This window comes from Peromyscus maniculatus, chromosome 1 (genome assembly GCF_049852395.1).
Source record: "Peromyscus maniculatus bairdii isolate BWxNUB_F1_BW_parent chromosome 1, HU_Pman_BW_mat_3.1, whole genome shotgun sequence".
Taxonomy (NCBI): Eukaryota; Metazoa; Chordata; class Mammalia; order Rodentia; family Cricetidae; genus Peromyscus; species Peromyscus maniculatus.
This window is the reverse complement of record NC_134852.1, coordinates 153179889-153251977: the sequence shown is the minus strand read 5'-3', so window position 1 is coordinate 153251977 and position 72089 is coordinate 153179889.

The window sequence follows — 72089 nt, the reverse complement described above, 5'->3', positions numbered from 1 at the left end:
CTTTAACTCTCTCTTTTTTTTTTGGTTTTTCGAGACAGGGTTTCTCTGTGTATTTGCGCCTTTCCTGGAACTCACTTGGTAGCCCAGGCTGGCCTCGAACTCACAGAGATCCGCCTGGCTCTGCCTCCCGAGTGCTGGGATTAAAGGCGTGCGCCACCAAACTTTAACTCTTAATCATTTGAATTTTCTTGCTAACAGAACATAGGAAAAACTTCTGATGTTTTCATGTCAAACTTAAATATTTCCTTAACTTCAAATCAGAGTGCATTAATATCAATAGGTTATCATAATTTCTACATATATACATTCAACCTTAATTCACTCATAACTCCTCCTTTTCTTCATAATTTAAAACAAAATCTCGAACCTAGTTAGAAAAACCCAAACTTACACAATTCCTACAAACTTTTCAAATATGAAAAGCAATATTCTCACTCTAACCATCAATACTTAGAAAAGTTTTAGCAAAACATCCAAAAGCAGTTTCTTAATAAAACTCTTTACACTTTAATCTCTTAGTATACCCATTTTCATTTCTTACTAACAAAACGTGACATTTATCCACTCAAATAACAAGAAAATATTTTTTAAATTAAATAGACTAAGGAATATTACTTCTCCTTTTCTTTATAATTTTTTTAAACAAAATCTTAAGCCTAGTTAGGAAACCCAAACTTTTCCATTTAAACAGTTTCATTTGTAACACAAAACCAGTTCCATAAGTAATTCCATTTTTACATAAACAGTTCCATAAAACAATTCTGTTCTTAACACAGAACAATTCATAAATCACCAACATATATGCATACACAAAACTGCATCTTGGGTCTAGGTAGAAACAATAAATTTCTTCATTTAAACAGTTCCATTTATAACACAAATAATTCCAGAAAACAGTTCTTAGGTCATCACTGTAAGTAAATTAAAAATTGTCCCATTTGAATGAAATCACTATTGTTCATTTCATTTCTTAAGTCCCAAAATTCAAATAATAAATTGTGGTACCAGCCTTCCAGATGTGAAAAAATCCATAACCAAAAATTTTGTAGTTTTATCTCATTTTTTTGAGTTCAAAAAGTTAAAAAAAAAAAAGTAAATTCTGGTATCAGACATTCACTTCCAAATATGAAGAGACGTTTTAAAACCAAAAAAAAAAAAAAAATTGTAGTTAACAATTTTAGTTCAAGCAAGCATCTCTGCAACTTTTATTCTCAAGCCAGAGACCTTTTTAGTTACAGAAATAAGTTAAACTGCACTGTTTTTTTGATGTTAGCTCAGGTTTTTCTGTGTTGCATTGATTTTCCATGGATCTCAGCTGCGGATGCCTTGTACTGGTTCTGGCGTCCGCCATTCTTAGCTTCTTAGCGGCTTCTGGAACTTTTGAAACCATTCAGACTGCCTGCTTTGCAGTCCACTAGGACACTACCTTCTGTGTCTCAGGTTCTTTCACCATATACATTAAGCATATACTCACACTTGACACTGACACCTTTTCACAAACTTTCATTCAACATGCCTTGCAAAGCATTTAGACTCACATTCAAACATTTACGCTTTTTTACAAACTCATATAACGTATTTATCTTCTTACAAGCTAATATTCTTAAAGAAACTCTATAGGACTACCATTAGCATATCTCTAACTTAGCAAACACCTAAAGATTTCTTAACACTTAGAAGAGATTTAACATTTACTAACAAGACACAATAATTTTCTACTTCTTATTCTTTTTTTTTTTTTTTTTTTTTTTTTTTTGGTTTTTCGAGACAGGGTTTCTCTGTGTAGCTTTGCGCCTTTCCTGGAGCTCACTTGGTAGCCCAGGCTGGCCTCGAACTCACAGAGATCCGCCTGGCTCTGCCTCCCAAGTGCTAGGATTAAAGGCGTGCGCCACCACCGCCCGGCTCTACTTCTTATTCTTAATTACCATCACTGTCTCTATTAGATTCTTTTAACTAGACAGGAAGTACACAAATCATTTCTAAAGTTCAGAGCTTATCATTCTGAAAGTTCTTGAGAAACTAGAGTTTAATTCTTTAATGGCTTTCTCTTAACTCTGGGACTTAGTGACTTCTGTTGCTATGCATTTCAGATGTTTCATAACAGCTCTGTTAAGAGCTATGTCAGTTTACAGCAAACCCAAAAAGAAAGAAAAGAGAAGAGAAGAAAAACCTAAGGAATATTCTGTTTCTGAATTGCTTAGCTGACAACTCCGTCAGTTTCCCAACAGGAGAAGATAGTTGTCTAAACTGGAGTCGAGTTCCAGACCTAAGCGCAGGTCTGAAAACATTGCTGAAACTTAGTTAAAAGTGTCTCAAACTCAACAGTCTGGAAGCCTCTTTCTTCTCCTACTATCCCCAGACTGCAAGATGGAACCTTAATATCAAGAAAATTGATTTAGCCGCTTTTCACACTCAATTTTTTATTAGCCCAATATTTCTTATCAAGATTTAAGAACATAGATGTTCTTTCATGAAACATATCCTTCATTATCTTACTCTGAGGAAGAGCATTTTCATGATTTAGCATTTTCACTTCATCAGCTTTAACCCCTGATGTTATTATTGTTAACAGCTGTGATATTTAGCATTGATTTCTTATAAGGAACGTTCAGTTGAAGCAACTATTTTGTAAGACAGCTAGATTTTCTGAAGTTTGATTCCCATCTATAAAGCAATAATTTCTTTTTGAATGCCTGTTTCCTTGTTCCCTTAATTAGATTTGCAAAGGAATCATTCATTGCAGGCTATTTGTTCAAGAGGTAAAGAATTTTTTTAATATCCCATACGTTTCTTCTAAAACAATTTCAGTGTATGGACTGCTTTCTCTTGTTTTCTTAAGGACTTTAAAATGGCTTGTTGGCAAACAGTTTTTAGTTAGAGGCTGTCTCTTTACTCAAATTCATAACAGCTTCTCTGTGCCATAATTCAGACAAACTTTTCTGTTGTAGCAGAACTTACAGTTTGCTCTACAAAAGGCTTCACTTCAGGATTAGGGTGAAATTCCTGTTGAACAACCGTAAAGCTGTTAGCAAAATATTTTTGCACAACTATTAGGGAAAATAAGGTATTTTCCTCAAAAGAGCCGGTAAAACCAAAAAGTGGCATAGCTCTGAGTTCCGAATTCTTACAATTTTTTTCCTTAAAACTAACATTCAGCAAACTCTGAGACGACTTTGCTCCTTCTAAATATTTTAAAAGCTGTATTTTAAGTTTACTATGAACGTCTTTTTGAGCTGAAAAGTTTTTCCAGGCAATGTCACCATCTTTAGTGGAAAAACTAACTTTCCCAGAATGCATTTCTCGATATCAGTCCAGTGTCACAAACTAGCTTTCGGACTTCCGTTTTCCATAGTTCTTTTCAGGTCTGAAAGTCAACTAGTTCTCTTTTACGGGGCTTGCTTTCAAACGTTTTGCGTGGGAGGTTTGAACCAAGCATTTTATGTTTTCAATTACGGGACACTGGGAGATTTCTATTGTCTCCTCAGCTGGCTTTAACAGGTGCCTCTCCATCAGACACAGGCCCCAGATCAGAACTGCCCCTGCCTCATTAGTGCGAATGTGAGGCGGGCATTCCTTCTACCAACTTCCCTCGGGGCTTGTGTTTGCCTTAGCCAGTCAGTGAAAAACAAAAGCATTTACAACAGAGCTTTTCCCGTTGCCCCTTCAGAGAATCTTCCACTGATAGACCTTTATCTCATTTTGCTTGTTCCTTTCCCCACAGATGCAGAACTTCAGATATCTCAGGCTGTGGCTCTGTTCCTCTGCTAGCTGCCTTTGGAGATAGGGGCTCCCCTCCACCCCATCTGCCTCAAACTCTAGCAGCTTTCCCAGGTCTTGCATTTTCCAGAGAGGAATCTGTCCCTTCTCCCTGACAGTTCCCAGTTTCGTCTCAGTTTATCCCTTCTGCCCCAGAAACAGTTTCGGACACTATAGTGGTGGCTTTCCCTGCTACTGCAGGTAGGGGCTTTTTGTCCGTTTCTGTTTTCGGGGTCTGTGAGGTTTGTGTACAGACTGAAAATCAAGCTTCTGCTCTTTTAACAAGGGAGGTTTTTGCCATCTCTAAGCTTGCATTAGGACAGGTGTATCTCCCTACATTTTGCCTGGCCCAGTCACCCAGCAGATTGCTTTCATTTGTCCATGTGCTCTCAGACAGAGCTTATTGCCAGAGGCAATCCCTTTAGGGTTTCACACCCTCATCTCACCGGGAGTCAGAAAGCTTTCCTAGAAAGTTGCTTTCTCTGATAGAAAAGAACTTTACTCGTGGTTAGTTCTCCGTTCTGCCCTGGCTGGGCTCTTTCCCCAGACAATGTTTCAGACACAGTTCAGCTTTATATTGTTTTCCCCAGCAGCCCCTCCTATCAGGGAAGGATCTGCCTTGGCTCTTTGCAGCTCTGTGCCTGCTACTTTCCTGAGTCCATGGCTAAGTTCCCGCTGCAGGAGAATCCTGGCTAGTTGCTTCTCAGTTGTTGGTTAGAAGCGAAGATACAACACATTGCTTCGGTGAATCTTTGCATCAGGGCAGTTAGGAGCACCCTTTCATGCAGACAAGTGCTCACTCAGAAACAAAATCCTTGATGCCTCAGCTCAGCTGCAACTGAAAAGTTTGGCTTTTTTGCTTTTCCCACACAGTTTCCTGCCCTATTGGGCTCTTTGTGGCTCTTTACCCACACTCTCCCAAGCATTTCCTCAGGGGATTCTGACCCAGTGCCTTTTATTAGCTTGAAGAGACAGAGCTTAGAAGAGAAGTTTTTGGGAACTCAAGCTCTGCCTCCCTCGTTGCAGGGAGGATTTTTAAAGCTTAAAGAGGTTTTGCTATTCTAAGAGGTTTGTCGTTTTCCCATAGAGCAAATCACAGGTGATTCCCATACCATAATATCTTCAGGTGATTCTAATTTTTATCCTTTTGAGAGAGTTCTGAAAGGCTTTAGTTTAAGTTTTGTAAGAGAGCTTTTAGTTTGAGAAAAATTAAGGCTTTTTAGAGATAATTTTTCAAATTTTCCAAGAAAATCTTTTTAGTTTATGAGAAAGATTTTTTTACCCCAAGAGAGAGAAAGACCAACTTTTCCCAAAACTTCTAAACTTTAAACTTTTTGGCTTCCTACACCCACATTTTTGCCTCAGGGAGAAATCTCTTTCTCCTGTCACTTGGACTTAGTATTTCAGCTGACCCTAGGACAAAAAGCTTCCATAGGAATCTTTTTTTCTGCCCAATAAGCTCAAAGAAGAGCTTTTTTTCTACATGTAAAGCTCAAGGAAGATAGATTTATCCCAGTTGGCATACATAGCCTCCAAAATTAGAAAAGTGAAGGGTTTTTTTGTCTAGTAGCCTAACTTACCTTAAATAAATTTTTTCTACACAATCTTACACTTCTAAGTTTTTCCTACACTATACTACTACACTATACCTTATACTTATTTTTCATAGGTAGAAACTGAGAAAGAGATAGAAGATAGAAAACTTTATAGAGATTTCTGCACTGCAGCATCAGACATCCTTCCAGTCTGTTTTTCCTTTTCTCTTGAGGATAAAACCCTCTGCCCTATTTAATATTTATATTCCATTACAACACTGAACATGTCCCCTTTCCACTGGCAGAACCTAACTCAACGCTTTTGCCAAAAACGTTGCATAAATCTAAATAATATTACTATTATTTTTCTTTGCCTTTAGTCCCTGTTCCTTTGTCTTTAGTCCCTGTTCATGGCGCCATTCTGTGGGACTGCTACTCTCCAACCACACAGTTTCCCAGAGTGTTCTTGAGTGATAGCAGCATGAAATATTAGACGGATTTGGAGTGTGGAGATAAACAGATAGAAAATACAGGATAGCCTGGAGAGGGCCTGGAACCTATTCCAACCGGCCCTGACTGTCTCTGCCCTAGGGTATTTATAGAAACACCAAGAAGTGAATCAAAAGACCTCTTGGCACAGCCAAGAACAGACCATCTCAGACATCTGCACACAGGCCCATGGTCTAATCATCCTCTCTATGCAGACCTGCTGGGTAAAGCCACTAGGAACCTGAAAATGGGCTCCCACAGGGAAAAAGAAAGGCAGAGATGTGAAGAGTCATGGAGAAAGGAGAAAAGTGAGATAGACAGTTCATAGATGAGGTAAACAAGCCTTGGGGCAGCACATAGATTAATAGAAATGGCTTAATTTAAATTTTAAAAAGCTAGCTAGAAATAAGCCTAAGCTATTGGCCAAACTTTCATAATTAATAATAAGTCTCTGTGTCATTATTTGAGAGCTAGAAGGACAGAAAAAGAATCATTAACTCACTGGTGTCTAAGGGTTTCTGCAGGTCTTCACCCAAGCCTAAGACCTTCCCAGGTTGTGTATGGGGTCTGAGGCCTTCCCCATATTCTCAGGGAGTCTTACAATGTGATCCATTCTCACTGGAGCCTAAAAAGCTCTTGGGATTTTCTCAGGTTCTCATTAGGGACTAAAACATTCCACAATTTCTCACTGTAGCCTAAAATATTCTTCAGCTTCTTCCTGGGCTTCATATAGCCTACTGATTGTCAAAGGGCCTAAAAGGTTTTCTAAGTTCACATTTGGATTCAAGCCATCCAGATTATCACATTGAGGCCTTAGATCTTCTGCAGGTTGTGGTTAGATTCTAAAATATTCTCCAGGATTTCATTGTTGCTTCTGGTATTATTCAGGGTCTCAATGGACCTAAGGTCCTTTCGTGTTCTCCCTGGGTCTGAAAACTTCCCAGGGTTCTGACTTTGGCCCATGTCCTATCCAAGTTTAAAACTGGGGCCTAGGTCTTCCAAGGTTTTCCATGGTACTTAAAGCCTTCCCACATTGCTGCTGGTATCTAAGGAATTCCCAGGTAGTCACTAGGGTTTATGGCTTTCCAGTTGTTCTCACAGGGTCTAAATGCCCTGTCCTGCCTTTGTTTGGATCCTAAGCATTTACTGGGGTCTCACTGGGCCTAAAATTTTTCCAAATTTCTACAGGTTATATAAGACTTTCAATATATTTTCACTGGTTCTGAATGAGCTCTCCATGTTCTCACTGTGCCCTCAAATCATCAATACATTCTCACTGGTGCATAAGGCCTTCTCCAGGTCCTCACTGAGACCAAGGGCCTCCTCCAAAGTCTCCTAAAGACATTATATCTTTCCCAGGTCCTCATTGGAACAGAGGGCATTATAATATATCTTACTGGGATATAAGGCCTTCTCCAAGTATTCACTGCAATATGAAGCTTTCCCCATAGTCTCTCAGAGGACTAAGGTCTTTCCCTTTCTCACTGGGATTTAGGTTTCTTGGCTCTCTACTGGTGTCTAAGGCCTTTTGCAGGTTCCCACTTTGGCCTAAGGCCTTTCCAGATCATCCTTTCTTCTTAAAGATTTGCCCAGGCTTTCACTCTAGCCTTCGAAATGACCCAAATAGTCACTGTATCCTACAAAAATCCCCAAGTCCTCACAGGTTCTGGAAAGCCTTCACCAGGGTTTCACTGTACCTGAAAAATTTCTCCTTGTTCTCACCATGGCCTAAAACTTTCTGCAGATTCACACTCATGCCAAGGCCTTCTCCAGGTTCTCACTGAGATCAAGGCCTCCTACAAAGTCTCTTCAGGGTTTCATCTTCCTTAGATAATTAATGGAGCCTAAAACTTCAACAGATTCTCACTGGAACTTAAGGTTTTCTCTAGGTTCTAACTGTGACCTAAGGCCCTACCAAGTCTCAGTGAAGCCTAAGGCTTTCCCCAGGTTCTCACTGTGGCCCAAGGCCTTTTCCATATTATCATTGGAGCCTAAGAAATCCAGTCTTTAACTTATGTCTAAATTCTTCCTCAGGTTCTCATTGAGGTCTAAACCTTCCCTGATTTTCAGTAGAGTCTAAAGTCTTGCCCCCATATTCTACCTGGGTCTTAAAGTTTTCCCCACATTCTCACTGGAGCCTAAGGCCTTCCCCCAGGTTCTTACTGGGGCTTAAACATTCAAGTTTTTCTGGGGCTAAACACCTTCTCCAAGTTCTTACTTGGATCTAATGTGTTCTCCAGGCACAGTGAAGTTTTGTCCTACACCTAGTTTTCTCTGTGTTCTTTTTTTTTTTTTTTTTTTTTTTTTTTTTTTTTTTTTTTTTTGGTTTTTCGAGACAGGGTTTCTCTGTGTAGCTTTGCGCCTTTTCCTGGAACTCACTTGGTAGTCCAGGCTGGCCTCGAACTCACAGAGATCCGCCTGGCTCTGCCTCCCGAGTGCTGGGATTAAAGGCGTGCGCCACCACTGCCTGGCTTCTCTGTGTTCTAAAATATTCTACAGATTGTCAGTGGGACTTAAGACATTCTTCCTGGTCTCAATGTGGCCTCAGGATTTTACCATGTTCTGACTTGACCTGAAGTGCCCCAGGTTTTCATTGAGACCTAAGGCTTTCCATGTCATCATTGGGGTTTATTTGACCTAAAAATACCCAGATTCTTACTGTAATCTAAGGCCTTCCACAGATACTCATAGTTGCTTAACACCTTCCAAGATAGTTACTGTGGTGGAAGGCTGTGGTAGTTTGAATGTAACTGAATCCCATCAGCTCATAGGGAGTGGCACTATTAGGAGGTTTGGCTTGATGGAGTGGGTATGACCTTTTTTGAGGAAGTGTGTCACAGTGGGGGTGGGCTTTGAGGTTTCCTATGCTCAAGATACCACTCAGCGAGTCCTTTTACTTCTGGTTGCCTGCAAGATGTAGGACTGTCAGCCATCACCATGTCTGCCTGCATGCTGCCATGCTCCCCGTTATGATGATAATAGACTGAACTTCTAAAACTGTAAACAAGCCACTCCAGTCAAATGTTTTCTTTATAAGAGTTGCCATGGTCACAGTGTCTCCTCACAGCAATAAAAACCTTAAAACAAATGCCTTCCCCATGTTCTCCATGAGTGTTAAATTCTAACTGAAACTGAAAGCATTTTCCAAGGCCTCGATACATCCTAAAATTTTTCCCAAGATCTCACAGGTTCCATAAACCTTCAAAAGTTTTTTCATTGGGTCTAATGGCCTTCCAAATATTTTTACTGTAGCCTGAAACATTCTCCCTTCATTCTCATTGAGTTCTAAAACATTGGTAGGTTCTCACTGTGGCTTAAAGGATTTTCTAGGCTCACTCTGTAGATGAAGAACTTCTCCAATTTCTCATTGACGCCTTAGGCATGCCCCAGGTTCTCAATGGAGCCTTAAATTTTCTATAGGTTCTCAGTGGGGCTTAAGGCCTTCCAAGGCTTTCTCTCTGACCTACCATCTTCCAGATTCTTATTGGTATCTGAGTCTTTCTGCAGTTTCTCACTCACTGGGTCTTAAATTCTCACTGGAGCCTAAAGGTTTACCCTGGGACTCACGGGAGCCTAAAAATTTTCCATGTTATCATCAGTTCTATAAAGCCTTCAATCAGTTTCTCCTGGGTCTAAAGGCCTTCCCCATGTTCTCACTGGGGCCTAAAACATTCTGTGCAGAGCAACACTTTCCAAAACTATAGAAACAACAGAGACATCTGGTTGCCTGGACAGTCACCCAAGGTTCCCCTGCCTATAGACCTAGAATATCTGACAGACTTTTCTGTGAAGCAGGACTTTTGAAAGACTGTCTTATCATTTCTTGGCAAAGTTTGGCTGTCAGCTTCCTTTGTGTGCTGCTCATCCAATTTGGAGAGCATACTGTTGAGTCAAGGGAGTTTCTCACCCAGTGGCTAACTTTGCCACAATAAAAGCAAACTCTATAAGGAGGTTCTTCGATGTCTGTCATACTTCTTTGAAGTAAATTGATGCTTCCAGGAGCAGATGTTTCTCACTGTCATGAAAAGCTTTAGTTTTTTAAATAAAACATCTTAAATGCCATATTCTGTAGGACTATAAGTTTATCTAAAACATATCTGTTTGACCTTAAAAATATACCGAACATGGCCACAAATTTGATTTTTACATAGCTAACTACTAACCTGTATTTCTGAATTATCCTAAATTACTTGTGATAATAACTTTGAAGAACTAGAAATTTGCCTCATGCTTTAAATGACCTGCATAGGTACAATACCTTAACAAGAGTAGAAACACATACAGTGTAACAAAATAACCTTAAAATTGCATCAATATAGAAATTGCCTTAAACAAGAGTAGAAACATATATACATTCATAGGCCCTGATGATAACACGTGAAAGGCCTTAGGACCCAGTGTCATCCTGGGTAAGCTGTAAGGCTCAGTGAAAACACGGGGAAAACTTTAGGCCCCACTTTGACACTGAAGAATTCCTTAAGCTGGAGAGAGAATTCATAGAAGGATTTAGGGCACAGTAAGAACCCGAGGCAGGTATAAGGCCTCAGTGTGGCTGGAGAATCCTTAGCTCCAAGTGAGAATTTCAAAAGGACTTTGGCCCCAGTAACACCTTTCTAAAATTTTAAGATCACAGTGAAAGCATGGGCAACATCTTCAGACCCAGTAAAATCTTAGAGATGACCTTATAGATCCTGTGAGAACTTGGAATATTTTCAGACTTTAGTGAATTCTTGAGCAAGGTCTTAGGTTACAGTGAGACCCTGGGCTAAACTTTAAAACTGAGTGACAAATTGGGAAGGTCTTGGGTCTGAGTGAGTGCCTTCAGAAGGCCTTAGAAACTAGAAAGAAACTGTGAAGGCCTAAGACACAATGAGAACCTCAGAAATGCCTTAGGCCTCAAGGAGACATTGAGGAAGGCTTGAGATCACAGTGAAAATCTGGAAAAGGCCTTAAGGCCCCAATGATAACCCATAGAAAGTTTTAGGCTCCAATGAAGACCTATAGGAGGTTTTAGGCCACAGTGAGACCTGGGGAAGATTTAGACATCAACAAGATCCTGGTGAAGGCCTTAAACAATAGTTAGACTCCGAACAAGGCTTAAGCCCAAGTGAGAATCCATAGAAACTTTAAGGCCACAGTAAATACAGGCAAAAGGCCTTCAGAAGGAGTGAAATCCTCTGAAAGGTTTCTTTGGGGAAGTTTTAGGTACAAGAGAGACCCTAGGTAATTACCTTGACCCTAGGTTATACCTTAGTCTACAGGGAAAACCTGAACAAAGCTTTAAGACCCAGTGAGAACATGGGGGAAAGTCTTAGGCCCCAGTGCAAACTTGGGAAGTGCTTATGCTCCAATTAGAATGGGTGGAAGGTTTTAAGTCACAGTGGGACATGGAGAAGCCTTTAGACTCCAGTGACAATCTGTGAAAGCCTTGGCCCCAGTGACAACCTGCAGAAGACCTTAGACACCAGAGAGAATCTGGAAAGGCTTTATGCCCCAGTGACATCCTGGGAAGGCTGTCATCCCCAGTGATAACCTGGGTAAGGCTTAAGTCCCAGAAAGAACCTAAAGAAGGTTTAAGACCAGTAGGAACATGGGAGAGACCTTAGGCCACACTGAGTCTCTGTGGAATGCCTTAAACTCTGGTGACAACCTGTATAATGTATAGAGAACCTGAGGAAGGCACCAGGCTTCAATAAGATTTTAAGGGAGGCCTTATTTTATTTAGTTAAAAAAAAAAGTAGAAATGACCCTAAGCAACAGTGAGAATCTGTACAAGTTTTAGGTTTTAGTGAGTTCCTAGGAAAGTCCCAGCTCCTCAGTGAGATTTTGAAGAAGGCTTTAGATCCCACTGAGAACTAGGAGAATTCCTTTCACACCAATGAGAACCTGTAGAAGGTTGTAGGTAGGATGCAGTGATAACATGGTAAAAGTCTTCAGAACCAGTGAAGACCCTTTGAAGGCCTTATACACCCTGTGAGAACTTCAGAATTTTTTAGGTCCTGGTATGATCCTTACGGATTACTTATCATCCACTGAGAACCTGTGTAAGTCTTCCATACCCAGTGGGAACACAGAAAAGGCAATAGACCCCTTGAAATCCTGGGAAGTTCTTGGGTTTCTCTGAGAACATGTAGAAGGTGTTAAGGCCCAGTGAGAACCTGTAGAAGGTTTTAGGTCACAGTCAGAAGATGGGAAAAGCATTCAGAAGGAAGGAAAGCCTATCAAAGGCCTTATAGATTTTTGTGAGACTGTAGAAAATTTTTAGGTCACAGTGAGAACCTGGGAAATGCCTTATCCTACAGTATGAAACTGGACAAGGCTTTAAGACCCAGTGAGAACACGGAGAAGCTCTCAGACTCCAGTGAAAACATGGCAACCCTCAGGCCCCTGTGAGAACCTGCAGGGAAGATGGGAAAGGCCTTTAGATGGAGTGTGTAACATGAATCTTAAAAGGTCTTATTAATAAAAACAAACCCAGGACCAGGTATTGGGGTGAATATTGAAAGATCAAAGAGACAGAACACAAACCACAGCTGACCTCACCTGGCCAACTTCTCAGCTGATCCTGTATCCTCAAACTGAAAGCCTCTGAGTCCTCACCTGAATGAATCTCAGCTCAACTGCTGCTAAAAGCCAAAAAGCTTAACCAGGCCCTAGTTCTTGGTCCTTACACCTTTTTTTTTTCTTTTGGTTTTTTGAGACAGGGTTTCTCTGTGTAGTTTTGCGCCTTTCCTGGAGCTCACTTGGTAGCCCAGGCTGGCCTCGAACTCACAGCGATCCGCCTGGCTCTGCCTCCCGAGTGCTGGGATTAAAGGCGTGCGCCACCACCGCCCGGCTGGTCCTTACACCTTATATGCCTTTCTGCTTCCTGCCATCACTTTTTGGCATTAAAGGCTTATGTCACCACGCCTGGCTGTTTCCAGTGTGGCTTTGAACTCACAGAGATCCAGACAGATCTCTGCCTTTGGAATGCTAGGATTAAAGGTGTGTGTGCCACCATTTTCTGGCCTCTATATCTAGTGGCTGTTCTATTCTCTGATCCCAGATAAGTTTATTAGGGTGCACAATATATTGAGGAACACAATATCACCACATTTCCCCTTCATGTCTATAATTTTAAAAAAGCTTATAACTAAAACAAAAGAACTATATGGGGGCTCAAACCTCTCCAAGGTTTCCATGGGGATCACACCTAACTTGAGTCTCAAAGGAGCTCACGGATGTACCAACACTGCAATGGGCTTACCCCATCCCAAGTTTGCAGCAGGGCTCACAGCCTATTTCAGGGTTTCCCTGTGGCTTAAGGCCTCCCTTGGGGCCTCACATGGTTCAGCATCTGGCTCTCTGTGAAGGTTTCATTGTGGCTGTGGGCCTTCCCTAGAGTCTCAACTGAACAAATGCCTTCCCCAAAGTCTCTGTGAGGTTTTAGAGCACCCTTAAGGGCAATGACACCCAGAGACAGCTCCAGTTTCTCAGTGGGGCTAAGACCTTCTCTAGGCATTTTTGGAGCTCACGGCCTTCCTCAGCATCTCAATAAGCACCATGGTCCTGCCATATCACATATCACTGCTATTTCAAATTCGTACAGCCTTCCCCAGGCTACTAAAAGGACTTAGGTTTTTCTCCAGGTGTTCCTGAAGCCTGGTCTGCTTGGTACTCCGTGGGGCTCACACTGTCTTCCTGTCTCTCATCCAAACTCATGGTATTCCTGAGGGTCACAAGGGGACTTAAGGTCTTCCCTAAAGTTTCAGTGGGCATCACTGACTTCCCAAGACCTGAAAAGGGCCTAACTCCCCACGCCCGTCTTAGTTCCTTTCATATCCCCATGAATGAATCTCCCAAAGAAGCAGCTTTGAGGAGAGGTTTATTTCAGCTCATGGTTTGAGGGGACATGGTCCATCGTGGAACGGAAGGCATGGTGGCTGGAGATGGTCTGTCTGTGGCAGCAGGAGCTTGCAGAGACACTGGCCAGGATGCAGAGTCAGATTGGAAGCAGGGCTGGCCCATAACCCTAAGGCTCATTCTGACAGCCCTAGGCCTATGAGCTAGGCCTCATGTATAAAATCTCCCAGAACAGCACCACACGCTGGGGACCAGATTTTCAAACACACAAGTCTGTGGGGAAAGCTTCACACTCGAGCCATCACACCAAGAACACTCCGTGGTTGCAGTGGGACCCACAGCTTCTCCTAAGGTCTCAAAGGAACAGAGAACCCTCCAGGGATCTCAGTGGGGTGCATTGCTTCCAGTAGGGTCCCAGCCCAGTTCCCTGTGTTTTCTAGGTTTTTAAGAGTGTCTTACTCTCTGCCCCAGGGTCCCAGATTCTTAATGAAGCCCCCCCCCCACTTCTTCACTCCACCCCATCCACCCCTGCCTTCCTTGGGCACTCAGTAGGGTTCATAGCTCTCTCAAGCAGCCTGTTGTGATTCACAGACTTTCTCAGGGCTCTAGAGGAACTAAAGCCTTGGGACCTCAGTGGGGTTAAAGACTTTCCTAGCCCCCCACTCCCAGGCAGATCAAGCTACACAACTGTCTTGCCATGCAGAGGGCCTAGTCCAGTCCCATGCAGGCTCCACAGCCATTGATCTAACTTTCATGAGTATACATCCCTGGTGCATGAGCAGGCATTTTGGAGTCCACTACCTATGATGGGACTCCTCATGGAGCCTTGAGGCAGGGGGAGGGGCTTAGACTTGCCTCTACAAGATGTGCCTGCCCATGGGAGGTCTTGCCTCCTTGGAGGGGATGAATGAGGGGTGGGTTGGGAGGGGGACACTGAGGGTGGGAGGAGGGAAGAGGGAAGAGGGGGATCTTTGATTGGTATGTAAAATGAATGAAAAGAAAATTTATTAAAAGAAGTTAGAAAGGAAAAAGGTTAAGTACACAGAGAACAAACAGAAGAAAATCAGGTGTCATTGTTTTAAAAGTAATAGTCTCCAAGACAATGTTACAGGCAAGTAAAGGAGAGTTCTTGAATAATTCACTGCATCAGGAAGGCATGTATACATGTGTACATATAACAGAACCTTCAGATAAATGAAGGGGAAAGTAACACAAGAAAATAAGAAATAATAGAAATAATAAATTTAAATATTTTAATACGTTTTCATTGTAAGTGCATTTTCAAAAATTTGTTAAGTCACAACAATGATCAAACAATAGTGAAAACCTCAATCAATATGAGCAAATAAAAGAACATCACTATGGATTGAAGGAACAGAGGAAAGAATCATATGAAATATTATGATCAAAATTATGCAAGAAATCTTACATCTTACCTCAAGTAAACTCCATGAGAAACACAGCTTCTAAAATATTGTACAAGATTAAATAAAACCCAAACAATCACACACACACACACAAAGACTTCTCTAGGATCTCAGGAAAGGCTAGTCTTCCTCTGGATCACATGGGATTGAAGGCCTTGCTCAAGATTTAACATTGTTCCTGGTTCTCCTCCAGGTCTCAGTGGGGCTCATGGGTTTTTAAAAGAATCTCTGAGGTTTGAGAGGCTTCTACAGTGTCCTAAAGGTGTTCTCCTCCCTCCTCAGGGGCTCAGTAGCCTCCCAACCCTTTCCAAGGCCTCAGCAGACCACGAGAATCTTCTAGAGTCTCACCAGTACTCAAACACTATGTAAGTGTCTCAATAGGGAAGAAGATTTGCTCTAGAGTATCTGTGGGCTTTCACAGGACGCCATGGCTTCAGGAAAACTCAGACTTGCCGGAAGTCTTAGCTCTTCTTCTTCTATCTCTGTGTTTTAACTAATGAATTGTTTGTCTGTTTACTTCCAAATGTGGAAGTCAAATGACAATCTACAGGGCATGAGTCCCTCTTTCCACAGAATGAGTCCTAGGGGCAAGCACAGGTTATCAGGCTTAGTAACCAGTACAAGCTGAGCCATCTTGTTAAGCTCAGATGTCAGTACTTGTTAAACCTTTCCAAGGGTATCACTTAAGCCTAAAACTTGTAGATGGACTTACCAGGGCCTAAGTCCTTTCCAATGACTGAATGGGAGCCTAAGGGACTTCTTTATGGTCTCAAAAACACTAAGGCCTTTCACAGAGACTCATTGGGACCAGGCTTTACCAGGTTCTCAGTGGGGCCTAAGATTTTCTCCAGGACCTTACTGAAGCCAAAGGCTTTTCTTAGAGCCTAACTGAAGCCAAAGGCTTCCCTCAGGGTCTCACTGTGGCCAAATGTTATCACCAGGGTCTAAATGGGGTCTAATATCTTAGCAGGGTCTCACTAAGTTCAAAGGTTCCCTTGGGGTCACTGGCCTAAAGCCTTCCCAGGGTCTCGCTGGGGCACAGGCCTTACCCAAGTTCTCCCAGGAGCCTACAGTCCTACAAGAGCTGTAATGGGGCAGAGAACTTCTCCAGGGTGTGAGACCTTGAACTTATCTAAACTATCACAGAGGATTAAGATCTTACATCAGGTATCATTGCACCTAAGGCTTTCCCTGTATTCTCACTGGGGCCTAAGGTGTTCTCAGGTTCTGACTGGGACCTAAGACATTCTCCTGGTACTTACTGGGGTAGCAGACCTTCTCCCCAGGTTCTCAGTGGAGCTTAAGACCTTTCTCAGGTTCTCACTGGGCCCTAAGGCTTTCCCAGATTTGTACTAGGGCTCAAGGCCTTCCCAGCTTTGCATTGAGGCCTAAGACATTTTGCAGGCCCTCTCTGGTCTGAAGCCCTATCCAGATGGCCTCACTAGGTCTTAGCACCTTCTGAGAGTCTCACTGGGTCTCATTAAGGTTTTCCCAGGTACTCAGTGGGTCTTAATGCTTTCACTAGCTTATTATTGACTTTGAAGGCCTTCTCTAGGTTACCACTAGGCCTTGAGGCCTGAAGGGACTGTCTAGGGCCTGAGGTCTTCCCCAGATTCTCCCTGAGATCCCAGGTCTTCCCCAAGGTCTCAGCGAAGCCTAAAGCTGTCTCCAGGATTTAAACTTGCCTTATACTTTCCTTAGGAACTCATTGGGACCTAAGGTCTTTTTCAAAGTTTGATTTGAGCTTAAGAACTTCTCAGGGTTTCAGTAAGGTATAAGGACTTTCCAGGGTTACACTTGACTCAAGATCTCTCTATGGTCTCTCTGGGGATCTAAGGCATTCAGTAAGGTCTTTCTGGAACACAAGGCATCTCCAGGATCTCCCTAGGACCCAAGGACTTTACCAGGGTCTTACTGGGGCTCCTTGACTTGACTAGTGCTTAAGGTCTCCCAACAGAACATAACATCTTCCCACATTCTCACTGAGGCATAAGGATTTCTCCAAATAACATCCTTAGCTAAAGCCTTCCTCAGGATCTCACCTTGGCCTTGGGCCTTTCCAGAGGAGTAACAACTTCAGGATTGTAGCGTCTTGCCAAGGGTCTCAAGGTGGCTGAAGTTTATCTCCAAGTTCTAATGGTACCTGATGAATTCTCAGGGTCTCACAGAGGTCAAAGGTTATCTTCAGGGCCATTCTGTGGCTTAAGTTCTGCACAGTGTCTCCTGGGTCTCAGGCCTTCCCCAGGGGCCTCCATCCCTCCAAGGTTTATAATGGAAAACTCCAGGATGTCACAGATACTGAGGACTTATCCAAGATATCACAGAGGACCAAGATCTTATGTTAGGTATCACACACTTTAGGCCTTCCCCATATTCTCACTGGGGCCTAAGGCTTTCTCAGATTCTGACTGGAGCCTAAGGCTTTCTACCAGTACTTATTGAGGTCTAAGGCTTTTGCTCTATGGCTTAAAGGTTACATTGCATTCTCACTGGGGCCTAATGTCTTTACCAGGTCTTCATTGGGTCCTAAGGCTTTACTCAGGTTCTCTCTGGACCTGAGGTTTTCTCCATATTCTCAATGGGGCTGAAGGCCTCTTCTGGGACTTTCTGGAGTCTAGGGCTTTCTTCAGGTTTTCTCTGGGCCTTAAGGTCTTCTCAGTTATCACTGGGACCTTCCCAGGTTCTCACTGGATCTTAAACACTCTTCAAGGTCTCACTGGAGCCTAAGGTCTTCCCGTGTTGTTACTGGATATTAAGGCCTTCTCCATATTCTCACTGGGTCTTAAAACCTTTCCCAGGTTCTCACTGGAGCCTAAGGCATTACCTAGGCTCCTAAGAGACCTAATTTTTTCCCCAAGTTCTCACAGGGTCTATAAGGCCTTTAACATGTTTTCAGCAGGTCTGAAAACATTCTCCATGTTCTCACTGTGTCCTAAAACCTTCTAAAGATTGCTACTGGGGCTTATGTTCTCCCGGTTCTCACAGGGGTCTAAGCCCCAGGACCTAAAGCGTTCTCTAGAGTCTTATTGATCTCCCCCACATTGTCAGTGGAGCCTAAAACTTTCTTAGATTGCTACTGGGGCTTAAAGCCTTCCCAGGTTGTCACTGGATATTAACACCTTCCCGGTGTTCTCAATGAGTCTTAAATCCTTGCCCAGGTTCTCACCAAAAGACATTACCTAAGACATTACCCAGGCTCTCACCAAAAACTAAAATTTTCCCAAGTTCTTACAGGGTCTATAAGAAAGACCTTTAACTGTTTTCACTGGGGTTCTAGGCCTCACAAATATTCTCATTTATCCTAAAAGTTTCTATAGGTTCTCACTGGTGGTTAAAGCCTTCTCCAGATTCTCACTGGGACCTAAGGCCTTCCCTGAAGTCCCATTGAGGCCTTAGTTTTTCTTCAGGTTCTCACTGTGGCCTAAAATTGTCTATAAGTTCTCACTGAGGTCTAAGGCCTTCCTAGATTGTCACCAGGTTCTAAGGCCTTTCCCATGTTCTCACTGGATCTTAAAGCCTTGCCCAGGTTCTCACTGGTACTAAGACATTACCCAGGGTCTCACTGGGCCTAAAATTTTTCCCTAGTTCACACAGGGTCTTTAAAGCCTTTAATGGGTTTTCACTGTGTGGTGCTTTGAATAAGAATGGCCACCATAGGCTCATATACTTGAAAGCTTTGTCACCATGGAGTGGCAATATCTGAAAGGATTAGGGAGTGTGGCCTTGTTAGTGTAGGTGTGGCCTTATTGAAGGATGTGTCACTAAGAATGGGCTTTGAGATTATCCAAAGGGATTCTCTCTTCCTTCTGTCCATAGATCTGAATGTAGAATTCTCAATTATCATGTACGCCTGGGTGCCACCATGCTTCCTGCCATGAGGATAATGGACTCAGTCTCTGAAACTGTAAGCATGCCCCAATTCAAGTTTTGCTTTATAAGAGTTACTATGGTCATGGAGTCTTTTCACAATAACAGCACACTAAGACATACTAGGTCTGAAGACCTTCCACAAATTCTCACTGTGGCATAAAATCTTCTACAGGTTCTTACTGGGACTTAAGGCCTTCTCCAGGTTCTCACAGGTATCTTGAAGGGTTTAAACTCTCCCACTCTCACAGCTGAGTTAAGGCTTCAGTTCTCTGAGAAAGGCAAAACAGGTGTTTGTCCTACAAAGGGCCATTTACCCACAATAGCCTTACACTCAGGGATGAGAGAAAACAAACACTGGCCTAAGTTAGGTCAGCCTCATCATGCCTCAAGGACAAATCCAGCAGCCCCTTCTGAGTCACGACTGAATTTGCCCAAGCTTGTGCAAATATATCCAAAAATGATAGGACTAAATCTCAGCCAATTAAAAGTATACTAATGTAACTGCTGCTTGCTTAACCAATCATTCATGAGATGACCTAACTGAAACACCCCTTAGCTGTGCCTAAAAGGAACTTCCATGCTCCTCTTAGGATCATACCAATTTGTACAGGTGAACGATTCTGCATATGCTAGAATATTAATATCCACTCTTTGCTTTTACATACTATTTGGCCTGGGGTCTCCTTCAGTGTTTCCTTAGACCCTTACAATCTAAGGCCTTTCCCAAAGTCTTAGTTAAGCCTTCCCCAGGTATTCTTTGGAGCCTAAAACTTTTGTAAGTTCTCACTGGGGCTCAAGGCTTCCCGTGTTGTCACTGGAATCTAATGCTTTGCCCATGTTCTCACTGGGACTTAAATCCTTGCTTAGGTTCTCATTAGAGTCTAAGGCATTCTTCAGGGTCTTGGTGGGGCCTAAGGCCTTTCCCATGGTCTCACTGGGTCCTAAAGTTTCTCCGGGTTATCACTGAGGCCCAAGACCTTCCCAGATTGTCACTGGGATCTAGTCCTTTCTCATGTTCTCAATGGGTCGTAGAGCATTGACCAAGTTCACAAGCCAGGATCTCTCTGAGGCCTAAATTTTCTCAAGTTCTCACAGGTACTGTAAGGCCTTCTACGTGTTTATACTAGGTGAATGCCTCCCTCATATTTTGACTGTGGCCTAAAACCTTCAACAAGTTCTCACTGGGACTTTAGGCCTTTTATAAGTTATCACTGCAGTCTAAGGCCTTCCCCAAAGTCTCATTGAGGGATAAAGCCTTCCCTATGCTCCCACTGTGGCCTAAAATCTTCTACATGTTCTTACTGAAGGTTAAAACATTCCTCAGTGTCTCAATGGTGCCTAAGGTCTTTCCCATATTCTCACAGCATCTGAAAGCTTCAGGTTCTTGCTAGGGCCTGAGGCCTTCCCCAAGTTATCAATAGGGACCAAGGCCTTCCCGGGTTCTCACTGGAACCCAAGGCATTACCCAGGATCTCACTGGGCCCTGCAATTTTTCTCCCATTCTCAGAGGGTCTCTACGGCCTTTGATACATTTTCACTGGCTCTGAAGATCTTCCCCATGTGCTCACTGTGGATTTTAATCTTCTATATGTTCTCAGTGGGGTTTAATCCTTCTGGAGATTCTCACAGGATCAAAGCCCCTCTCCAAAGTCTCATTGAGGCTTTGGTCTTCCCCAGGTTCTCAGTGGAGCCTAAAACCTACTACAGGTTCTAACTGGAGCCTTCAGTCTTCTGAAGGTTTTCACTGTGGTCTAAAGCCTTCCCCATGTTCTTACTGGGATCTGACATCTTATGTAAGTTTCCACTGGGTCTTACAGCCTTGCTCAGGTTCTCAATGGGAAATTAAGGCATTACCCAAGTTCTCACTGATACATAAAAATTTCATGAGTTCTCACAAGTCCTATAAGGCTATTGACAGGTTTTCACTGGATCTCAAGACCTTCCCTTGGTTCTTACTCTGGCCTAAAACATTCTGCAGGTTCTCATTGTGGCCTAGGGCCTAAGGCCTTTCCAGGTTGTAACTGAGGTCTAAAGCCTTGCTCAAGTTATTACTGAATCTTAAAGCCTTGCCAAGGCTCTTCTGGTGCCTGAGGCAATACCTAGGGTCTCAATGGTGCTTAAATTTTTTTCCATGTTATCACAGAGTCTAGAAGACTTTGATAGATTTTCCCTGCATCGGAAGACTTCCCCATTTTCTCACTGTGGCCTAAACCTTCTACAGGCTCCCACTGATGGGCATTCTCTATGTTCTCAGTGTGATCTAAGTCCTTTTTCATAGTTTCATTGAGGCCTGCAGCCTTCCCCAGCTTCTCATTGGTGCCTAAAACCTTCTACAGGTTCTTACTGAGGCCTAAGGCCTTTCCAGCTTTTAACTGGAAATTATGTCATTCCCCATGTTCTCACTGTATTTTAAAGTCTTGCCCAGGTTTCACTGGAGACAAAGGCATCAGTAAGTGTCTCATAGGAAACTTAAAATTTCTGCATGTTCTCACAAGGTTTATAAGCCTTCAATATATTTTCACTGTGTCTGAAGGCCTTCTCCATGTACTCACCATGGCCTAAAACCTTCTACATTTTCTCATTGGAGCTTAAGGCATTCCTCAGGTACTCAGTGGGACCTAAAGTCTTTCTTACATTCTCACTGGTTCTTAAATCTTCCACCAGGTTCTCATTGGGGCCTAAAGCTTTCCTCCAGTTATCAGTGGCATCCTGAGACCTTCCCAGGTTGCCACTTGGGCATAGGGCCTTCCTGTTTCTCATTGGTGTTTAAGGTATTTCTCAGGTTCTCCTTGGGCCAAAAGCCTACTCAGGTTATCACTAGGGCCTAAGGCCTTTCCTGTATTCTCAGTAGGTCTTAAATCTTGCCCACATTCTCACTGGAGACAAAGGCATACCCAAGTGTCATATGAGGACCTAAAAAAATTTCCTAGGTCAGCTTATGCAGGGACACTTGGCTCAGTCTGGGAGGGAGGGACTGGTTCTCCCTGGACTGAGTCTACCAGGTTGATCGCAGTCCTTGGGGGAGGACTTGTCCTGGAGGAGGTGGGAATGGAGGGTAGGCTGGGGGTAAGGGGAGGAGGTTGGAGGGGGGAGAATAGGGGAACCCATGGCTGATATGTAGAACTGAATGGTATTGTAAAATAATATATATATATATATAATGTTCAAGGAACAAACACCATTGTAGCTGGTCAGCTTTATGAGCATGGTAGAGAGGTGACCAAAACTTATGAGAACCTTATTTCAATGGAAGGAGGACCGTAGGTTATTTCACATACTTGTGTTCTTACTGATTAACTAGAAAGATAAAAGTTGTATACACGTTTTTAAAAAAATTTCCTAGGTCTCACAGGGTCCTTAAAGCCTTTGATTAGTTTTCACTGAGTCTTTAGATCTTTTCTGTGTTCTCACTTTGGCATAAAACCTTCTACAGGTTCTTTCAGGGGATTAAGGCCTTCCCTAGGTCTTCACAGGCATCTAAGGACTTCTTCAAAGTCTCATTGAGGCCCTAGGCCTTCCACAGGTTTTCACTGGTGCCTAAAACCTTCTATAGGTTCTCACTGGAGTTAATGAGCATTCTCAGGTTCTTACTGCAATCTAAAGGCTTCCTCAAAATCTCATTGAAGAATAAGGCCTTCTCCAGGTTCTCACTGAGGCCTAGGACCATCTAAGGTTCTCACTGGAGCTTAAGGCATTCCTGAGTGTTTCAATGAGGCCTAAGGTTTTTCCTATGTTCTAATTCAGTGTTAAAAGTTCCCCTAGTTCTCCCTGTGGTGTAAGGCTTTTCCTAGGTTATCAGTGGCACCTAAGGACCTACCATATTGTCACATGGGCATAGTGCTTTCTTATTTCTCACTTGTGTCTAAGGCCTTTGCAGGTTCTCACTGGGGCCTAAGGCCTTCTCATGTTTTACTAGTTCTCAGTGTTCTCACTAGGTCTTAAAGCCTTTCCTAGGTTCTCACTGGAGACCAAGGCATTACCAAGTTGTCTCATTTGGGGCCCCAAAATTTTTACTAGGTCTCCTGGGGTCTTTTAAGCCTTCAACTAGTTTTCACTGGGTCTAAAGACCTCATTCTCACTTTGGCATAAAACCTTTCCCAGGTTCTCATACGTGTCTGAGTCCTTCTCCAAAGTCTCACTGAGACCTTAGGTCTTCCCCAGGTATTCACTGGTGCCTAAAATTTTCTACAGATACTCACTGGGGTCTAAGTCCTTCCCATGTTCTCATTGTGTCTTAAAGCCTTGCTCAGATTTTCACAGGAGCCTAAGGTATTACCCAGGAACTCATTGGGGCCTAAAAATTTTCTCAATTTCACACTGGTTCTATAAGGTCTTCAACATGTTTTCACTATGTCTGAAGGCCTTCTCCAGAGTCTCACTTGTGCTTAAGGCCTTCTCTAAGTACTCACTAGTATCTAAAGCCTTTTCCAAAGTCTCATTGAGGCTTTCTGTTTTCTCTAGGTAGTCACTGGAATCTAAAACCTTCTAAAGGTTCTCTCTGGGCCTAAGCACTTCTTAGGAATTAACTGGCATATATGGCCTTCCTCATGTATTCCCTGGGTCAAAAATCCTTGCCCAGGCTCTCATTGAATTCTAAGGCATTCATCAGGATCTCAATGGGACCTAAGGTCTTTCCCATGTTCTCACTGGTCCTTAAAGCTTTTTCAGTTTCTCACTGGGGCCTAATGCTTTTCCTAGGTTGTCAGCAGGGCTTAAGGTCTTCTCAAGGTTCTGAATGGGTCTTAAAGCCCTGTCTAGCTTCTCACAGGACCTTAGGTATTACCCAGGGTCTCACTGGAACCTGAAATATTTTTCAAATTCTCCCTGGTTCTATAAAGCCCTCAACATGTTTTTACTATGTCTGAATGCTTTCCTCATGTTCTCACTGTGACCAAAAACCTTCTATAGGTTTTAACTGGGTCTAAAGGCCCAGGTTCTCACTGTGATCCAAGGCCTTCCCTAAAATCTCATTGAGACATAACACTTTCTCCAAGTTATCACGGAGACCTAAAGCAGTCTACAGGTTCTTACAGTGGCTTAGGGCCTTTCTAGGTTGTCACTGGAGTCTAAGTCCTTCTTCATGTTCTCAATGAGTCTTCAAACCTTGCCCATATTCTCACTGAAGCCTAAGGCTTTCCACAGGGTTTCACTGCTGCCTAAAATCTTTCCCAAGTTCTCACACAGTCTGTTAGAACTTTAGATTTTCTCTGGGTCTGAAGATTTTTCACATGTTCTCAGCAACGCTTAAATCTTTGCCCTGGTTTCACTGGAGCTTAAGGCATTGCCCAGGGTTTTACTGGAACATAATAATTTTATCAAATTCTCACTAAGTCTACAAGGCATTCTGAAAGTCTTTACTGGGTTTGTAGCCCTTCTGCATGTTCTCATGGAGGCCTAAAAATTTCTAGAATTTTTCACTGGTGCCTGAAAGACCCTAGCCCTTCAGGCTTACACCCCCAAGCCTCAGGAAAAGAGAAACTTCAAGCACCAGGAAATGAGAAACTAAAAATCTAGTTCCAAGGGCAACCTGACTTAGCCATTGTTCAATCTCCCCTGCAACCATATAACAATGTAAAAAGATTTCTGTTAAGAGATGTGCTCTACTGTGACTGGAATAGTTGCAGGTGTTCCAGGAAGGACCACTGTGACCTTTGTGTAAACTCCATTCCTGCCCTGATATCCCCCCTTGAGGTTTCAGGAAGAATGTACCTATTGACTTAACTGTACGCCCCCTGTGATCACTCTATGATCAGACCATGATCTTGTAAACGAAATTGTATGGGAATTGTAATCCTGTGGGATTTGTGGGTTTTTCCTTTAAAAGCCCTCATGGGGCTGCAGTAAGATGCGGCTCTTGCTCTTGGGAGCAGAGTTGCCCTTCTATATAGAAGCTTTAATAATAAAATCCTCATGCTGTTGCATCAACTGGACTGGAGTCTGGGTTCTTGGGGCTCCCACTTGAGACCCTAAACTTTGGGGTCCAACAATGCCTACATTTTTCCAACATGCTCCCAATGTCTCTAATGTTTTTGACAGGTTCTCACTGTGTCTAAAGACTTTCTCCATGTTCTCCCTGTGGTCTACTACCTTCTACAGTTTTCTCACTGGAGCTAATGGCATTCTCCAGTTTCTCACTGGGATCTAAGGTCTTCTCTAGGTTTCTTTGAGGTCTTAAGACTTTTTAAGGATCTCACTGGAACCTAAAACCTTCTACAGGTTCTCACTGGGGATTAATTTCTCCAGTTTTTCACTATGAAGTGAGGCTTCCCCTAAATTTTCATTTCATTGAGACCTTTCCTAAATTCTCACTGAGGCCTTATCTCAGTTCTCACTGTGGCCTAAAACCTTCTACAGATTCTCACTGGAGTTTAATGTATTCCTTAGGGTCTAAATGTGGCCTAAGGCTTTCTCATGTTCTCAGTGGCCCTTAAATCTGCTCCAGTTTCTCAGTGTAATTTAAAGCCTCTGTGAGATTATCAGTGGGTACTAAGTCCTTCACAGGTTGTCAGTGGGGCCTAAAGTCTTCCCAGATTCTCACATTTTTTGAAGTCCTTTTGCAGTTTCTTACTGTAGCCTAAGGCTTTCTCAGGTTGTCACTGGGATGTAAGGCTTCACCATGTTTTCACTGTGGCTTGAAGTCTCCAGGTTCTCACTGTGATCTGAGGTATTCTCCAATGTGTCATTGAAACCTTTGTCCTTCCCCAGGTTCTCACTGGAGCCTATAACCTTCCCCAGGTTCTCACTGGAGCCTATAACCTTCCCCAGGTTCTCACTGTGGCCTAAAGCCTTTTGGAGGTTCTCAGCGGGCCTAAAGGCCTTCTGCAGATTCTGACTGAGATCTAAGAAATTCTGAAGGTCTCACTGAGCTCTATGCCTCCCCCAGGTTATCACTGGAGCCTGAAACTTCCTACAGGTTCTCTCAGGGGCCTAAAGCCTTCCCAAGCTTCTTACTGTGGACTAAGGTGTTTCTAAGTTTTTTACTGGGGTTTAAGGCCTTCCTAGATTGTCATTGGGACCTAGGCCTTCTGAGATTCTCACTGGGGTCTTAGGACTTCTCAGGTTGTCACTATGGTCTACAGTGTTTCCCATGTTCTCACTGGGTCTTAAAGCCTTGCCCAAGTTCTCAGTGGAGCCTAAGGTAATACCCATGGAATTCATGGGGCCCCATAATTTTTCCATGTTCTCACAGGTTCTATAAATCCTTCATCAGACTTTCACTGTGTCTAAAGACTTTCCCCCATGTTCTCACTGTGGCCTCAAACCTTCTGTTGATTCTCACTGAGATCAAAGGCTTTCTCCAATGTCTAATTTAGGCCTGAGACCTTCTTTGTGTCCTTATTAGAGCTAAAATGTTCTCCAAGTTCTCACTCATGCTTAAGGCCTTCTCCAGGTTCTCACTATGATCTAAGGCCTTCCTCACAGCTTCATTGAGGCCTAAGGCTTTGCTCAATTTATCTCTGGGGCCTAAGCCTGCCCAGGTTGTTGCTGGTGTCTAAGGCATTCCATAGATTCTTACTGTGGTGCAAGGCCTTCACCAGTTGTCACCATGGTTTAAGACATTCCTTATGTTCTCAATGGATCTTAAAGCTTTGCATAACGAATTACCTTGTGTCTCAAGCTACCTAAAAATTTTCACACATTCTCACAGGTTACATATTAGGCTTTTGACAGGTCTGTACTAGGTCTGAAGACAATCACCATGTTCTCACAGTGGCCCAAAATCTTCAACATGTTATAACTGGAGCTTAAGGCCTTCTTAAGGTCATAACTGTGATTTAAAGCTTTCCCAAATTCTCAATGTGGACTAAAGCATTCTTCAGGTTCTCACCAGGACCTAAGGCTTTTCCAAGGTAATAAGTGGTGCCTAAGGCCATTCCAGGTTGTCACAGCTGACTAGGCCATTCCCAGATTCTCACAGGAACCTAAAACCTCCTACAGTACTCACTAAGGCCTAAGGCATTCCCTATGTTCTCACCTGTGTTAAATTCTTGCCCAAATTCTCACTGGAGCCTAAGGTATTACCCAGGGTTTCAGGGTGGCCAAAGTTATCCTAAGTTCATACAGGTTCAATAAGACATATGAAAGCTTTTCTCTGGGTCTGAAGCCCTTCCCATGTTCTCACTGTAGCCTAGAACTTTCACCACATTCTCATTTTGGCTTAAGGTCTTCTCTGTGTTCTCAATTATATCTAAGCACTTCTCCATAGTGTCATCGAGGCCTCAGGCATTTCCCATGTTCTCACTGGGGCCTAAAACCTTCTACTTGTACTAACTGAAGATTAAGGGTTTCCCAATTTGAAACTGGGGACTAAGGTCTTTTCTGTGTTATCAAAGGGTCTTAAAGTCTTGCCCAGTTTCTAAGCAAAGGATAAAATATTACCCAAGGACTCACTGGGGAATACAAACTTTCCCAAGTTCTCACAGAACTGTCTGAAATGTGACATAGGAGATGGGTTGTGATCCAAATGTGGACATAGAAAAACTTTGAGTCCCATTAAGAACCTTTAGGATATTTAAGGCCAAATGGAGAAACTAAGGATTGTTTTAGGCAAGAGAGAGAAACTGTGCAATGTTGCAGCCCCTGTGAGACTCTGAGAAAGGGCTTAGGCTCCAATGAGAACCTGGGCATATTTGTAGATGCAGGCAGAACATAGGGAAGGCCTGAGACCCTTTTGACATCCTGACAAAATCTTAAGAATGAGTGAGGACATGTATAAAGTCTCAGCCACCAAGGAGAATCTGGGAAGGTCTTAGGCTCCAAGGAATATCTTGAAAGTTTTCAGGATCCAGATATAACCCATGATGTTCCTCTGATCCCCAGTGAAAACCTGGGGAATGCCACAGGCCTCCTTGAGTACTTCGGGAAGTCCTTAATTAACAGTGAGAAACTCTGAAAAGCCAGAGATCCAGTGAGAATTTGTAGAAGGGTTTATATTCCAGTGTGAACCTGGGAGAAGCAGGCAGAATGGCCTCAGTGAGAATTTGAAGAAAACCTGTACTCCCTTGAGAACCTGTAGAATGCTGGTGGGTACAGTGGGAACAAGAGGAACTTATCCAGGCCAGGTAAAAACCTGCTACAGGTAATTTTGATGGTGTGAAACCATGGCAAAATTTTATGTCCAGGTGAAAGTCTGGCTTTAGGATCCAGAGAAAACCTGAACCACTAAACTTTAAAGACCCAAGGACAAGCAGAAAAAGGCCTTATGCACTAGTGATAATTGCATCCTGTGGAATTCTGTAAGGCATGATGCTCCTTTGGCCAAGGCCTTAGACAGCAGGGAAAACCTGGAGGAGTTCCTGAGCCCCATTGGGAACCTATAAAAATACTTTTGCTTGCCAGGCAGTGGTGGCGCATGCCTTTAATCCCAGCACTGGGGAGGCAGAGGCAGGCGGATCTCTGTGAGTTCGAGGCCAGCCTGGGCTACCAAGTGAGTTCCAGGAAAGGCGCAAAGCTACACAGAGAAACCCTGTCTCGAAAAACCAAAAACCAAAAACAAAAAACCAAAAACAAAAAACTAAAAACAAAAAAAAAAACAAAAAAACTTTTGCTCTAGTTAGAACTGGAGGAAGCTCTAGGTCTCAAGGAGGCATTGGAGAAGGTCTCTGATCACAGTGAGAACCTGGAGAAAGTCTTATGTGCCAGGAGACCCTGCAGTAAGTTTGAGGCCTTAATGAGAACATGGGGATGGCCTTTATGCTCCAGTGAGTCCAGTGGAAGACCTTATAGAACTTGTGAGAACTGGAGCAAATTTTCAGCCTCTAGTGAGACTTGGGGTGATGCTTTAGGTGCTTGTAAGAAATGAAGAGTCAAAGAGAACATGGAGAAGGCCTTAGCCACCAGTGGCTACCTGGGAAGGCCTTCCTCTCCAGGAAGAACCTTCAGAAGGCGTATAAAAACCAGTAAGAACCTGAGAGGACTTCACATCAGAGTGAAATCCTTGGAAGACCTCAGGACCAGTGGATAACCTGGGAAAGGATGTAGGGCTCTGTGACATGCTAGGGAATCTGTAAGGCACAGTGAGAGCATAAGGGAAACCTGAGCCCCTACTGAGATTCTGAGGGATGCCTTAAACTCTAGGGAGAACCATTAGAAGTCTTTAGGCCACAATGGGAATCTCTAATAGGTCTAAGATGTCGATGGAACTGGTCAGGGCCTTATATTGAAGTGGAAAACACAGAGAAAGCATTTAGACACATAGAGTACTTGTCAAAGATTAAGTCCCTGGAGCTGGAGAGATTGCTCAACAGTTAAGAGCACTAGCTGTTCTTCCAGAGATCCTGAGTTCAATTCACAGCAACAACATGGTGGCTCACAATCATCTGTAATGAGATCTGGTGCCCTCTTCTGGCCTGCATGCATACATGCAGACAGAACACTGTATACATAATAAATAAAGAAATCTTAAAAAAAAAGATTAAGTCCCAGTGATAACCTGAGCAAGGCCTCAGACACACCAGTGAGAATCTGGGAAGTCTTAGACCCGGGTGGCAACCTGCGAAGGCCTTAAGCCCAACTGACTACATGGAGAAGCCTTTAGGCCACATTGATTACTTTGAGAAACCTGAGGCTTCACTGGTTTGGGGATATCCTTAGTGCACGTCTTTAATTTCAGTACTCAGGAGGCAGAGCCAGTTGAATCTCTGTGAGTTCAAGGTCAGCCTGGGTTACAGAATGAGTTCCAGGAAAGGCACAAAGCTGTACACAGAAACCCTGTTTCAAAAAACAAACAAACAAACAAAAACACACACACACACACACACACACACACACACACACACACACACAAAGAATCTGGAGAAACCATAAAGATCCAGTGAGATTCTGTTGAAAATTTTAGATCCCTGTCAGTATTAGATGGGGAGGGGGGGGAACCTCCGGAAAATTCACAGAAGATCTCAGACTCAAGTGAGAACTTGCAGAAAGCCTTGGATCCCAGGAAGAATGTATAGAAAATTTTAGGCCACAGTGAGAACAAGGAGAAATTCTTCAGCTTCAGTGAAATCCTGGTGAAGGCTTTCTAAACCCTGTGAAGACTTGGGGATATATTTAGGCCACAGTGAATCTTTAGGTTATGCCTTAGGCTACAATGAGAACCCAGGCAAGGTTTTGAGACCCAGCAACAAACTGGGAAGGTCTTAGGCCCAAGGGACAACATGGATCTGGGAAATGCAAAGGCCCTGTGAGAATGGGAATAGCCTCAATTATCAATGAGACTTTGGGGAAAGCCTTCTTAGACTGCAGTAGATACTTGGAGAAGGCCTTCTGGTTCAGTGAGAACACAGAAAAAGTTTTGAGAACATGGGGAAGGACTTAAGAACCAATGAAAATCTATGCAAGGCCAGATAGAGTCAGTGAGAGCTTGGGAAACATCTTAGGCATAGCAAGACTCTTTAGAATGTTCTAGGATCCAGTGCGAAGCTCGACAGTGCATCAGGCCCTGTGGAAATATGTGGAAAGACTTATGGCCTAGAGACAATCTGACAGAGCCTGAGACACCAGTAATAATCTGGGAGGGCCTTAGGTACTATCAACAATCTGGGAAGACATAGGCCTTGGTTAAAACATTGGATAGGACATAGGCCCAAGGGAGAGACCCAGGAAGCTTTCAGACCCAGAGATAATGTGGAAAAGACCACAAGCCCCATCAAGACCCTGAAATATGCTTGAATCTCAAATGAAAACTGGGACAAGGTTATAGGCCACAGCTGCAATGTGCAGAAGGCCTAAGACTGCAATGTAACATTGGAGATGGACCTAGTGAGTAACTGTAGAATGTTGAGAACCCAGGGTAGCTCCTAGGCCTCAATGAGACTTTCAAGAAGGCCTCAGAGAACAGTTAGAACCTAGAAAAGGCCTTCAGATCCAGAGAGAATAGTGATAACATGAGTATGTCTTCAGATCCTGTGTTGCAGATGTTATAAACACTGTGAAAAATGGGGAGAATTTTAAGCATCAGTGAGACCCTCTGTAATACATTAGCCTACAGAGAAAACCTGTGTAGGGAGCCGCTATTCAAAGATGGCGCTGGCTTCCTGGTAGCCTAGCTGTAAACAACTCCATATTTGGCTATGATGCACGAGTATGGTAATTGGCCTTATGTCCTCAGCCTATCCCGTGGCTCCCCGTGCTAGCATTCTGGCGGGACCCAATCACAGTACGGCACGTTTGCCTGATTCCCTATATAAGCAGCTGCAGTTTAGTCCTCGGGGCCCCTCACCTCCCGCTCTCCCTTAACCAAGAGGCGCTCCAATAAAGTGTGTTCTGAGAAGGATCCTCGCATGGTGGTCGTTCTTCCTCGCTGGCCGAGGAGCGCGCCGCAAACCTGGGTAAAGATTTAAGACCAGGTGATTTCATGGGGAAGGCCTCAGACCTAAAGGACAACCTGGGAAGGCCTTAGGTCCCAGAGAGGACTAGTGGAAGCTTTACAACACGGTGAGAAACAAGGGGAAAAATCTTAAACCCCACAGAGTCACTTGAGCACCAATGCAAACCTGTAGAAGGCTTTCAGCCACAGTGAGACCCAAGAAAGGCCTAAGGCTGCATTGAAACCTTGGAGAAGGCATTAGATACCAGTGTAAACCTGGACAAAGCCTAAAGTTCCAGTGAGAATCTGTAGAATATGTTAGGTTGCAGTGAGAACATGGGGAGATCCTTTAGATCCACTGAAAACCTGTTAAAGGTGTTGTAGAATCTGTGAGAACTTGGGGAAATTTTCCAGCTTTAGTGGGATCTGTGTAATGACTTGGGCTCCAGTGAGAACCTGGACAAGGCTATAAGACACAATGAGGACATGGAAGGCCTTAGACATCAGTGTCAACCGAGGGAGACCTTAGCTAGTGAGTATGTGTAGAAGGTTTTAGGCCTCAGTGAGATCCTGGGAAAGGTCTAGGGTCTCAATGAGAATTTGAAGAAGGCCCTAGATCACAGTCAGAAGCTGGATGAGACCTTATGCCCCAATCAGAACCTGTAGAAGGTTTTAGGTTCCATTAAGAATTTGTGGAAGGCCTAAGGCATCAAGGTGACTTTGCAGAAGGTCTTATTGCACAGTAAGAACATGAAAAAAATCCTTTGACCAAGTGAGAAGATATAGAAGGTTTTAGGCTCCAGTGAGAGTATCAGGAAGGTCTTCAGACCCAGTGAAAACCTGCTGAAGGCCGTATAGGACCTGTGAGAACTAGAAAAAAAGTTTTAGGCCTAATGTGACCTTGAGTGATACCTTAGACTGCAGTGAGAACCTGGGCAAGGATTTAAGACACAGTGAGAAAATTGAGAAGGCCTTAGACCAGAGTGAAAACCTGTGTAAGGCCTTAGACATTAGTGAGAAACTGGGAAGATCTTAGGTTCCAGTGATAAGCTGGGAAATCCTTAGTTCTCACTGATAACCTTGGAAAGTCCTTATCCGTTTATAAGTCTATGAGGCAAGTCCTTAGGTTACAGTGATAACCTGGCAAATGCCTTTAGCCTCAGTGAAAACTCAAGTGAGAACTAGTAGAGGTTTTAGGCCACAGTAAGAATAAGAGGAAAGCCATCAGACAGAGTGGAACTGGTTCAAGTTTTTATAGAACTTGTGAGAATTTAGGGAAGGTTTTAGGAACAAGTGGAACCCCAGGTAATACCTTAGGGTCAAGTGAGAACCTGGAAAGGCTTAAGACTCATTGAGAAAAGGGGGAAATGCCATAGATTGCAGTGACAACCTAGAGTTTTTAGGCCACATTTAGAACCTTTAGAAGGTTTTATTGGCCAGTAAGAACCCGAGGAAGGCCTTCAGACCCAATGGAAATATGTTGAAGGCCATATAAAACGTGAGAAATTGGGAAAATTTTAGACACTAACAAGACCCTATGTAATGTGTTAAGCTGCAGTGAGAACCTGGGTAAGGCTATAAGACACAGTGAGAACATGGAAGGCCTTAGACATCAGTGTCAACCTGAGAAGACCTTAGTCTCCAGTGAGTACCTGTAGAAGATTTTAGGCTCCAGTGAGAATTTGTGGAAGGCCTAAGGCATCAAGATGACTTTGGAGAAGGTCTTATACCACAGTAAGAACATGAAAAAAAAATCTTTAAGCCCAAATGAGAAGATATAGAAAATTTTAGGCTCCAGTGAGAATATCAGGAAGGTCATCAGATCCAGTAAAAACCTGCTGAAGGCCTTGTAAAACCTGTGAGGACTAGAAAAAAATTTAGGCACCACTGTGACCTTGAGTGGTACCTTAGACTGCATTGAGAACATGGACAAGGCTTTAAGACCCAGTGAGAAAAATGAGACACCAGTGAAAAACTGGGAAGGTCTTAGGTTCCAGTAATAACCTGGGAAGTCCTTATCCCTCTGTAAGTCTGTGAGGCAAATCCTTAAATTACAGTGAGAACCTGGCAAATGCCTTTAGCCTCAGTGAAAACCTGTAGAAAGATTCAGGCCACAGAGAGAACATGGGAAAATTCTTCAGACATGGTGAAAACCTGGCAAAGGATTATAAAACATGTGAGATGTTGGGAAAATTTTTAGGTCCCAGTGAAACTCTGGGTAATTCCTTAGGCTCCAGTGAAACCCTCTGAAAGGCATTAAGACCCAGTGACAACCTGGGAAGGCCTTAGGCCCCAGTGAAAACTAGTTGATGGCTAATTAGACACCATTATAAATCTGAGAAGGACTTAGCTTCCATTGAGAACCTGCAGAAAGGTTTAGGCCACAGTAAGAACATGGGGAAGCTCTTTATACCCAAAGAAAACCCATCAAAGACCTTACAGAACTTGTGAGAATTTGGGAAAATTCAGTGAGTCCCTTTGTAATGCCTTAGGCTTCATTAAAAACCTCGACAAGGATTTAAAACCCAGTAAGAACATGGTAAAAGCCTTAGACCCCAGTGAAAACCTGTGCCATCCATGGCTGTAGTGAGAACCTACAGAGGCCTTGTACACCAGGAAGAATCTTGGAAGACCTTAGGCCCCAGTGACAACCTGGGAAGAAATTATGCCCTAGTGATAACCTGTGAAAGAACTTAGGTAGCGTTGAGAAACTGAAAAAGTTTAAAAACCCAGTGAGTACAAGGGAAAATCTTTAGGCCCCAGTGAGATACTGAGGAATGCCTTTAGCTCCAGTGAGAAAATCTAGAAACTTTTATCCATAGTGAGAACATAAGAATGGCCTAATGCCTCATGAGAATTTGGAGAAGGCCTTAGAGCCCAGTGGGAAACTGGAGAAGACCTAATGCTCCAGTCAGAACCTTTTAGAACATGGGAACATTTTAATGTTCCAGTGAGACCCTAGTTTAATGCCTCAGACACCCATGAAAACTTGGGTAAACTTTTATATCCCAGTGAGAACATGGGGAAGACCTTATATTCTAGTTACAACCTGGGAAGTCCCTAAGCGCCAGAAAGTACCTGTAGGTGGTTTTAGGCCCCAAGAGAATCTGGGGGAAGGCTTTAGGACTCAGTGACAATTTGGAGAAGGTGTTGATTGTAGTCAGAATCTAGAGGATGTCTTATGTCCTAGTAAGATTCAGTAGGAAGTTTTAGAACCAGTAAGAAGCCAGAGAAGGCCTAAGGCCCCAACCAGATTTTCCAGGAGGCCTTAGATCACAACAAGAACCTGCAGAAGGCCTTAAGCCCAATAAGAACATCTAAACTGTTTTAGGCCCTGGTGAGAACATGGGGGAAGGCTTTCAGACCCAGTGAAACACTTTCAAAGGCCTTATAGAAACTAGGAGAAGTTGGGAAATTTTTAGGATCAACTGAAACCCTGGGTAATGCCTTAGGCTCCAGTGAGAACCTGTGCAAGGCTTTAATAGCCAGTAAGACCATAGAGAAATCCATAGACCCTAGTGATGATGTGGGAAGACCTCAGCACCCAGTGAGGACCTGCAGTAGGCCTTAGATACCAGTGAGAATCTGTGAAGGTCTTAGGCTCCAGGGACAAACTTCGGAAGGGCTTAGGTCCCAGTGATAACCTGGAAAATGCCTTATGCCCCATGATAAAGTACAGGATGCCTTATGCCACAAGGAGAACCTCTAGGATGTTTAGGCTCCACTGGGAACCTGGTGAAGTCCAAAGGCCTTAAAAAGAGTTGGAAGAAGGCCTTCGAATCCAGTAAGAACATGGAGAAGGTATTTAGCTCTCTAGAGAAACTTAGACAATTTTAGGGTCTAGTGAGATACTAAGGAAGGCATTAGGCTCGAATGAGAACCTGGACAAGGACTTAAGATCCCTGGGGAAGGCTTTAGGCCATAGTGAGAACATTTGGAAGGCCTTAGACACCAGGGAGTATTAGCGAAGGTTTTAGGCTCTAGTCACAATATTGGAAGGCCTTAGTGTAACATGAATCTTAAAAGGTCTTATTAATAAAAACAGACCCAGAGCCAGGTATGGGGGTGAATACTGGAAGATCAGCGAGACAGAACACAAACCATAGCTGACCTAACCTGGCCAACTTCTCAGCTAATCCTGTATTCTCAAACTGAAAGCCTCTGAGTCCTCACCCGAATGAATCTCAGCTGAACTGCTGCTAAAAGCCAAAAAGCTCAACCAGGCTCTAGTTCCTGGTCCTCACACTTTATATACCTTTATGCTTCCTGCCATCACTTCCTAGGATTAAAGGCATGAGTCATCATGCCTGAATTTTTCCAGTGTGGCTTTGAACTCACAGAGATCCAGACAGATCTTTGCCTTTAGAATGCTAGGATTAAAGGTGTATATGCCACCATTTTCTGGCCTCTACATCTAGTGACTATTCTATTCTCTGATCCCAGATAAGTTTACTAGGGTGCACAATATATTGAGGAACACAATATCACCACAGGAGTGAAAACCCACTGAAGGCCTACATTACCTTCGAGATGTTGGGAAATTTTTAGGTCCCAGAGATTCTCTGGGAAATGCTTTATAAGACCCAGTGAGAACATGGGTACTGTCTTAGACCACAGTGACAACCAGGTAAGACCTTGGACACCAGTGAGAATTTGAGAAGGATAAGTCTCTGGTGATAATCTGGGAAGGCCTTAGGCCCCTTAGATCCTGTAGATGGTTTTAGGCTGTAGTAAGAACCTGGAGAAGGCCTTTAGGCCCAGTGAGAATAGAAGAGAATAGAAGGTTTTGGCCACAGGGAAGAAATGAGACAGTTCTATAGACTCAGTAAAACCTGTCAAAGGCCATATGGATACTGTGAAAACTTGGGAAAATATCTGTGCTCCAGTGATATCCTGGACAATGAATGCCTCAGGTTCAGTGAGAATCTGTTCAAGGATTTAAGATTCATTGAGAACTTTGGGAAGACCTTAAGGCTTATACAAACCTGTCAAAAATTTATAGAATATGTAAGAACTTGGAAACTATTTTAAGGAACAGTGAGTCCATGGGTAATGCCTTAGTCTCTAGTGAGAACCTGAGCAAGTCTTTAAGACTCAGAGAGAACAAGGGAAAGGCCTTAGACCACAGTGACATATTGGAAGGTCTTGATTTCCAGTGAGAATCTGGGAAAGCTTTAAGACCAAGTGAGAACATGGGAAAGATGTTAGGCACCATTGAGACCCTGAGGAATGCCTTAAGAGTCAGTGATAACTTGTTGAAGTTTTTAGACTACAGTGAGAACATGTGTAAGGTCTACAAACCCAGTGAAATATTTTGTAGGTCCTATAGACCCTGTGAGAACTTTTGAAAATTTTATGCCCCAGTAAGATCTTGGGTAAAGCCTTGTGCTCCAGGGAGAACCTGTTCAAGGTTTTAAGACATAGTGAGAATATAGAGAAGGCCATAGACCCTAGTTACAAACAGGAAAGACCTTCAGCCTTGTGGTGGTTTAAATAGGAATGGCCCCATAGTTTCATATATTTGAAAAATTTGTCATTATGGGATGTTGCTACTTGAGAGGAATTAAGAGGCAGTGTGTCACTGAGGGTAGACTTTTGGGTTTCAAAACCTCAAGCCAGCCCCAGTGTCTCTTCCTGCTGCCTTCAGATCTGGATGTAGAACTCTCAGATGCCATGTCTGCCTTGTGCCACCATGCTTCCCACCATTGGAATAATGAACTAAACAGCTGAAACTGCAAGCAAGCCCCAATTAAATGCTTTTCTTTATAAGAAATATCATGGTCATGGTGTCTCCTCACAGCAATAAAACACTGGTTAGCACAAGCCTCAGTGACTTTAGTTTGCAGGGTGTCTTAGTTGGGGTTTCTATTGCTGTGAAGAGACAATATGACCATGACAACTCTTATAAAGAAAAGCATTTAATTGGGAGCTGGCTTAAAATTCAGAGGTTTAGTCCACTGTCATCATGGCAGGAAGTATGGTGGATTGCAGGTAGACATGGTGCTGGAGAAGTAGCTAAGTCTTCTACATCCAGATCCAAAGGCTTGGAAGGAAGACAGAGTGACACTGGACTTGGCTTATATCTGAGACCTCAAAGCTTGCTTCCAGTGACACACTTCCACCCAAAAGGCCACACCTACTCCAACAATGCCATACCTCCTGACAGTGCCACTTCCTATGAGCCTATGGGGGCAAATTTCATTCAAATTGCCACACAGGGAGAACCTAGAGAAGGCCTTAAGATCCAGTGAAACATCTAGAATGTTTTAGGCATCCTGGACTGCCTAAGATTTCAATGAAACTTTGGAGAAGGCCTTAGAATCCAGTGACAAGGTCTTAAGGAAACTTTGGGGAAGGAAACAAATCCTTGTGATAACCTGGAGAAGGCCTTAAGACTCAGTGAGAATCTGTAGAATGGTTTAGGCCCCAGTGAGGACCTGGGGGACTCAGTGAAACCTTTCAAAGCACTTATAGAGCCTGTGAGAACTTGGGAACATATTTAGACCCAGATATAACCTCGGGTAATGCCTTAGGCTCCAATGAAAATCTGGGCAATGATTCAAGATTCACTGAGAACATGAGGAAGGCCTTATACTTCTGTGACGATCTGGAAAGTCCTTAGACCCCAGTGAGAACCTGTAGAAGGTTTTAGACATCAGAGAACCTGAAGAAAGCCTCAGGGCTCAATGAGATTTGGGGGAAACTCTTGGACCACAGTGAAAAACTGGAGAAGGCCTTAATTTCCAGTGAGAACCTGAAGAAGAGTTTTCATCCTGGGTAGAATCTGAGGAACTCCTATGCATTAAGATTTGTAAAAGAAGGCTATAGATCACATAAGAACCTGGAGAAGGCCTTAATCCTATATGAGAATCTTTAGAAGGTTTTAGGCCACCTTGAGAACTTGGAGAAGACACTCATACCAAGTAAAAATCTGTGAAAGGCCTTATAGAACCTGTGATAACTTAGGAAATTTTTTATGAACCAGTGAGATCCTGAATAATGTCTTAGGCTCCATTGAAATTCCAGGCAAGGCTTTGAGACCCAGTGAGAACCTGGAGAAGGCCTAAGGCCTCATTGGGACTTTGCAGAAGGCCTTATAACTCAGTTACAACCTAGGGAAGGCCTAAAGCTCCAGTAAGGACCTTTAGAAACTTTTAGGCTACTATGAGAACATGGGAGAGGCCCTCTGACTTAGTGGAACTTGTTGAAGGCCTTATAGAACCTGTGAGAACTTACAAAAAATTTTAGGTCCCAGTAAAACTTTGGTTAATGCGTTAGGCTCCAGTGAGATGCTTGGTAAGTCTTTTAAGATCCCATTAGAAAAAGGGGAAAGCCTTAGACAGCAGTGACACCTTGTGAAGGCCTCAATCCGCAGTGATAACCTGGGAAAGCTCTGAGACCCAGTGAGAATGTGGAAAAGACCTCAGACAGCACTGAGACCCTGAAGAATGCCTTGAGCTATTGTTGGAACCTGCAGAAGTTTTGAGACCACAGTGCAAATGTGATGAATGTCTACAGATCCAGTGAAAATCTTTTGAAGGCCCTATAAATTTATGAGAACTTGGGAAAATATTATGCCACAATGAGATCCTGGGTAATGTCTTATGCTCCAGGGAGAACCTGGTCAAGGTTTTAAGACCCAGTGTGAACATGAGGAAGGTCTTAGACCCTAGTTACAACCTAGGAAGGCCTTAGTCCACAATGATAACCCAGGGAGATCCTTAGTCCTTAGTGAGTGCCTGTAGAAGCTTTAATACAGAGTAAAAACATGGGAAAGACCTTATCTCATTGAGAGCCTTAAGAATTCCTCAAGCTTCAGTGAGGACCTGTAGAAGGTTTTAGGTCAAAATGAGAACCTCAAGAAGGTCTTAGACAATAATAAGATACTGGGGGAAAGCCTTAAATTCTAGGGAAAAAAAAAAAACGAGGAAAGTCTATGGCTCCAAAGAGAATGTCAAGAAGGTTGGTTGTAAGCCACAGTGAGAGTATAGATAAAGTCCTCAAACCAACTCAAAAACTTTTGAAGGACTTATTGAAACGTGAAAATTTGGAGATAATTCTTCCAGCACCAGTGAGACCCTGAGCAATGCCTCGGGCTCCTGAGACAACATTGGCAAGGTTTTAAGAGCCAGTGAGAACACAGGGAATGCCTTAGACTCCAGTGACAACTTGGGAAGTGCTTAGGCTCCAGTGAGAACAAGTAAAAAGTTTCATGTCCAAGAGCAATCCTGAGGAAGAACTTAGGGTTCAGTGAGACCTGAGGAAGTGCTTAGATTGCAGAGAGAAACTGTACCATGCTTAAAGCCCCAGTGAGAACCTGTAGACAGTTTTAGCACCTATAAGAACCTGGAGAAGGCCTAAGCTCTCAGTGAAATCTGACAAAGGACTTAGATCACAGTGAAAACCTGGAGAAGGCCTTATGCCATAGTGAGAACATGAGGAAGGTCTTAGACACCAATGAGAACCTTGGAAGTTCTTAGGCCCTAGTGAGAACCTGTGGAAGGCCTTGGATGCCAGAAAGAATCTTGGAAGGCTTTAGAACACAGTGGCAGTCTGTGAAGGCCTCAGTCCCTACAGATAACCTGGAACAAGCCTTAAATCCTAGTAAGAACCTGGAGAAACTTTCAGATCCAGTATGAGCATGGAAAAGACCATAGGCCAAAATGAGACCCTGAGGATTGCCTTATGCTCCAGTGAGAACCTATAGAAGGTTTTAGGCCACAGTGAGAATCTGGGGAAAGCCTTAGACCTGAAACTTTAGTCAATGAGACTTTAGGGAAGGCCTTAGATCACAGTGAGAATGTTAGAAGGCATTAAGCTTCATTGAGAATATGTAAAAAATTTTTAGGGTACAATGAGAACATGGAGGAGGCCTTCAAACACAGTAAAACAAGTTTAAAGTCTTATGAAACCTATAGGAACTTGGGATAAATTTTTAGGCCCCAGTGAAACCATGGATAATGCCTTAGGTTCTGGTAAGAATCCCTGCAAGTCTTTAAGATCTAGAGAGAATTTGAGCAAAGCCTTAGAATCCAATTAAAACCTGGGAAGGATTTAGGCCACAGTGAGTACATGTAGAAGATTTTAGGCTCCCATGAGAAACTGGGGAAGTTGTAAGGCCTCAATAAGATTTGGAGAAGGTCTTAAACCCAGTTAAAACCTTGAGAAGGCCTTAACCTCTAGTGATAAGCTATAGAATGTTTTATGGTACAGTGAGAATGTGAGAGAGACCTTCAGACCCAGTTAAACCTATTGAAGGACTTTAGAACCTGTGAGAACCTAGGAAAATATATAGATCCTAGTAAAACCTTAGGTTATGCCTTAGGCAAGGTTTTAAGACCTAGTGAAAATATGGGGAAGATTGCAGACCCCAGTGGTAAGCTAGGATGTCTGTAGGCCCTGGTGAATATGTATAGAAGGTTTTAAGCCCAACAAGGAACCTAGAGAAGCCATTCAGGAAATAGGTACACCTGTTGAAGGCCTTTTGAAATCTGTAAAATATTGGGAAAGTTTTTAGTCACCAATGAGACCCTGTGTAATGCCATAGGCTCCAGTAAAACCGTGGTCAAAGCTTTAACACAGTGAGAGTAGGGAAAACACCTTAGACCCCAATGAAAATCTGTTAGGCCCCAATGGCAACTGGACATGGAATAGGCCCCAATGATAACCATGTAAAGTACTTCAGCTCCAGTGAGAACATGGAGAAGCTTTATAACCCATTGAGATCATGGGAAAGACCTTAAGCCCCATTGAGCACATGAGGAATGCGTTAAGCTTCAGTGAGAACTTGTAGAAGGTTTTAGGACATGGTGAGAAACTGGGGACGGACTAAGGCCTCAATGAGACTTTGGAGAAATCCTTATATCCCAAGAAGAACCTGTAGAAAGCTATAGAAAATCTTCAGACCCAGTCATATAGGCCTTGAAGAAACTTGGGGAAATATTTAGGCCTCAGTGAGATCATGGGTAATGCCTTAAGCTTCATTGAGAACCTGGGCATATCTTCAATATGAAAGGCCTTAGATCCCAGTGACAACCTAGGAAGTCTCTAGGCCTCGGTGAGAACCTGTAGAAGATTTTAGGGCAAAGTGAAAACCTCTGGAAGTTCTTTGGCCACAATGAGATTGTAGGGAAAGCCTTAGATCCCAGTGAGAACCTAAAGAAGGCCATAAGCCCCATTGAGAACCTGTTAAAAGGTTTTGGCTCCTGTTAGAACCTGATAAGTCTTTCCTTGCACCTCATTGAGAATGTGGAGAAGGCCTTAGATCCCAAAGAGAACCTAGTCAAGGCCTTTAGACCCAGTGAGAAACTGTAGAAATTTGTAGGACACAGTGAGAACATGGGGAAATTCTTCAGACCCAATGATAAACTATCAAAGGTTTTAAAGACTTTGTGAGATCTTGGGAAATTTTTCAGTCCCAGAAGACCCCGAGTAATTCTTTAGGTTCTAGTGAGAACCAATGGAAGGCTTTAAGACCCAGTGAGAACACAGGGAAGGTCTACACTAAAGTGAACATTTTAGAAGCCTTAGGCCCCACTGAGAACCTATAGAAGGACTTAGGTCCAAGAGAGAACCTGAGAAAGTCATTAGGCCTCAATGACTCTAAGGAGAATCCTGTATGTCACAGTTAGAACATGGAAAAGCCCTAAGCCCAAGAGAGAACCTGTAGAAAGTTTAAGGCCACAGTGAAAACTTGGGAAGGCCTTCAGACTCAGAAAAAAAACTATTCAAAGCCTTATAGAAACTGTGAGAACTTTGGAGATTTTTAGGATTCAGCAAGACCCCGAGAAAAGCTTTAGACTCCAGAGAAGTTAGGCAAGACCACATGGGGAAAGGTTTAGACCCCAATGACAACCTGGTAAGGCCTTAGGCCCTGGTGAGAATGTGCAGAAGGCCTTAGACAACAGTTAGAATTTGGGAAGGTCTTAGACCTCTGAGAAAACCTGGAAAGACCTTAGATTCCACTGAGAACTTTGTATTAGTCATGGTTCTCTAGAGTCACAGAACTTATGGAATGAATCTCTCTCTCTCTCTCTCTCTCTCTCTCTCTCTCTCTCTCTATATATATATATATATATATATATATATATATATATATATACACACACGTGTGTGTGTGTGTGTGTGTGTGTGTGTGTGTGTGTGTGTGTGTGTGTGTGTGTAATTCATTGAAATGACTTACAGGCTGCAGTCCAACAATGGCTAGCTATGAATGGAAAGTTCAAGAACCTAGTAGTTGCTCAGTCACAGCGACTGGGTGTCTCAGTTGTGCTTCTGTATATGCTGGAATCCTGAAGAAGTAGACTCTAGACTCTAAGGCCAATGAAGGAATGTGTGTACTGACAAGGTGAGGACAAGCAGGCGAAGAACAAATGAACTCTTCCTTTTCTATTCTCCTTACATAAGCTTCCAGCAGAAAGTGTAGCCCAGATTAAAGTTGTGTCTTCCTGCATCAAGATCTGGATTAAAGGTGAGTGTTTTCCAGCCTCAAGATCTGGATTGGAAGCCTGTGTCTTCCAGATCCAGATCACAAGTGTGGCCTCCATTTCTGGACTGTAGTTCATTCCAGATATAGTCAAGTTGACAACCAAGAAAAGCCATCACCAACCTGTAGAATGATTTAGGCTACACTGAGAACCTAGGGTAGGCCTAAGGCTTCAAGGAGACTTTGGAGCAGGCCTTAGATCTTTATGGCAATCTGAATAATGCCTTTAGGCCAGAAAGAATTTGTAGTTTTCAGATATAACATTTACTTTGAATGATGTATCCATTTCTTCTATCATACCTTCTATCTGTTGGTGAAGCTTGCCTCTGCAGTTCCTGTTTAAATTCCTAAATTTTTTGTTTCCAGAATTCCCTCAGTGTGTGTGTTTTTTATTGCTTCTATTTCCATTCTCAGGTCTTAACAGTTTTGTTTCTTTCTACTGTTTATTTGGTTTGTTGGTTCCCCCCACCCCTGAGGTTTTTTTCATTTTCTTTAAAAGGTTTTTTCATTTCCTCCAATTGTTTGTATTTTTCCGGTTTTCTTTAAGGGATTTATTTATTTCCTCTTTAATGACCTCTCTCATCCCCATATGTTGGTTTTAAGGTCTTTTTCTTGTGCTTCAGGTATGTTGGAAAATTCAGGGGCTGCTGTGGTAATATAGCTGGGCTCAAGTGACTATGGATTGTCCTGGCTATTGTCAATTGTGTTCTTATGCTGGTATCTGAGCATCTGGTTTGGGGGTTATTATAGGTCTAGGTGCTGATTTCCAGGTTTTTCTTTCTTGGGTGAATGTTTTATTCCTTGGTTTCTGCTTCTTCTCCCGACTTTCAGAGTGTGAGCACTGTGTGTTGTCTGCTCTACTGGCCTGTTCAGCAGGTGTGCTCACAGGGAATGTCTGCTGCTGTCAGAGGCTGTGACACAGTGACAAATAAGGGGAGAGAAGGCAGGAGGAGGTCTGTGGGATTCACAGGAGATGTGGACAGGTGAAGAGAGGCTGAAGCTGGTGTTCTGTTGCAGCACTAGGAACAAGCCTGAGACTGGGTCTGGGGGAACAGAGAGAGCAGAGAAGGTCTCTGAGGGGCATAGCTGCTTTTCTGGAAGGCATGGACTGTGCTAAAGGCCTCATCTATTCACATTGGGGCATTTGACCTTCCCTAGGTTCTCATTATGGTCTGTAATCTTCTACCAGTTTTCTCTGGATTTAAGGCTTTTTTCAAAATCTGAATGGGGCCTAAGATCTTTATCATGTTCTCACTGAGTCTTAAAGCCTTGGCCATGTTCTCATGGGATCCTAAAGCATTATTCAGGGTCTCACTGGGCCTAAAATTTTCCCCAAGTTCTCACAGGTTCTATAAGACATCCACAAGTTTTTACTATGTCTGAAGTCCTACCCCATGTTCTCTCTGTTTCCTAAAACATTCTATATCTTGTCACTGGAGCTTAAGGTCTTCTCTTGGTTTCACTGATTTCAAAGGCCTCTCCAAAGTCTCATATAGGCCTATATCCTTCCCCAGGTTCTCCTTGGAGCCTAAAACTTTCTAGAGTTTCTCATTCTGAAAAGGTGCAATATATTTAAAAATGTGCTTAGATGCTGAAGGAAGAAAAGAAAATGGGTATAGACAGTCACAGAAAAAAGTTTTAAAATGAAAAAGTCTTTAAAGAAAGAATAAAGTAATATAAAAAGAATAAGCCACATAAGGATGAAATGAAGATAGGATTTCTGGATCCTCTGTATGGTGCTTTGTTGAGTTTGAATTTTTTGAATGCTGATGAGCAAAAGGCAAATGCTGCTCAGAGACATTGGATTATAGGGGGAAAAAACTGCTAAATTAAATCAGCCTATATATTTTAAGGATGTGTTAGCTTCTGAATGGAAGTCAGAAAATGTATTATGTTGGGGGAGAGGTTATGCTTTTGTTTTCAGAGGAAACAAAGGGCTATAGACTTCTTCAAATTAAAAAAGATCATATTTGATTGGGGGAGACTGCTATGGAATAATCTTTTTTTACACTGTGAAGATTTGTCACTCAGATTGGTTTAATAAAAAGCAGAATGGCCAATAGCCAGGCAAGATTTTGGCAGCAAAGAGGATACTAGGAAGAAGGGCAGAGACACAGAGAGTTCCTAGCCATACACGGAAGGGCAGTACATGGATGAAGTAAACAAGCCTAGGGTCAGCACATAAATTAATAGAAATGGATTAATTTAAGTTATAAGAGCTAGGTAAAAACCATCCTAAGCTATCAGCTGAGCTTTCATACATAATAAGAGGCTTCCACGTGACTATTTGGGAGCTCACTGGTGGGACAGAAAAATCTGCTTATAGGAAACCTCCTAAAAATCTTGGCTTCACTCTGGATACGGAAGACGGTTGTTTGGCTGGAACTTTTTGGGGAACACCCAAGCAGGGGGATTGGGATCCCTCCCTGGTGCATGGGCAGGCTTTTGGGAATCTGGTGCCTGTGGTGTGGCACCCTGTGCAGCCTTGGTACAGTGGGAAGGGACTTGGACCTGCCTAGGCTCAGTGTGCCAAGCTCTGCTGACTCCCCATGGAAGACCTTGATTTGGGGGATGTGGGGTGGCTTGGGAGGGAGGGCTGGGGGGTCAGAGGAGGGAGGAGGTGGGATCTGTGGGTGGTATGTAGAGTGAGCAGAAAGTTTCTTAGTAAAGAAAAAATGGAAAAAAAATCTTGGCTTCATACATGAAGGAAGAAACCAAGAAAAGCCAGGCGGTGGTGGCACACACCTTTAATCCCAGCACTGGGGAGGCAGAGTCAGGCAAATCTTTGTGAGTGTGAGGCCAGCCTGGTCTACAGAGTAAGATCTAGGAAAGGCGCAAAGCTACACAGAGAAACCCTGTCTCAAAAAAACAAAAACAACAACAACAAAAAAAAAAAGACAGCAAGAAAAACCGTAAGTCAGGTGACACATATGCTGATCCCTCTACTATGGGAACAGCTCTAAGATTGGATGAGACATGGTAAATCTTGCTGACTTTAGAGTCCTCATGACTTATTATTAAATGCCATGCTTTTATATCACATAAAGATTTATGTTACAGTTTTGTTATACAGTCCAAATGGACTCAGAAAGTTGAAAGATGTCTTTACCTGTTCAAACAAAGAACATAGAATCATCTTTAGCTGACTTGTGCACACTACACATTCCATACTTGTGTTAATCAGATATACATGTTACATATAAAAGTTTGTATAAAAAGGACCAGACATCAATGAAGACAAGAAGCCCAGGTGATCTAACCTCTCAGAATGTCTCTGTTGTAGTTGTTTCAACAATCTGTATCCAGAACAACTTCAAAGTGATTAAATGAGATGGTCTGGCCTCATAGACTACTCCACTCACGTGAAGATTTCAGTTAAACCTCAAAATTTCCCATCATACCAAGACGGGACAACATCTAGCTCTTCAAGGACTTGATCATTATCTCAATTTTCTTAGAATATCCTAAAAATGTTATTGCCCCCAGATAATAAGAAGTAATTTTAAGGACATGACACTCACATTCCCAAGAGGTGGGGTAGGTGGTTTTTCGTCATTCTGTGGGTTATGAATGTTTGTCTTTGCTTAGCGGGGGGGGGGGGGGGGCAGTTGCAAATTGTTGCTGGTCATGGGCAGGGAAGAAATTAAGTAAAGGAGACTAGATTCAGAGATCTCTTTCTGCAAAGAAAAAAAGAGGAATATAGAAAAGATAGGATAAAAAGGTAGAAATTTGAATCTACTTCTAACTAAAAAGCAACTACTAGTCTCTAATATTTTATATCGGTATGGATTTTCATATATTGATACAAAGTTAAGGTTATTTTTGTTATAACATAATATATATATATATTTCTACTATTTTTAAGGGATTGTATCTATGCAGCTCATTTTTAAAATGTAATGTAATTTTCTTGAAAATTATTATTATAAACTAGTTAGAATAATTAGAAATGCAGGTTAGTAGTCACCAATAATAATCAAACTTGAAGTCATGGTAGGTATGTTTACAAGGTCAAACATATATATTTTAGATAGACTGGGGGTCTTCAAACATTTCAGAGAATGTGGTGGTATTGTGTTCCCCAAAATATTGTGCACCCTAACAAACTTATCTGGGGTCAGAGAATGAAACAGCCACTAGATAGAGGCTAGAAAATGGTGGCACTCACACCTTTAATCCATTCCAGAGGCAGAATCCCTCTGGAATCTCTGTGAGTTCAAGGCCACATTGGAAACAGCCAGGCATGGTGACACATGCCTTTAATCCCAAGAAGTGAGCCTTTAATCCCATGGAGTGATGGCAGAAATCAGAAAGATATATAAGGCGTGAAGACCAGAAACTGGAAGCATTTGGCTGGTTAAGCTTTTAGCTGATTAAGCTTCAGGCTTTTTAGCAGCAGTTCAGCTGAGATTCATTCTGGATAAGGACACAAAGGTTTCCAGTCTGAGGAAATAGGATCAGCTGAGAAACTAGCAAGGTGAGGAAGCTGTGGCTTGTTTTGCTTCTCTGGTTTTCCAGCATTCACCCCAATAACTGGCCTTAGGTTTGATTCAATTAATAAGACCTTTTAAGATTCCTGCTTCATGAGACCTACAGATAATGGCTTTTAATATCTTAGGCTTTTCATGATAGTGAAATAATGTCTGCTCCTGGCAGCATCAATCAACTTCAAAAAAAAGGGGGGGGGGTGTCATTATTTGTGGGCTGGCAGTCCAAAAAAGTCTAACAAAAAAGTCCAACTGCACCCTGTTGTTTAAAATCTTTTACAAGTTATCAGAGGAGCTATAAGGCCTTTGACAGATTTTTTGCTGGGTTTAAAAACATCCATGTTCTCACTGTGGCCTACAACATTCTACAGGTTCTCACTGGAACATAGGGACTTCTACAGGTTCTAACTGTTTCTAAGGCCTTCCCCAAAGTTTCATTGAGGCCCAAGGCCTTCCCCAGGTTCTCACTGGTACCTAAGGCCTTTCTCTATTTATTATGGGGGACTTAGACCCTCTCAGGTTGTCACCATGGCCTAATAACTTTCCAGAATCTCACTGCTGTCTAAGGCCTTCTTCAAGTCATTACGGGGGCCTAAGAACTTCTAGGTTGTCACTGAGGTCTATGTCCTCTCCCTTGTTCTCACTGGATCTTAAAGTCTTGTCCATGTTCTCACTAGAACATAAGACATTACTAAGGGTATTACTGGTACCTACCAAATTATCCAAGTTTCATAGTATCTAGAAGGCCTTTGGCAAGTTTTCACTTGGTCTGAGGGCATTCTCCATGTTCTCACTACAGCCTAACACCTTCTGCACATTCTCACTGGGGCTTACGACCTTCTCCATGTTTGCCCTGAGAGTCTAAGACCTTCTCCAAATACTTGTTGAGGCCATAGACCACCCCCCCAGGTTCTTACTGTGCTTTAAGAGCTTCTTCAAGTTCTCACTCAAACTGAAAGCATTCCTACATCTCAATGAGACCTAAGTTTTCCCCTTGTTGTCACAGGCTGTTAATGTTTCCTTGGGTTCTCACTGGGATATAAGGCCTTTCCAGATTATATCTTGGACCTAAGGTTTTCTGAGATGTTTACTGGTGTCTAAGGCCTTTCCAGGTTGTCACTGGAATCTAAAGCCTTCTCTATATTCTCACTGGATTTTAAATCTGGGCCACAGTTCTTACAGGAGCCTAAGGCCTTAGCCAGTTCTCACTAGTGCCTAAAATTTTGTTAAGTTCTCACAGGTTCCATAAGGCCTTTGGCAGGTTTTCACTGCTTCTGAAGATATTCTCCATGTCCTCACTTGAGCCTAACACATTCTCTAGATTCCCACTGGAGCTTAAAGCTTTCTCCAGGCTCACACTGGGATCTATGGACTTCTCCAAGTCTTATTGAGGTCTTAAGCATTTCCCAGGTTCTAACTAGGGCCTAGAACATTTTATAGTTTCTCAGTGGACCTAAAGGCCTTTCTTATCCACAGTCTCAATTGGATTTAAATCCTTCTTCATACACATTGAGACCTTAGGCCTTCCCCAGATTTTCACTCTCACCTAAAATTTTCTAAAGATACTGAAGCATAAAGCATTCCTCAGAGTCTCCATGGGACCTAAGGTATTTCCTATGTTCTCAGTGAGTCTTAAAGCTTCCCCTGGTTTTCACTGGAGAAGGCCCTTCCCAGGTTATCATGGTGGCATAAAGTATTCCTAGGTTTCACTTGGACTGAAGGCCTTCTGAGATCCTTTCTTGTCTCTAAATGTCTGAGACCTTCCCCATGTTCTCTCTGTGTCTTCAATTCTTACTCAGGTTCTCACTGGAGCCTAAGATATATCAGGTCTCACTGTTGCCTAAAAATTTCCCTAGTTCTCACAGGTTCTATATGGCCCACATCAGATTTTTAACTGGGCCAGAAGGTTATCCCTATGTTCTCCCCATGACCTAAAAAATTTTACATATTCTTAAGCATGCTGAACACCTTCTCCATGTTCTTAATGGATTCTAAAGCCTTCTCCAAAATCGTATTGAGGCCTTAGGCTTCCCAGGTTGCCACTGGGGCCTAAACTTTCTATTGGTTCCCAGTCATGTTTAAGGCCTACTCCAGGTTTTAAATGTTATCTAAGGCTTCCTCCAATGACTCATTGAGATCTAATGCCTTCCCCGGGTTGTCACTGGGGTCTAAGCCTTTCCAAAATATTCACAAGAGTCTAAGGCCTTTTCCATGTTCTCTCTGGGTCTTAAAGCTTGCCCAGGTTGTTCCTGGAGACTAAAGTTTACTCAGGGTCTCACTGGGTCCTAGAAATTTCCCCAAATTATCGCACATTCTTTAAGGCCTTTGATAGGTTTTCAATTGTTCTGATGGCCTTCTGCTAACTCTCACGGTGGCCTAAAACTTCTTGCATGTTCTCTCTCAGGATTACAGCCTTCTCCAGAGTTTCACTGTGAACTGAGGCCTTTTCCAAAGTGTCATTGTGGCTTTAGTCCTTGCACAGATTCTTCCTGGAACCTAAAATATTCTATACATATTTACTGCACCTTAAGGTCTTTATCAGTTTATCAAATGGGCTTAAGGTCTTTCAGGGTCATCACTGGAGCCTAAGACCTTCCCAGAATCTCCCTGATATCTAAGGCTCTCCACAGGTTTTCATTGGGACCTAAGGCCTGCCCAGGTGCTCACTGTGATCTAAGGCCTGCTGCAAAATACCATTGTGGCCTTAGGTTTTTATAGGTCCCACTGGAGCAAAAAAAACATTCTATAGGATCTCATTGGGTTTTTAGGCCTTCTCAGGTTCTCACTAAGGTTTAAGATCTTCCACATGTTCTTACTGCTCTTAAAGCCCTCTGTAGGTTCTCACTTAAGTCTATGGTATTACCTAGGGTGTCTCTGGGGCCTAACTTTTTTCACAAGTTCTCCCAATATCTATATGGATTTTGACAGTTTTTCACAGGGTCTGAAGTCCTTCCCCATGTTCTCAATGTGGCCTAAAACTTTCTACATGCTGTCACTCATGATAAGGCCTTCTCTGGGTTCTTATCTGGATTTAAGGCTTTTTTCAAAATCTATTTGTGACTCAACTTCTTCTACAGATTCTATGTGAGGCCAAGAGTTTCTATAGATTCTCCTTGGGTTGTAAGGACTTCACAAGTTTTCCTAGGGCCTAAAGCCTTCCCTATGTTCTCACTGGTCTTAAAGACATTCCCATGTTCTCGCTGGAGCCTAAGATATTACTCAGGGTCTCATTGGGACTTAAAAAATTTTCCAAAGTCCTCACAAGGTAATAAGTCTTCAACACCTTTTCTCTGGGTCTGAAGATTTTTCTCCTGTTCTCACTGTGGCCTGCAACCTTCTACATGTTCTTACCTGGCCTGGAACCTTCTCCAGGTTCTTTCTGGGAGACCTTCTTCAATGTCTCATTTAGATCTTAGGCCTTTCCCATGATCTCACTAGTGCCTAAAATCTTCTACAGGTTCTCACTGGGGCTTAAGTCCTCCAGTTCCACATTGTGATATAAAACTTTTTTCAAAGTATCATTGAGGCATAAAGCCCTCCCAAGCTTCTCACAGTAGCTTGAAACCTTGTACAGAATTTCACTGGAGCTTAAGGCTTTCTTCAATATTTCACTGGGGATTAAGGTCTTTTCCATCTTCTCCCTGGGACTTAGAGCTTCACCAGGTTGTTACTGGCACATAAAACCTTTTACAGGCACTCACTGGAGCCTAAAGACTTCCTAGGGAGTCACTATAATCTAAGGCTTTCCTCTTGTTCTCAATGAGTCTTAAAGGCTTGCCCAGGTTATCACTGGAGCCTAAGCACCACCAAGAATTTCACTGGATCCTAAAGTGTTTCCCGGGTTCTCACAGGTACTATTAGAACTTTGACCAGTTTCACTGGGTCTGAAGGCTTCCTCCATGTTTTCTCTGGGCCCTACAATATTCCACAGGTTCTCTCTTGGGCTTAAGGCCTTCTCAAAGCTCTCACTGTGATCTAATTTTGTCTCCAAAGTCCATTTGCCTTTCCCTGGTGTTGGGCCCTGGCCCCCCGTTTTGGGGGAGCTGTTGCCTTGCTTGCTGACCTTGATCAGATGTCCTCCCTATGCTAATTCCCTGCTGGTTTCATTCCTCCTAAACAGCTTACCGAGGGTTCCTTGTTTTCGTATCCTGCATATTGGTGTAATGCTAGGATGTAAAACATCTGTAGTGAACTTTTGCCCTTCCAGGTTCTTCCACTGTGCTGTAAGTCTGTATTTAAGGTCTCCTCCCTCCTTCAATAAAGGGCATTTTACTGAGACGAATGACCCACTGTCTTGTCTCTCTTTTTAATCCTCAGCCCCTCACTCGGACATGGTGAACGGGTAGTAACATGGGTGTTGCTACACCCTGGCTCTCACTGGAGCCTAAAACCATCTATAGTTTCTCACTTTGGCTTAATGCCTTCTGAAGGTTTTGACTGTGCTATAAGTCCTTCCCTAAATCTCCAGTGAGGCCTTAAGCTATGGCTATGATCTCACAGGGGCCTGAAACCCTTTAAATATTCTCACTGAGGCTTGAGGCTTTCTCCAGTTTCTCACTGTTTCAAGGCCTTCTTCCAAGTCTCATTGAGGCTTAAGGCCTTTCCCAGGCTTAAGACCTTACCATGGCTTAAAACTTCTATAGATTCTCACTGGGGCTTAAAGCCTTCTCCATGTACTCACTGTGATCTAAGGCCTTCCTGAAAGTCTCATTTATGCATGAAGCCATCCTAGGTTTCAATGGGTCAAGTTCTTTTTACAGGCTCTCAATGGGCTTAAGGCATTCATCATGATCTCAATGGTCTAAGGTCTTTCCCCTGTTCTCACTGGGTTTGGAAGCTTCTCCAGGTTCTTATGATGACTAAGGACTTCCCCAGGTTATCATTTGGACCTAAGCCCTTCCTGAGTTGTAACTGTAATCTAAAGCCTTCCTCATATTCTCACCGATTCTTTATCTCTTGTCCACATTCTCACAGGAGCTAAGATATTATCTTGGGTCTCACTGAGGCCTAAAAATTTTCCAAGTTCTCACAGGTTCTATAAGGCCTTTGATGGGTTTTCACTGAGACTGAAGGCCTTCTCCATGTTTTCACTGTGACTGAACTCTATCTACAGGTTCTCACTCAGGCTTAAGGCTTTCTCCATGTTCTCACTGTATTGGAAGGCTTTCTCCAAAGTCTCATTGAGGCATTAGACTTTCCCCACTTTCTCCCAAGAGCCTAAAGCTTTCTACAGGTTCAAACTGCAATCTGAGACCTTCCTTTCCCAAAGTCTTATTGAGGCCTAAGTCCTTCCCCAGGTTCTCACTGGAGCCTAAAACCTTCTATTGGTTCCTACTAGAGTGTAATCCCTTCTCAGGTTCTTAGAGGAGCTGAAATCCTTCTAGAGGTTTTCAGTGGGCTTAAGCCCTTCTCCAGGTTCTCACTTGGATTTAAGTCCTCTCTAAAGTCTCATTGAGTCCCAAAGCCTTCTATTGGGTTTCAGTGAGAACTAAAGTCTCCTGCAGGTTCTCACTGGAGCCTAAGGACTTCCCAAGTTGTCCTAACATCTAAAGTCTTCCCCATGTTCTCACTTAAAGACTTGTCCAAATTCTTACTGGTGCCTAAGTCATTACCCAGGGTCTCACTGTGACCTAAAAAATTTTCCAATTTCTCATATGGTCCTGTAGGTGTTTTAACAGGTTTTCACAGTGTCTGAATATTTTCCCCATGTCCCCACTGTGGCCTACAACCTTCTATAGGTTATCACTGGAGATGAAGCCTTTTCCCAGGTGTTCGCTGTAGCTAGAGTTTTCCTGCCTTGCCCACAGTCAGGACAAATCTTTGTCACCTGCCAGTCCCACAGCCGCTCAGACCCAACCAAGTAAACACAGAGACTTATATTGCTTACAAACTGTATGGCTATGGCAGGCTTCTTGCTAACTGTTCTTATAGCTTAAATTAATCCATTTCCATAAATCTATACCTTGCTATGTGGCTCGTGGCTTACCAGCATCTTCACATGATGCTTGTCATGGTGGTGGCTGGCAGTTACTCCTTCCACCTTCCTGTTCTTTTTTTTCTCCAATCTGTTAGTCCCGCCTATACTTCCTGTCTAGCCACTGGCCAATCAGTGGTTTTTTTTTTTTTTTTTTTTGGTTTTTCGAAACAGGGTTTCTCTGTGTAGCTTTGCGCCTTTTCCTGGAACTCACTTGGTAGCCCAGGCTGGCCTCGAACTCACAGAGATCCGCCTGGCTCTGCCTCCCGAGTGCTGGGATTTTAGGCGTGCGCCACCACCGCCCGGCTCAGTGTTTTATTTATTGACCAATCAGAGTAATTTGACATACAGACCATCCCACAGCAGCTCACTGGGATCTATGGGCTTCTCCAATGTTTCATTTAGACCTTAGGCTGAAGCATGATCCTAATTAGTCTTATTAAATAAAAACTGGGAGTTAAATATTAGGGTGAAAGCTGAAAGATCAGAGAAACAGAGGAGCAGCCTCTAGAGACTTCTTACCTCTGATATCTCAGACTGAATGGGGGGGGGATGAGATCCTGTCTCTACCCACCTTATATTCCTGTCTCCACTTCCCGAGTGGATTTAATCCCAAGTGCTAGGATTAAAGGTGTGCACTACCACCACCCAGCTCTGTTTCTCTTTTAGACTGGTGCAATCTCCTGTAGCCCAGGTTGGCCTTGGATGCCTGATCTTCTAGCTTCTTCCTCCCAAGTACTGGGATTAAAAGTGTGTGCCACCACTGCCTGGGTTCTATGGTTTACTAGTGGCTAGCACCACCCTCTGGTCTCCAGGCAAGCTTTATTTGTCAGAACACAAACAAAATATCACACATTAGACCTTTCCAAGGATTTCACTAGAACCTAAAACCTTCTACATATTCTTACTGGGTTAAGGCCTTCTCTAATCTCTTACTAAAATATAAGGCCTTCCCCTAAGTCATATTGAGGCCCAAATCCTTCACTGACTTCATTGTGGCCTAAAACATACAGATTATCACTGGAGCTTAAGGCATTCTATACCATCTCACTGGGACCTAAGGCCTTTCCCATGTTCTCATTGTGCCTTAAAACTTTGTCCAGGTTTTCACTGTAGCCTAAGGATTACATAGGGTCGCATTAGTGTCTAAAATTTTCCCAATTTCTCACATGTTTTATATGGCCTTCAACATATTTCCATTGGGTCTGAAGGCCTTCCTCGGGTTCTTACTGGCCAATAAAACATTTTAAAGGTTATAAATGTGGCCTAAAAACTTCCCAGGTTGTCACTGCAATCTATGGCATTTCCCCTTCTCAATGAGTCTTAAGCCTTTCCAGGTTCTCACTTGACCCTAAGGTATTACCTGGGGTTCCACTTGCTCCTAAAACCTCCCCTGAATTCTCACAGGTTCTATAAAAACATGAACCGGTTCCACTCTGTCTGATGGCTTTCCTCTTATTCTTACTGTAGCATAAAACCTCTACTAGTTTTCACCTGGGCTTAAGGCCTTCTACAGGTTCTGACTGTGATCTAAGGCCTTCCCTCAAGGTTCCATGGAGACCTTAGGCCTTCTTAAAGTTCTCAATGTGTCTAAACCTTTCAAAAGGTTCTCATTAGAGTTTAAGACATTTCTCAGGGTTTCCAAAGGTGCCTAATATCTTTCACATCTTTTCACTGGGTCTTAAAGTTTCACCAGATTCTAACTGGATCTAAGGTATTACCAAGGGTCTCACTTTTTCCTAAAATTTCCCCAAAGTTTTCACATTTTCTATGAGTCCTTTGAAGGTTTAATCTTGGTTGAAGGCTGTCCCCATATGTTCATTGTAACCTCAGATATTCTGTGAGCTCTCTCTGGGGCTTAAGACCTTCTCCAGGTTCTCACAGGTCTCTAAGGCCTTCTCCAAAGTCTTATTGAAGCCTTAAACCCTCCCCAGGTTCTCACTGGGGCCGAAAATCTTCTATAGGTTCTCAATTGGAACATAAGTTTTCCCCCATTTTCTCACTGAAATGTCAGTCCTTGCCAAATGTTCCATGGAAGCTTAAGGCTTTCTCCAAATTCTCCCTATAGCCTAAAATCTTTTGCAGGATCACACGGGGGCCTAAGGACTTCCCATGTAGTCACTAGGGTATGGCCTTCTCCAAAATCTCATTCATTCCTTTGGACTGCCCTAGGTTCTCACTTGAATATAATACCTTCTATAGTTTCCCAGGTTGTCACTGGAGTTTAAGGCCTTCCCCTGTTCTCAGTGTGTCTTACAGCTTTACCCTGGATCATACTGGAGCCTCAGACATTACTCCTGTTGTCACTGGGGCCTTAAATTTTTCCTAAGTTCTCACAGGATCTATAAGACACAGAACGGGTTTTGACCAGGTCTGAAGACTGCCCCCATTTCCTCATTATAGCCTAAAACCTACATGCTCTCATCAGAGCTTAAGGCATTTTTCAGGATTTCAATGAGGGCTAAAGTATTTCCCATGTTCTCACTGGATCTAAAAAAATTCACTAGGTTCTAGCTGAAGATCTAACACAGGTGTGCTGGATAGTTTTATGTCAACTTGACACACTATAAAATCATCAGAGAGCAGAGAATCTCAATTAAGAAAATGCTCTCATAAGATAAGACTCTAAGGAAGCTTGTATAGCATTTTCTTAATTAGTGATTGATGGGGCAGGGCCCAGCCCATTGTAAATTGTGATGCCTCTGGGCTGGTGGTTATGGATTCCACACAAATATAGGCTAAATAATCCATGATGAGAAAGCCACTATGCAGCATCCTTCATGGCCTCTGCTTCTGCTCCTGCTTCCAGGTTCCTTCACTGTTTTGAGTTCCTGTCCTGACTTCCTTCAGTGATAAACACTGATATGGTAAGCCATGTGAACCCTTTTCTCCCCAATTTGCTTTTGGTCATGATGTTTCATTGTAGCCATAGAAGCCCTAGCTAAGAAAAATTGGTACCAGGAGTGGGGTATTGCTGTGACAGAACTGATCATGTTTTTAAGCGTATTGTGGAAGGACTTTAGAATTTTGGGCTAGAAGAGCCACTGAGGTATTGAGCATTGAGAACTCAGTGAGCTGTTGTGCTGGATAAGAATGTTGAGAGTAGTGCAGATGATAGAGACCTGGCTTGTGAAGTTTCAGAGGGAAATAGATTCTACCAGGACTTTTGTGTTAAGAATATGTAGTTATAGTTAGCTGGGTCTAAAGAATCAACTGTGATTGACAAGATACCAGAATTACAAAAGTGAAAACTTTGCTTTGCTGGGATGCTTGATGCTGGTCTGTTAGAGCTGGGAATTAGCAGTGATTGACAGTAGACTGGCATCATAGGGGTGAAATCTTCTGGAAAGTGTTTCATGACACTCAGCACACAGAAGTTGTGTACCAGACATGGCCAAGGTTATACCTTGTGCTGGCAGCTGAATTTGGTAGTGTAAAGTTACCCAGGTAGCGCTGGTTTTGAAGATGTGAAGGAGTCATGGAAAATGGCTGAGGCTTGGCACTGTGAGGTAGGGCTGGAGCCCTTGAGAGAGACCAGGAGAGGGTATTGGTGAAAGTGTATCCTAATTGTATCAAGAGACCCAGCAGTTTTAGAGATGCCATTGCCATAGATGACCACCAAGAACAGCAGCAGCAATGGAGTGGAGCAAGTTGGAACCTGGAAGACAAGCTACGTGTACTCCAGAGGAAAGAGCTAGAGAAGAGACCCAAGCTCCTTTTGGAGCCCTGTTACATGATATTTAATCACACTGTGAACCCGAAGCTTATGTTTGCATTAATTAAATAAAATCAACCTTGGTTCAGAAGGCAGAACCAGCAACTAGTTGACAAAAAGTAATCATAGACATTCAGAGGGAATCTGGAAGATGGGTATAGAGGCACACAGGAAGTAGTAGAAAGGAACTTTGAGTGTGGCAGTCTTTTTTGGTTTGCAGAGCAGAAGGATACTCTCACTGAAATGCCAGCAAGAAGAGAAGATCAGCTAGTTGCTCAACCTCTCTGAGCTGGCAGGTTTTTACCCTAGCCTCTGACTCCCAAGGCTTTATTGATAAATAGAATAATAGAGATTTAGTTAAAAACTACATTTGGTGGCAGCAGCAGGAGGCAGACCAGCAGTATGCAAAAGTCCCACCAGGCTGCTACTTGATAAGCAAGGCAGTAACTATGGAGCTGCAATTACTGGCTGAAACAGCAGAGTTTCAGGTGCAGCTGCTGCCCTGGCAGAAAAACAACAGAGCCCAGAACATCATGAGTGATTCTCAGAATCACACAATGAGTTGTTTGCACTGTTGGAGTTTGGTTTTGCTGTTAGATTGTGACTGTGCCCTGGTTCTTCCCTCTTGAAGAAAATATTTAAATTAATTTTGATTTTTACAGGAGCCCACAGCTGGAAGACTTTGAACTTTTAAAGGAGATTTTGGATTAATTTTAAAAGGATTGGATATTTTAAAGGGACTGAATTTTTAATGTGCTTAAATTTGTAAACACTGTGGGACTTTTAAAGTTAGTTATGTTTTTAATGTAAGATCTTGGTGATGAAAAAGAAAAGCTTTACATGATGTGTTCCTGTATCAAGCCAACAAGGGATCGATTGTGATTCTATGTGTGTTCTATGTCAACTTGACACAATCTAAAGTCATCAAAGAGCAGAGACCCTCAATTAAGAAAGTACCTCCATGATACCAGGCTATAGGAAAGCCTGTACAGTATTTTCTTAACTAGTGATTAATGGGGAGGGCCCAGTCCATTGTGGGTGATGCTATCTGTGGGCTGATGGTCCTGGGTTCTATAAGAGAGCAGGCTGAACAAGCCATGATGAGCAAGCCAGTAAGCAGCAGTCTCCATGCTTCAGCTCCTGCTTCCAGGTTCCTGCCTTATTTTGAGTTCCTGTCTTAACTTCCTTTGATGATGAACAATGTGGAAGTGTGAGCCAAATAAACCCTTTCCTCCTCAACTTGCTTTTGGTCATGATATTTCATCACAGCAATAGAAACTCTATTTAAGGCATCATATTATTACAGGTTCCTAGGGACTCCCTAGCATTTTCCTGGGGTCTGAAGCCTTCCCAGATTTTCACTAGTATCTAATGCATTCTTCGGGTTCTCTCTGAGGACTAAGGCCTGCACAGGCTGTTTCTGGAGTCTAAGGTTTTCCCCATGTTGTCTCTGGGTCTTAAAGCCTTGTCCAGCTTCGCATTGGAGGCTAAGGCATCACCCAGGGTCTCACTGGTGCCTAATAAATTCCTGAAGTTCTCAAAGGCTCTATAAGTAATTCAACAGGTTTTCTATAGGACTAAAGGCCTTATGTATGGTCTCACAGTGGCCTAAAGCTTTCAGCAGGTTCTCACTAGGGCTTAAAGCCTTCTGCAGGTTCTAACTGGGCTCTAAAGCCTTCTCTAAATATTCATTGAGGCCTTAGGCATTCCCCAGGACACATTGGAGCCTATAACCTTCTACAGGTTCTGAATGGAGCTTAAGGCCTTTCACAGATTCACACTGCAATCAAAGGCCTTTCTCAAAATTCCCACTGAGGCTAAGGACTTCTCCAGCTTCTCAGATCAAAAGCCTTCTCCAACATCTCCTTGAGGCCTAAGGCCTTGCATAGTTTCCCAATGGGTCATAAAACCTTCCACAGTTGCTCAATGGGCCTTAAGGCCTTCCCATGTTGTACCTGGGACCTAAGACCTTCCCCATGTTTTCACTGAGTCATAAAGTTTGCCCAGGTTCTCAGTGGTTCCTAAGGTATTACCCAGGGTTTCACTATGGCCTGAAAGTTTCACCAAGTTCTCACAGAATCCATAAAGTTTTGGGCAGATTTTCAATGGTTTTGAAGAGCTTCTCTGTGTTCTCACCATGGCCTAAACCTTCTAGAGTTTTTTTAATTGGAGCTTAAGACATTTCTCAGGGTCTCAATGGGGTATAATGTCTTTCTCATGTTCTCATTGGGTCTTAAAGCTTTACCAGGTTCTAATTGAGGCTAAAGGCCTCATCTATGTTATCACTAGGGACTAAGGGCTTCCCAGGTTGTCACTGGAGCTTAAGGGTTTCCCAGATTCTCACTAATGTATAAGGCCTTCTGCAGGTTCTCACTGATCTAAGGCCTTCCCATATCACTGGATCTTAAAGCCTTGACAAGTTTCTCACTGGAGTCTAAGATGTTACAAGGATCATCACTGGTTACAAAGGCATAAAAGCTATCCAAATTCTCAGGGTTCTCTAAGTCCTTTGACAAGATTTACTGGTTCTAAAGTCTTTCCTCCATGTTTTCACCGTGGCCTAAAACTTTCAGCAGGTTCTCACTGGGGCTTCAGGCCTTCCCCAGGTTTCCATTGGAGCCTACAACCTTCAACAGGTTCTGACTGAGGCTAAAGGTCTTTTGCAGATTCTTACTATAATCAAAAGACTTCCCCAAAGACTTTCTCAGTCTTAATGCATTCCCCATGTTCTCAGTGTGAACTAAAACTTTCTGCAGGTTCTCACTGGGCTTAAGGCCTTCTTCCAGTTCACAGAGGTATCTAATGCCTTCTGCAAAGTCTCATTTACACCTTAAATTTCCCCAGCTTCTCACTATTGTCTACAACCTTCTACAGAGTCTCACTGGAACTCAAGGCATTCCTCAATGTTTCCCTTGAGCCTACAGTTTTCCCATTGTTCTCGCTGGGTCTTAAAGCTTCATTAGAGTCTCACTAGGACCTAAGGCCTTTCCAGGTTGTCACTGTGGACTAAGAACTTTCCCATGTTCTCACTGGGTCCAAAATATTTGCCGAGGTTCTCAAGGAGCCTAAGGGTCTCACTGGGGCCTAAAACTTTTCAAAATTCTCACAGGTTCTATAAGACCATTGGCAAGTTTTCATTCGGTCTGAAGATGTCCCAATGTTCTCACTATGGCCTAAACCATTCTACAGGTTCTCACTCATACTAAAGACTTTCTCTAGGTTCTCACTAAGATGTAAGGCCTTTAAAGTCTCAGTTGGGCCTTAGGCCTTTCCCAGGTTCTAACTGTAGCCTGATACAGGTTCTCACTGGGGCTTAAGGCTGCCTTCAGGTTCTAACTGTTATCTAAGACCTTCCCCAGGTTCTCACTATTGCCTATGGCTTTTCTAAGGTTATCACTGGGACCTACAGCCTTCCCAGGTTGTCACTGAAGTCTAATACCTTCCCAGACTTTCAATGGCTTCTAAGTTTTTCTGCTGGTTTTCATTGGGGCCTAAGGCCTTCTGAGGTTTTCAATGGAATCAAAGGCATTCCCTATATTTAACTTGGTCTTAAAACCTAACTCAGGTACACACTGAGCCTAAAGTTGTTGAGTATCCCTTTACACTGTGTGAATATGTCACTGTGATTGGTCTAATAATGAAGCTGACTGGCCAACAGCTGAACAGGATAAGGTTAGACAGGACAGCCAAACTGAGACTGCTGGAAGGAGGAAGGGCAGAGTCAGGGACACCACCAGATGCAGAGGAAGCAGGATGTGTAAAAAATGAGGTAAGAGATATTCAGGCCCGGCGGCAGCCGGCAGAGACATTCAGTCCCAGCGGCGGCCCACAGAGGTAGACAGGCCCGGCGGCAGAGACAAGCAGACGCAGGTAGGCCTGCAGCGGCGGCCCGCGGAGGTAGACGGGCCCAGCAGCAGCCCGCTGAGGTAGACGGGCCCAGCGGCGGCAGCCGACAGAGATATTCAGGCCCGGCGGCAGCCGGCAGAGACATTCAGTCCCAGCGGCGGCCCACAGAGGTAGACAGGCCCGGCGGCAGAGACAAGCAGACACAGGTAGGCCTGCGGCGGGGGCCGGTGGAGGTAGACGGGCCCAGCGGCGGCAGCCGACAGGGATATTCAGACCCAGCGGCAGCCGGCAGAGACATTCAGGCCCACCGGCGGCCCACAGAAGTAGACGGGCCCAGCGGCGGCCCGCTGAGGTAAACGGGCCTGGCGGCAGCGGCCGACAGGGACATTCAGGCCCGGCAGCACCCGGCAGAGACATTCAGGCCCAGCGGCGGCCCACAGAGGTAGACAGGCCCGGCGGCAGAGACAAGCAGACGCAGGTAGGCCTGCAGCGGCGGCCCGCGGAGGTAGACGGGCCCAGCAGCAGTCCGCTGAGGTAGACGGGCCCAGCGGCGGCAGCCGACAGAGATATTCAGGCCCGGCGGCAGCCGGCAGAGACATTCAGGCCCAGCGGCGGCCCACAGAAGTAGACGGGCCCAGCGGCGGCCCGCTGAGGTAAACGGGCCTGGCGGCAGCGGCCAACAGGGACATTCAGGCCCGGCAGCACCCGGCAGAGACATTCAGGCCCAGCGGCGGCCCACAGAGGTAGACAGGCCCGGCGGCAGAGACAAGCAGACGCAGGTAGGCCTGCAGCGGCGGCCCGCGGAGGTAGACGGGCCCAGCAGCAGCCCGCTGAGGTAGACGGGCCCAGCGGCGGCAGCTGACAGAGATATTCAGGCCCGGCGGCAGCCGGCAGAGACATTCAGGCCCAGCGGCGGTCCACAGAGGTAGACAGGCCCGGCGGCAAAGACAAGCAGACGCAGGTAGGCCTGTGGCGGCGGCCTGTGGAGGAAGACGGGCCCAGCGGCCCGACAGGGACATTCAGGCCCGGTGGCGGCCCCCAGAGGCAGACAGACCCAGCGGCAGCTGACAGGGACATACAGGCCCGGCGGCGGACCGCAGAGGTAAACAGGCCCAGGGACGGAGACAAGCAGACAAAGCTTGGAACAGGGACGCCCCTAACCCCAACATCTGGGGAAGAAGCTATCTCCGTGGGTCAGAACCAGAACGAATCTGAACACTCCGTCTGAGGACAACCCAGGGCCCAGCTGCTGATCCTGTGAAACCCAACAACTTGGAGGTGTTGGTGAGACTACCCTGCTCAGCTGAAACCCATCTGGGAGAGGATTCAGATGCCTACAGTTTAAAGTCTGAAGAAACAAGATCAGCTGAGGAGTTGACAAATGAACAAAAAGTGACCTGAGAACACAGAAGAAGGCGCTACCCAGACACCAAACCAGATCACCAGAATCATAAGTATATAATTCACCGATCGAAATCAGCTGCCCCTGAAGAAATAGCCCAAAAGCACCAATTTAACCAAGAACCCCTACTAAACCAAGACTAAAAATTAGAACAAGAGAGGCACTCTCAGACACAGACACCACCTGCACCTCACAGAGGAAGAGATGAGTAGGCGCCAGTGCAAAAATACAGGCAACAACATAAAGACCTATATGGCAACATCAGAACCTAGTGATTCTACACCTGCAAGACCTAAACATACCATGACAGAAGAAACAGAAGAAATCAACCCTAAAAATGACATTAAGAAGATGATAGAGGCCCTTAAAGAAGAAATAAAACATTCCCTCAATGAGGAAATAAAAACTTTCCTTAAAGAGGAATTGAAAAACTACCTTAAAGAGGAAATAAAAACTTTCCTTAAAGAGGAAATAAAAAACTCCCTTAAAGAGGAAATAAAAACTTCCCTTAAAGAGGAAATGAAAAACTCCATTAAAGAGGAAATAAAAAACTCCCTTAAAGAAATGGAAGAAAAAAGGAACAAAAAATGGGAAGAAATCAAAGAAAGCCAAGAAAAAGCAATTAAACAGATGAAAGAAACATTCCAAGATCTGAAAAATGAATTTGAGACAATAAAGAAAACACATGCTGAGGGAATGCTGGAAATAGAAATCCTGACAAAACGAACAGGAACTACAGAAACAAGCATAACCAACCGATTGCAAGAGATGGAACAGAGAATCTCTGACACTGAAGACACGATAGAGAAAATAGATTCGTCAGTCAAAGAAAACAATAAAGACAAAAAAGTCCTAACACAAAACGTCCAGGAAATTTGGGACACCATGAAAAGACCAAACCTAAGAATAATAGGGATAGAAGAAGGAGAAGAATACCAACTCAAAGGCACAGAAAATATATTCAACAAAATCATAGAAGAAAACTTTCCTAACCTAAAGAAAGAAATACCTATGAAGATACAAGAAGCTTACAGAACACCGAATAGGCTGGATCCAAAAAAAAAGTCCCCTCGCCACATAATAATCAAAACATTAAACACACAGAATAAAGAAAAAATATTAAGAGCTGCAAAGGAAAAGGACCAAGTAACATATAAAGGCAAACCCATCAGAATAACACCAGACTACTCAATAGAGACTATGAAAGATAGAAGATCATGGACAAACCTCATGCAGACACTAAGAGACCATGGATGCCAACCCAGACTATTATACCCAGCAAAACTCTTAATCACCATAGGCGGAGTAAACAAAATATTCCAGGATAAAACCAGATTTAATCAATACCTGTCCACAAACCCAGCCCTACAGAAAGCACTAGAAGGGAAAATTCAACCCAAAGAAGCTAAACACATCCATGAAAAATCAAGCAATAGATAATCCTACACCAACATACACCACAGAAGGACAACACAACACAACCAAAAAAAATAACAGGAATTAACAATCACTGGTCATTAATATCCATCAATATCAATGGTCTCAACTCACCTATAAAAAGACACAGGCTAACAGAATGGATTAGAAAACAGGACCCATCCATATGCTGCATACAAGAAACACACCTTAACTCCAAAGACAGACACTACCTCCGAGTAAAGGGCTGGGAAAAGGTTTTCCAAGCAAATGGACCTAAGAAACAAGCTGGTGTAGCTATCCTAATATCTAATAAAATAGACTTCAAACTAAAATCAATCAAAAGAGACCAGGATGGACATTACATATTCATCACAGGAAAAATCCACCAAGATGAAGTCTCGATTCTAAACATTTATGCTCCAAATACAAAAGCACCCACATTCATAAAAGAAACACTACTAAAGTTTAAAACGCACATCAAACCCCACACATTAGTAGTGGGAGATTTTAACACACCACTCTCACCAAAAGATAGATCTACCAGACTGAAACTTAACAAAGAAATAAAGGACCTAACAGATGTTATGACTCAAATGGACCTAATAGATATCTACAGAATATTCCATCCTAACACAAAAGAATATACCTTCTTCTCAGCACCCCATGGAACCTTCTCAAAAATTGACCACATGCTTGGACACAAAACAAATCTCAACAGATACAAAAAAATTGGAATAACCTCCTGTATTTTATCAGACCACCAAGCCTTAAAGTTAGAACTCAATAACAACAAAAATTATAGAAAACCCACAAACTCATGGAAACTGAATAATACCCACCTGAAACATCAATGGGTCAAGGAAGAAATAAAGACAGAAATTAAAGAGTTCCTAGAATTCAATGAAAATGAAAGTACAACATACCCAAACTTATGGGACACTATGAAAGCAGTGCTAAGAGGAAAATTCATAGCTCTAAATGCACACATAAAGAAGATGGAGCAATCCCATACCAATGAATTAACAGCACAACTGAAAGCTCTAGAACAAAAAGAAACAAACTCACCCAGGAGAAATAGACGCCAGGAAATAATCAAATTGAGGGCTGAAATCAACGAAATAGAAAACAAGAGAACAATACAAAAAATCAATGAAACAAAGAGTTGGTTCTTTGAAAAAATCAACAAGATAGACAAACCACTAGCCAAATTAACCAAAAGGCAAAGAGAGAACACCCAAATTCACAAAATCAGAAATGAAAAGGGAGACATAACAACAGACAATGAGGAAATCCAGAGAATCATCAGATCATACTTCAAAAACCTGTACTCCACAAAAATGGAAAACCAGGAAGAAATGGACAATTTTCTGGATAAATACCAAATACCAAAATTAAATCAAGACCAGATAAACCATTTAAATAGACCAATAACCCCTAAAGAAATAGAAACAGTCATCAAAAGTCTCCCAACTAAAAAAAGCCCAGGACCAGATGGTTTCAGTGCAGAATTCTACCTGACTTTCAAAGAAGAACTAATACCAATCCTCTTCAAAGTGTTCCACACAATAGAAACAGAAGGAACACTACCAAACTCTTTTTATGAGGCTACAATTACCCTGATACCCAAACCACACAAAGATGCAACAAAGAAAGAGAACTACAGACCAATCTCCCTCATGAACATTGATGCAAAAATACTCAACAAAATATTGGCAAACCGAATCCAAGAATACATCAAAACAATCATCCATCACGACCAAGTAGGATTCATCCCAGGGATGCAAGGATGGTTCAACATACGGAAATCAGTCAATGTAATACACCATATAAACAAACTGAAAGAAAAAAACCACATGATCATCTCCCTAGATGCTGAAAAAGCCTTTGACAAAATCCAACACCCCTTCATGATAAAGGTCTTAGAAAGAATAAGAATACAAGGAACATTTCTAAACATAATAAAAGCAATTTATAGCAAGCCAACAGCAAACATCAAATTAAATGGAGAGAAACTCAAAGCGATACCACTAAATTCAGGAACAAGACAAGGCTGTCCACTCTCCCCATATTTATTCAATATAGTACTAGAAGTTCTAGCTAGAGCAATAAGACAACAAAAGGAGATCAAAGGGATACAAATTGGCAAGGAAGAAGTCAAACTTTCACTATTTGCAGATGATATGATAGTATACATAAGTGACCCCAAAAACTCTACCAGGGAACTTCTACAGCTGATAAACTCCTTCAGTAAAGTGGCAGGATACAAGATCAACTCAAAAAAATCAGTAGCCCTCCTATACACAAATGATAAAAGGGCTGAGAAAGAAGTCAGAGAAACATCACCCTTTACAATAGCCACAAATAATATAAAATACCTTGGGATAACACTAACTAAACAAGTGAAAGACCTTTTTGATAAGAACTTTAAATCTCTAAAGAAAGAAATTGAAGAAGATATCAGAAAATGGAAGGATCTCCCATGCTCATGGATAGGTAGGATTAACATAGTAAAAATGGCAATCTTACCAAAAGCAATCTACAGATTCAATGCAATCCCCATCAAAATCCCAACACAATTCTTCACAGACTTGGAAAGAAAAATACTCAACTTTATATGGAAAAACAAAAGACCCAGGATAGCTAAAAGAATCCTATACAATAAAGCAACCCTTGGAGGCATCACCATCCCGGACCTCAAACTCTACTATAGAGCTATAGTAATAAAAACAGCTTGGTACTGGCATAAAAACCGACATACGGACCAATGGAATCGAATTGAAGACCCTGACATTAATCCATGCACATATGAACACCTGGTTTTTGACAAAGGAGCCAAAACTATACAATGGAACAAAGAAAGTATCTTCAACAAATGGTGCTGGCATAACTGGATGTCAATATGTAAAAGATTACAAATAGATCCATATCTGTCACCATGCACAAAACTCAAGTCCAAGTGGATCAAAGACCTAAACATAAATCCAGTTACACTAAACTTAATAGAAAAGAAGATAGGAAGCACTCTTGAACGCATTGGCACTGGAGACCATTTCCTAAATAAAACACCGACAGCACAGACCCTGAGCACAACCATTAATAAATGGGACCTCTCAAAACTGAGAAGCTTTTGCAGGGCAAAAGACACAGTCAATAAGACAAAAAGACAGCCAACAGATTGGGAAAAGATCTTCACCAACCCCACATCTGACAGAGGATTGATCTCCACAATATATAAAGAACTCAAGAAACTAGACATCAAAGCTCTGAACAGTCCAATTAAAAAATGGGCTAAAGAGCTAAACAGAGAATTCACAAAACAAGAACTACAAATGGCTGAAAGACATTTAAAGAAATGCTCAACATCCTTAATCATCAGAGAAATGCAAATCAAAACGACTCTGAGATACCACCTTACACCTGTTAGAATGGCTAAGATCAAAAACACCAATGACAACCAATGTTGGAGAGGATGTGGAGCAAAGGGAACACTCCTCCACTGTTGGTGGGAATGTAAACTTGTACAACCACTATGGAAATCAGTATGGCGGTTTCTCAGAAAATTAGGAATCAAACTACCTCAAGACCCAGCCATCCCACTCTTGGGCATATACCCAAAGAATGCTGATAACATACCATAAAGATACATGCTCAGCTATGTTCATAGCAGCACTATTTGTAATAGCCAGAACCTGGAAACAACCTAGATGCCCATCAACGGAAGAATGGATGAAAAAAATGTGGTACATATACACAATGGAGTACTACTCAGCAGAGAAAAACAATGAAAGCATGAAATTTGCAGGCAAATGGATGGAACTAGAAAAAATCATCCTGAGTGAGGTAACCCAAACCCAGAAAGACAGTTATGGTATGTACTCACTCATTGGTGGATTCTAGATATAAAATGAACAATCAGACCACAACCCATAGAACCATAGAGGCTATATATATAGCATGGAGGTCCCTAGGACGACTGTGGCATATAATAAATTTCAGTTTTACTCAATTATTGAAAAAAAAATAGCCAAATGAATGGAAACACATGAACTATGAACCAAAGACTGAGGGGCTCCCAGCTGGATCAGGCCCTCTGAATAGGTGAGACAGTTGATTGGCTTGATCAGTTTGGGAGGCATCTAGGCAGTGGGACCAAGTCCTGTGCTCATTCCATGAGTTGGCTGTTTGAAACCAGGAACTTATCCAGGGACACTTGGCTCAGTCTGAGAGGAAGGGACTGGACCTCCCTGGACTGAGTTTACCAAGTCGATCACAGTCCTCGGGGGAGGACTTGTCCTGGAGGAGGTGGGAATGGAGGGTGGGCTGGGGGTAAGGGGAGGGCGTGGGAGGGGGGAGAATAGGGGAACCCATGGCTGATATGTAGAACTGAATGGTATTATAAAATAAAAAATATATATCACAAAAGAAAAAAAAAAGCAGTTTGGGGAAGAAAGAGTTGATTTTCATCTGAGAGTTGTAGTACATCGTGAAGGGAGATTAGGGCAGTGTATTAGTCAGGGTTCTCTGGAGACACAGGATTCATGGAATGAGTCTCTCTATATAAAAGGGAATTTATTGGAATGACTTACAGGCTGCAGTCTAGCGAATCCAATAACAGCTGGCTGTGAATGGAAAGTCCAAGAATCTAGTAGCTGCTCAGTCTGCAAGGCTGGGTGTCTCAGCTGGTCTTCTGTAGATGCTGGAATCCTGAAAGAATAGACTCCAGTGCCAGTGAAGAAATGAATGTGCAGGCAAGGCGAGGGCAAGCGGGTGAATGAAACTGAATGAAAAACCAGCTTCCATTCCTTATAAAGGCTGCCAGCGGGTGAGGCCCAGATTCAAGGTGTAGCCTCAAGATCTGGATTAAAGATGTAGGTCTTCCTGCCTCAAAGGTCTGGACTACAAGTGCATTCACCCACTTCACCCATTTCAAACCAAGCAAAAAAGCCCCCCCACAGGTGTGCCCTCCATTTCTGGATTCTAGTTCATTCCAGATGTGGTCAAGTTGACAACCAAGAAGAGCCATCACAGGCAGCAAGCTGGAAGCAGGGACCATGGAGGAACACTGCTTACTAGCTTGCATGGTTTGCTCTGCCTGCTTTTTATGGTACCCAGGACCAGCAGCCCAGAGTGACTGAGCCACCATGAGCTGGGGGGCCCTCCTCATCAATCAATACAATGCAGCACAGGCTAGCCCACAGGTCAGTCTAGTGGGAGCATCTTCTCAACCGGGGTTCCCTTTTCCCAAGTGACTCCAGCGGTGTCAAGTTGACACAAAACTTGACTGCTAGAAAGTATGAAAACCAACCCGAGGATACCTGAAACCTGTTCCGTGGCTTCTGCTTTGGTTCCTGTCTCATTTCCTGTGAGGAGTTCCCTCCCTGGGTCCCCTCAGTGACCGAGTGGGACCGGGGAGGTGTAAGATGAAATAAACAAGAACAGTTGTAAACAAACACACACAGCAGACCACAAGGCTGTTCTAGAGACGGTACCGCCTCAGAGGTGAGCGTCCTCAGCTGAAAGGAGGGGCCTGCGGAGACGTGGGGATGATGCTGTTAATGGCGTGGATGGAAACTGAAGCAGAGTTTTGGGGGAGCGTGATGGGCTGTGGGCGACCCTGTTTGTACCCGCTAACCTGCTTCCTTCAACGTAGATCTGTGGGTTGTTGAGACAGGTGTGCTATGACACACAGACGCGTGTCGCGTGCATGCCAGTGTCCCTTACAGATTAGCAGGAGGAGGCAAAAGGGCCAAAGGATGCACATGGCCGAGGAGGTGCTGGTGTAGGGGAGGTGTCCTCCCTGAGAGCACCAGCTGGATATGGGGACCGGCGCACAGGCATTCCGGTCCTGGGCGCCTGCTGCCCACCCAGGCTTATCTAGGGTCCTTACTTTCTCCTAGTGCCCAGAGCCTCTCCTGCTCAGAATGTTGGGGCTTCTTTCAGGTATGTGGCTCCATTTTCCTTCTCCAGTACATGTATTTTTCTTTCTCGTCCTTGGAGTCTGTCTGATTCCTCCCTCTTCTTAGGGGCATTTTCACCACCATTTTTGCTGGTAAGACACCAGGGACAGATGTGAAAGACATTAAACAAGATGCATTTCAACAATAAACAAGATCCTTATATTTCTCAAAAAAAAAAAAAAAATGAGGTAAGAACCCATGAGCCATGTGGCAGAAGGTCAATAAGAAATATGGGTTAATATGAAATGTAAGAGTTAGCTAGTCCCATGGGGTCTTCATCTATCATGGTCTCTCTTTCCCTGTTCTCCCTCTCTGTTCTTGATCCAATTGGGATCTCCTGCTCCCCTAAGCTCTCCTTCCCTCAATCCTTGCCCTTCATTACCCCCCCCCCCCACATCCAGTTTGTTCATGTAGATCTCATCCATTTCTCTGTCATTGGGCACTCCCTGTGTCTTTCTTAGGGTCCTGTTTTCTAGGTAGCCTTCCTGGAATTGTGAATAGGAGTCTAGTCATCCTTTGTTTTACATCTAGTATCCTCCTATGAGTGAGTACATACCATGTTTGTCTTTCTGAGTCTGGGTTACCTCACTCACAAGCAAAGTGCTAGAGAGGTCCCCAGAAATCCACAAAGATACCTCCACAATAGACTGCTGGCAATGGTCGAGAGAAAGCCCGAACTGACCTACTCTGGTGATAGAATGGCCAAACACCCTGTCATGCTAGAATTCTCATCCAATGACTGATGGAAGCGGATGCAAAGATCCATGGCCAGGCCCCAGGTGGAGCTCCAGGAATCCAATCAGTGAGAAAGAGGAGGGATTGTATGAGTGAGAATTTTGAGACCAAGATTAGAAAAAGCACAAAGACAAATAGCCAAACTAGTGGAAACACATGAACTATGAACCAATAACTGAAGAGCCCCCAACTGGATCAGGCCCTCTGGATAAGTGAAACAGTTGATCAGCTTGAACTGTTTGGGAGGCACCCAGGCAGTGGGAGTGGGACCTGTCCTTAGGGCATGAGCTGGCTGTTTGGAACCTGGGGCCTATGCAGGGACACTTTGCTCAACCTGGTAGGAGGGGACTGGACCTTCCTGAACTGAATCTACCAGGTTGAGCTGAATCCCCAGGGGAGTCCTTGCCCTGGAGGAGATGGGAATGGGGCATGGGCTGGGGGGAGGAAAGAAGGGATGGGAGGAGGGAGGACAGGGGAATCCATGGCTGATATGTAAAATTAAATCAAATTATAAAATAAAGTTATGTTGTGTTAAAGACAATACTAAACAAAAATTAATAAAAATTCAAAGAAGGTATATGAGTTATAAATTTAGTACCTTCCTCTTTATTTGAGTTAGCTAATGAACTAAAATTTATTAAACCTCCATAGTACTTGTCATGGTTGTGTATGTTTGTATTTCAAAGTGAATAAAGAAATGAAACAAAAGAAAAAAGAGCTAGCTAGTAACAAGCCTGAGCTTTTGACTGAGTATTTATAATTAATATTAAGTATCCATGTTGGTTATTTGGGAACTGGCAGGTAGGAAAGGAAAGTCCACCTACAGAAAGCATTTCCCAGGGTCTCACTGGGACCAAAAAAATTTCCCATGTTCTCACTTGGATCTAAGGCCTAGAACTTTCCCCAAGTTCTCACAGGTTTTATAAAGCCTTTGGCTGGTTTTCACTGGTTCTGAAGGACTTCTCCATGTTCTCACTGGAGCCTAATGCTTTCTATAGGTATTCACTGTGGCTTAAGACTTTCACCTTCACACTAGGATCTAATGCCTTCTACAAAGTCTCATGGAGGTCTAAAGTGTGCCCCAGCTTCTCACTGTGGCCTAAAATGTTCTATAGGTTCTTGCTGGAGCCTAAGGTATTACCTGGGGTCTGACTGGGGCCTAAGGTTTTCTTTTTCACCCTGAGTCTTAAAGCTTCCCTAAGTTTCTCAATGGAATCTACAGCCTTTCCCAGGCTATTACTAGGGCATCAGGGCTTCCCAGAATGTCAGTAGGGTCTAAGGCCTTCCCCGTGTTCTCACTGGGTGTTAAAACCTTGCCCAGGTTCTCCCTGGAGTTTGCAGCATTACCTTGGGTCTCTCTAGAGCTTAAAATTGTCCCAAGTTCTCACACACTCTAGAAGGCCTTTGGCAGTTTTTCACTAGGTCTAATAGCCTCCTCCATGTTATCACTGGAGCCTGACACTCTCTAGAGGACCAGTTCTCTTCCTGTGGATCATGACTCCTAAAAACCATCAGAAAACACAGATATATACGTCATAATTCATAACAGTAGCAAAATGACAGTCATGAAGTAGCAACAAAAATAATTTTATGGCTGGGTATAACATGAATCTTAAAAGGTCTTATTTGTGGTGGTAATCTAATTGTACTGAATTATTATTTTGATTGTATGTTAATAAATAAAGTTGTCTGGGGGTCAGAGCTATTAGAGCCATAGCAAGAGTGTGGCGGTGGTGGCACACGCCTTTAATCCCATAGATATCTGTGTGTTCAGGGTCAGAGCTATTAGAGCCATAGCAAGAGTGTGGCAGTGGTGGCACACGCCTTTAATCCCATAAGATCTCTG